The sequence below is a fragment of the Cajanus cajan genome, chromosome 9 (genome assembly GCF_000230855.2).
Source record: "Cajanus cajan strain Asha chromosome 9, NIPB_CcT2T_4, whole genome shotgun sequence".
Classification (NCBI taxonomy): domain Eukaryota; kingdom Viridiplantae; phylum Streptophyta; class Magnoliopsida; order Fabales; family Fabaceae; genus Cajanus; species Cajanus cajan.
This window is the reverse complement of record NC_138525.1, coordinates 55402587-55467228: the sequence shown is the minus strand read 5'-3', so window position 1 is coordinate 55467228 and position 64642 is coordinate 55402587. Positions and strand designations below refer to the sequence as shown.

The window sequence follows — 64642 nt, the reverse complement described above, 5'->3', positions numbered from 1 at the left end:
TTGTAAGTGAGCTTGTTTTAATTAACCTCACTGACCTAGGTTAGGACAAAAGAAGGTTTGCCAAACTAAATTTACAGCTCTATATGAAACAATTAAGAACAACAATTATATTACAAGATTTAACCAAATAAAGATCAACGAGACCAATATTTTAAAACTCGGATTGGTAATTGATTTAGGATATATATATATATATATATATATATATATATATATATATATATATATATATATATATATATATATATCAGTGAGTTACTAGTCAAAGTAGTAACTCATTAGTTAAACTACATACACGAATTGATATATATAAATAAAATATAATTTAATCTAAACTATATATATGTTTAATATATGTACAATGTATACATAAATACGTGTGGTGCAGTGGTCAATTTGCTTCTCTTAAACTATGTTGATCTTGGTTCAACTCTTGCCAACAACTATTTTACCACATTTTGCTTACTTGTTTGATAAATTTACATTACTAGTTTGATTTATGCTATTTATACAAATTTAGTGATGTTAAATTGTTAATATGGAGTTATTCCGTGCATATCCAATCCCGCTATATGCTCGATCAACAATTATGGATTAGTAGTAAAAAAAATGTTAAATTGCATTTTTGTTCTTTATTTTATTTTTAAATTTTATTTTAATTTTTTATCTTTTAAAAGATTACTTTTAGTCTTCTAATTTTTAAAAGATAAAAGTTACTTTTAGCCCTTTCAAAAATTTTCAAGTTCATTTTTAATTTTCTAATTTTTTTAATTAAATTAGTCTGTTGAAAACTAAAACATGTTGAGGTTAATACTTATTTACTAAAATTTATGTGCAAGGCCAGTCTCTTTAAATGTAAATAAGGGCCACTTTCAACATGTTTTATTCTTAATACAACAAAATTAAAAGACTGAAAATGAATTTTACAAATTAGGGAGGAACTAAAAATAATTTTTACTTCTTTAAATTTGGATTAATTTAATCCTTTTGAATTAATGATTGTTTTTAATTTTGGAATAAAATTTTATTTTATTTTTTTACTAATTTAAGACATAAAATTTATCATATTAGACAATTTATATGAAAATTATATTTATTGAAATTATTTGTTGTGTGAACTAATAAAAGTCAAATATAACAAAAAAAAAATTGCATAAAAATGATTTCATCAAGCAATTGAAAATTTTAATATCATATTCTTTTCTAATCATTTGTAAAATTTATTTTTACGCAATTTTTTTATGTTATAGTACTTTTTATTTAAATATCAATTAAATTTCATAATTTTTTTATAAATAAAAATAATTAATGAGACAAATCTTAAATTAGTAAAAAAATAATTTAAATTTGTGTCTTGAAATTGAAAAGATCATTATTTTAAAATATCGAATTAAGTTAAATTAAAAAAATTACTAAAATATTTTTTAAATAAAAGACAAAAATAAATTTAAAAAATAAGATAAAAATCAATATGAAAACAACCTACTCAAGTTGGATTGGTTTGTGAACTTAAGTGTAAGATCATATTCCATTGCCTCTTTACCATTGTTATTTTTATCCTCTGCATGCGATATCAGGGATATATTCTACTCCATTTTACAATTACCAATAGACAAGTTTGATTTAGGTACGATTTGTTAATTGCAGTTTTTTAATTGAAGTTAAAATTTTATCTTAATATTATATACTTCCATTTTATGCAAATCTCATGAATATATATTTACATGTTATAAAATAAAATTTTAACTCTAATTAAAAAACTGCATGAAATAATACCTAAAACTTTTCCATAGTAATTTACCATGGTGATGAACAAAAAGCTTGTCCCAGTGGGGGAACAGACCAAACATTGAGGATGTGCCAAATGTCATTGCAAAAAGGTATAGTTGTTGATGGGTGCCATGTGCATTGATTCCCATATCAGCAATCACATTGCAGCATTAAATTTTTCACTTCCATCAAATTTTATGGTAAAAATGACGTAGGAGAGTAAGAGGGGAAAATTGGAAGCATTCTTCTGCAAATATTTGTTGAATTAGGTCGTTTGAATTGTGCATTGTTAATTTGGATCGTTTTATGTTTCTGAATCAGTTATCGGTTGTCGTTCCATATTTATTAAACATCAGATTAACAGATTAAGATACCACCTTTTTCTCGACAGATTATTAAGATACCACTTAGATCCTAGTATGTGTTAAGAATGATAACTTAAGGTTAAGCATAAGCTTTTGTTGTTACTATATATGAGCAGAAACATTAAGAGAATAAAATAATAAGAAAAATTGAAATAAATTACTAAAATTGGTTTATATATACATAAGTTAAAAATAAAATTTTAAAGAAAATAATAAAAGAAAATTTCTACCAATTAATTTATGTATAAACTAATTTTAATTTATAGAAAAAATTGTTTTATTTATTTATTTTTTTAAAAGTGTTTTTAGCGAAATTTCTAAACAGACAACCATGTATCTGATCCAGTTTTGGATACTTATTAACACTGTCGGATTGATCGAGCCAACTCTGGGTCGACGAGGCATTGCTCTCAAATTGGTCCATATATATGTATTGTTATTTGTTATATTGAATAAACCAAGTTAGATGAAATTGATTTGACCAACAATTTCTTCTTTTTGCTGTACCCTAACGTTTCAAAGATGATGAAGATCTATACTTTATATATGTATTTATTATTTTATAATTATTTATTATTGTCCTTTTGCTTATGGTAGTTTTTCATTTGCCAACAGCCAAAGAAAACTGGCATTATCTTTTATCTGAAAAGACCGTGCTTAGGGTTGTTTGATTCTCTACTCATTTTTTTTTTTAATTTAAAATTTGATTTCCAAAACAATTTCACACTATTCAACAATCAATTTATCCAAAATTCATATAGTTTTAAAAAGTGTTTCCAGACAAGTGTTTTAAGAAATGAAAGGCGGACATAGTAGGAAAATATTTTATAATCCTCTTATATTTTTTTTACAGTGGTGTTCAAGTGCTTCGGAAACAAATTTTTAAAAATTGAGCTCATGTGATAAATATTTTCAAATATCATATAGATCAACAAATAAATTATAGAAAATCAAAAGTTGTTAAGTAAATTACACCCTAAGATTTTGTGAGATTACATATATCCTCATGTTTTTTTTTAAGTTTATATTAATCTTCTTTGTTAATTATATTATAATGTAATGCTTCTCAAACAATTAAATAAGGTTAATGTAATATTTAAAGAGTATCAGTGTGATTTTTTAAAATAATAAAGAGGTTAGTATAGGAATAAAAAAAGTTAAAGAAGTGAATGCAATTTCATAAAACTTCAAAGGTGTTTATATATAATTTACTCAAAGTTATTTTATTTATAAAAAAAACAACAAACAAGACCTTTATTTTTTTTTTAAAAGAATTTTATCCCTAAATTTTTTTGCAATGTCTACATAAAATTTAATTCTTTTAGAAATATTTTAAATACCATTATCCTTCAACACTACACTAATTCTTTTGATATTAAATAGTTTTAAATTATTTATTTTTTCCTATATATTAAATAGGATTATATATATGATCTTATATTTTTAATTCGATTTTAGGATATTGTGTGTACCTTGTTTATAAATAATAATAATAATAATAACAATAATAATAATAATAATAATAATAATAATAATAATAATATTCCTATTTGAGATCAAATTTGACTTCCAAAATAATTAATTTGATGCCGTATCTCCTACATGCAGTGCAAAAATCGAGGTAAAGGTGCTGCAAAATATAAAATAAACATGCACTTTGATTGTTTACTATCAAGTATCAAGTTATCTTTTTTTGGCAGGAAAAGATGTCTATTTCTTCTTTTTCTATTTTAAGTTTATGGGGAAATGAATGATATATATATATATATATATATATATATATATATATATATATATATATATATATATATATATATCCTCTACTATGTGTATCAACATATCATTTCTATTTTTTCTCAGTATTTCTTTTATTATAATGTTTTGGGAACATAAATGATATACTTTCCACAATTTATATATCTTCTCCTTGCCCATACGCATAATAATGAAAGAGATGAGGATAATCTTAACTTATTTTTGGGGGAGGAGAGGGAGGAATACAATATCAGCGATGAAAGACTTTTAATAAGCAATCCACATAAAGAAAGGAAAAAAAAAAAAAAGGGAAACAATAAGCTCCAAAAGATTGAAAACGAATACCTCTCAAGCTCCAAAAGATACAATATATCATTCCCCTCATAGAGTACACAAATTACACTACATAGTACAAGTAACCATTGCAAATACTAAGCTAACAAAAGTTTCCAAGTTATGCCAATGAATAGCCGTACCAATTATCTCTCTTGCTCTTGTTGGATACAAAGTCACAACAAATTGATTATACAGCAGTGAAGCAAATTAGTGTCCTTTGCACGCTGCATCAACCAAATAATTTGTATAAACACGGTTAGTATAATGTATAACCATACGTATCATATATGCACGCGCACATTATACACATATGTTACTATTAGCGCACCTCAAAAAGCTTCAAGCTTATCCTAGAGTTTTAGTTGAACTTGAGGGAGCAGCATATCTAGCCGAGAACCTACGACGTGAATTAGGTTCTTCCTCGTCGTCCATGCAACCCTCGTCGAAGTTTTGAGCATAGCTTAAAGGGTCATACCCAAAACCACCAACAGGTTTGTAACTGCTTGTTCTTTTTGTCCAAGGAAGCTTCAATTTGAGACACCCCCAACACGAAAGCAAGCCTGTTCTAGGAGATGATGAACTTTTCTGACCCATGACTTCGAGAGTGCTTCATGGAACGAAATAAGTACGAAAATCAGTACCAAAGGCTTTTATGATCGATGCCTTTGTTATTCACTACTTTTCTCTATTGCTAGTGATTTTGAGTGGGTGGTAGAGAATAATATAATTCACCAAATCTAATGGCTCAGCAGAGTTATAAAGACGATGGTTCACATTGCACTGAATTTAATACTTTTAAACAAAGTCATGGAGTTGAATATTGAGCATGAAAAAAAAATGATTGAAAGATGAAATTTATTAGAAGTGACATTCAGTTTTTTTGATAGAGATTGATAAGTATAAAAAAAAAATGAAATAAGTTATAACGCCTTTGGGGGTTGAAATTAAAGTTGGAGAATATAAAAATTTGTCGTTTTGGATTGATTAGTTGTATGTAAAGAGAATCTAATGGTACAGTAAGGTTTTTCGTTCAGGGAGTAAAACACGGTAGGGCCCGGACAGTTTTGCTCATGAATCAGGGAGTGAAAAAATAGTGGACCTGAAACAGATAATTTTCCTCATTCAATCATAGGTTAATAATAGAGGACTGAGGATAGTAAATAGTTCCAACAAAAAGGGTACATTATATTCTACATGGATAGTTGTTATATTAAGTGTGATGATTGTTGAAATTATAGATCCAATCCAGCGTGGGGCAAGGATCTAGAGTAGGTTTGGGGAGAGAATATTTGCAGGAGACATAACTTGTCCCTTAATCCTAGTGGGCATGCAGAATTGTGACGTTTACGAAATTATCTTGTGTATGACATTTCCTTTTTTTCAGTCCTGTGGGATAGTGAACGATTCATTAGTCCCACTATTTCAATCTGTGGCCCAGTTATCCTGGACGGTAAGCTGGGACTGTTTCTACTATTCAAAGATCCACGCCTAATATTTAAATAAATAAATAAAATAAAAAAATAATAAAAAAAGAACTTAGATGGTTATGGTTATTGTTCAGCAAGTAGCATAAAATACAAAATAATTTATGTTATGCTTGCTTGTTGAAGCTTGTACCAAGTAATTTAAGTTGCTGATGCAAATAGGTCAATTTTATCTCAATGAAAACATATTGAGCTCCAAGTGTTTATTTGTATAGAACTAGGCAGCTAAGTTTCCCTTTTAACAAATTTTTATTTCCATCTGCACAACAATGTTTGGATTGATTGAAAGGGATTGATTGAAAGGGATAGAATGAAGTGGATCTGAAACCGAATGCTACTAAGTTCCATTGTTAGCATTGTTTAAAATAATATGGAATAAATTAGATCGTGATCAAATGCATTTGTTTCATTTAAACCTCACAATCTGCTCTCCCACAAAATTAAAAATCTATAATCTAGACCAAGTGGCCACAAAAATAGGGGGACGACAAAATCCAAGTGCATAAATGGCAAGAGCCATTTAGTAGTGCTATGTAAAAATGCATTGTATCCTACATATCGATTGCTTTACAGAAATATCAAACAAATGATTATATTGGAATTTTGGTTCTTGATAAATCTGAAAAGGGATCAACCAAGCTATGTAACCAATAACCGACCCAGCCTAAAGGCATAAAATTTAGCTGTTTTCTTCCTCATCATTTTCAATCAAACTTTTCTTTACAAGTCCTTTGGAGTACAATTCATTCAACAACTTCGAAGCCTCCTCAGGTAATCCTTCACAAGTAATGCCATTTACAAGAACAGTATAGGTAGCCTCAGTAGGTTTACATCCGTTTGCGACCATATAAGCAAGAAAATCAATGGCACGACTGGTTTGCTGAGTTTTACACAGTCCCATCATTATTGAGTTATAAGTGTATGCATTGGGTCTAACACCAAACCCCTCCATGTAATGGAAAATTTTTATTGCTTCATGAACCTTCCCATTACGACTTAGGCCCCCTACTACTGAAGTGAAAGTAATTAAATTAGGCTTCAGACCTTTACTGCAGGCCTCTTCCAAGAGTTCTAGAGCAAGTTCGGTTTTTCCCACCTTTAAAAGCCCATCAATAATTATACTGTAGGTAATTATATCAGGTTCAAGACCTTTTCTGCACATCTCTTCAAAGAGTTCTAGAGCACGCTCTGTTTTTCCATCCTTCAAAAGCCCATCAATCACTGTATTGTAAGTAATTAGAACAGGAGAGCACCCCTTGAAACTTAGTTGGTTCAGAATCTCAACTGCATCATCCACCTTCCCATCTTTGCATAATGCAGTTAGCAAAATATTATAGGTTACTATATCTGGGTAACAACCCCTAGATACCATAATTTCCAAGTATTCAATTGCTCTATCAACACTATTTTTGTTACAAAACCGTTGAATCAATGGATTGTAACTTCTGGAATTAGGAGTACAACCATGCTTTGGCATCATCTCCAAGAGATTATGGGCTTTATCTAGTAAGTTTTTCTGGCAAAAGAAGTTGATCAAGATATTGAAAGTAACAACACTGGGAGAACACCCCTTACGAAGCATGCTAGCCAATAGTTTCATAGCATCCATCCATCTTCCACCACTACACAAGCTACGCAAGATAATATTATGGGAAATCACATCAGGTTGACAACCATAGGATGGCAGTTTCTTTAAAAATCTAATTGCTTCATCCAACCTACCTTCTCTGCAAATCCCTTTTATAATAACATTATATGTAACCACATTAGGTTCGCATCCTTTGCACCTCATCTCAATCAACAGCTTCATTGCCTGACGAACTCCATTCTCTTTACAAGCTGCATCAATTGATTCGGTGAATGTAATTACATCTGGATAACACTTACTTTGCAGCTGTCTGTCAGGTACTTTCATGGCTTGCTTCAATTTCCCTCTATCACAAAAGCTACGCAAAATTGTATCATAAGTAATAGCATTTGGAGCAACAGACATGCGATCCAAAACCCACAAGGCTTCCTCTATCTCCCCTGATTTGCAATAACCACGGATCAAAACATTATAAATTGTCACATCAATAACTGCTCCAGACTCCTCCAGAATTTCCATGATTCGAGTTGCATTCTTAGTCCTGCCATTCTTGCAAAACTCATGGATTAAAGCAGTGCAAGCAATGACATCAGGAATACTGCCTTTGTTAATCATATACTCAATAAACTTGGAACCTTCCTCCAATTCCCCATTTTTAATCAACAAGCGGAGATGATGAATCTCAGACTCCCCAAAATCCAGCGAAGTATTGACCCCATTTAAAGAACCTTTCTGGAATCTTTCAAAATGTTGCGGTTGCAGATTACCTTTCAAACCAGAATTTTCATATTTTGAAACAGCAAACAAGCAATTGCCCAAATGCTTTCTTGACCAAGTGCCCTTAGGTTTTCTAAAATCGATAGCTCTTATATCACCAAACAGGCCAAATAAATGAGATTTGCAGGCCATATTATACTCTCACCAAAGGGAATGCAGAACCAGTGTTATAGCTTTCACGGTGGAAGCATTTATATGAGCAAAATTGTTTATGTTATAGCACCAAGTCCACTGCTTCACCAACTTTCAACACTTCCTACACAAACTTTCATCTCATGGGGCAAAACTCATTTTCACCAACTCTCATATCCTAAAAGGCCAAAATCACACATTACATAAGTGCACAAGTCAACAATTTTGCTACATAAGTACTCAAAAGACAATAGGTTTAAGAGTCTATTTACATACACACTTAGAAGTACCGGAAAGAAAATTCTTTATTTTCCGTAAAAAATCTCAAAAGCTTTTCTAACCTCATATCCCAACATACTTTACATTAAAAAAAAATTAAAAATAGAGCACCTCAAGACAACACCAACAGCAAACCATCACATAATTACTTCACAGGTCATTCATCAAATCTGAAAATCTAACCGTAAACAAAGTACAAAGCTACAAATGAAAGTAAAAAAGAATCACAAAGTTATGTAGAGAAATCCCAATTCATGATTATCTAGAGGAAAAACACCAACTCTCATTATGCCCTCATCGTAAACTTCCCATCAACAAAATCACACTCGTGCCAATAAAATCTCTAAGCCTTCTCTAATCACTTAAAAATAAAATAAAAGGAAAATGAGAAAGAGAAAAAAAAAAGTGAGAGAAAAATAGCTTCGTGAAGAAAAAAAGGCGAGCTCGGCGTTGTGGTTGCAAACAGAGAAAGCGAGAGAGAGTTAAATGAAAGGTGGAGGGGCGGAGTTTTACCGGCGAGTGGGTGAACTCTACGGCAAGTGCGCAACGAAGGTATCTGTGGCGACGGTGTCAGGTGGTTGTGTGGCAAACTTTTCGGTAGTTAGGCAAGGGTGCGTGTAATGGCCCGGTGTTTACCAAGAAAAACATCGGTAATTATCCCATTTTTTTATTAAAAAAATGTATAATTATCCCATTTAGACGTAGAAAGAAAAAAAAATTAATTTAAAAATTGATACTAAATATACACAATATTTTGTAAAAAAAATGTAATAAATTTCTAGTTTAATCATCATTATTGTATTTTTAATTATTATTATTTTTTATATTTATGTTCTAAAATAATTTTTCACGTCTAACTTAAAGTGTTAAATACCAACTCTCACTTTTTGAGGCCAGCTATCCCACCCTTTGAGGTGCCTCCAACGTAGCGAGGAGATTAGTCACTGCTATCGGCGATGGATACTCCAGGGACATACCAAAAAAAATACTAACTTTCACTTAAATAAGATATTTTAGTGTGGAAAGAAAAGAAAAAAATACGTCTAAAAACCGATACTAAATACATAGTATTTTGTAAAAGGTTTTTATAAGTTTTTAGTTTAATCACTGTTATTGTATTTTTAATTATCATTTTTTCATAGTTAAGTGGATAACAAGAATGGGTATCAACATTTATATACTTGATAACAAAGGGTATAAATATCATAGTTGTTAGAGATGTAGGTCCAAGTTCAAATATATTTTAAAATATATTTGTTATAGGACTTAACATATTGTCATCCTACATGTATGTAGTTGTGTATCATGTGTAGATTAGAAAGAGATTGAAGGAGATGTATAAATATTATAATAAATGTTACATATAGTGACATATAAAAAATGTCACTATAATTATAATATATGTAAGTATATATTTATTTAGTATATAGTTACACATAATTTTAATGTTGATTTTAAATGAGATTTAACAACATATTTGTGTGTCACTATAGCTTATACTTACAATTTTTAACAATATACTAACATATATTATATTTATTGTATAGATAAAAATAATTTTTAGTGACACGTATTATGTCACTATAGAATATATGTCACTATATGACAATTTCCTTATAGTGAGAGTGAATAACGCAATTTTTATTCTACGCATTCAAACACGTGTGATGGGATAAAAAACATAACTTTATAGAATTGATAATAATCAATATTATGATGTTTAAGATTTTTCTATCTTTTGATGCACTTTAGAGTTACCCATATATTAAAAATCCTTTTTAATGTTTGTTTTATTTATTCAATACTCCTTCAGTTTTTATTCTAAAATTTAACCTACTTTCTTCTAATAAAAAAAATAATTTATTTTTATTATCTATACTAATATATCTTTTAATAACTATTTTTTATTTTTATTTTTATATAAATTATTTTATCCTTTGTTTATTTATTATAATTTTTTAAGATTATTTTCTTTTATGAATAACTTTTTATTCTTTTTTTTAATATAATGTAAGTATAGGGTGCTTTTTTTATTAGTTATTATTATTGTTATTGCGATTGTTATCTTTTTATTTATCATTGTTATTTGTAATATTCTCGTTAACATTTTAATGATATGTTTTTTCTTTTAAGGCTTGTTTATTATGGTCCAAGTAACTACATCCGCAAGACTTCAGCCCTTCTTGAGTTTTTGTTTTGTTCTCTCCATTATTCTAATTAATCGGGTCATGAAAATTGTGCAAACATATATAATTATATTGCCTCAACCTCAATGAATACTAAAAAGTCACAAAAGAAAAAGAATTAAATGTTTGAAAATCAAAATTTTAAAAGAAGTGAATCAACAATTTAATTCCTGAAATTGTAATAGTAGTTCAAATTGATTTTTAAAATTAATAAGGTGACAAAGTATTGCCTAATATTATTCATCATCAATTAATTTAGTCACTAGGTCATTTAATTTGTGTAATTTTTATATTATATTATATTATATATATATACATATATATATATATATATTATGTAGCATTACTGCAATTTTTCTATTGCACTTTTAATTCCAAAGATACATTTTTTTAATATTATTTATGACTTCTAATTATAATTAAATATGGAATCTAAAGTGTCAATTTTAATTTAATGGATGTAATTGAATATTGAGTTTAACAATAAATTTACATATATTGTAGTGATTAAATACATAATCTATTTTTTCTTAAATTAGTTCATGTAGTTGTGCATCGCACATGTATATGAATATATTAATTAATATAAATTTATTTTGAATATATTACTACCGTATGAATATATTATTATAAGGATGCAAATTCTTAAACTAAAGAAGTCATGATGAAGTTATACTTATAATCAAATTGTTATCATCAATGACAAAATAGGAAGATGAATTTAGAATATATCTTCATAATTTAAAACTATAGTTATTGGTTAAAAGATCAAATAAATTTAGGATGTTTAATGTGCTCATAATATTTTATTTCTTATTATTTCAAAAGTCATGTATATCAAAACCTCTTAAATAAATTTAGAAATGAAGTACACTTATTTTTATGTATTTATTCTTTTTCAATTAAACCACTTAGACATTTAAGTTATAATTATAAACACAAAATTGAAATTTTTACATTTCAGTTTTTCCATGAATAAAAATAAAGCATGTCAAAGATACAACCTAAGTAGGTAGTTCTCTTTAAAAATAATATAAAATGGTAATACAATATCAGCTTCTCACAACCCAACCCATCACTTAATTTATCGAACTTATGTTTCAATTGTTACAATAAATAAAATGTAGGTCATACTGAATAATGGAACATTTCTATCATCTTTTAATTTACAAATGTTTTACCACTTACTACTCACTATTTTTTGTAATCTAAGAAAATAAAATATAAAGGACACAATCAAAACAACAATATGTGAACTTATAAGCTAATGACAAAAAATATTAAAAAAAAATCGCTGATTGAATCAATTTAAGTCAGTGATCAATGACAAAAATATAGATACAACTCATAGAAAAATACTTAAAATTTTAAGACTCTTCAAATTCTTTAAATTTTGCATTCTTGATTTTGCTCCTTTAATAACATATCACCATTTTGACCAAAATATTTATTATGAGAATCAAAAGTTAATTGTTAAAATATTGTTAAATACTATATAAATATGAGAATCAAAGTAGTTTTCAAATTATTACCATATGTCTATCTAACATTCTATACATGTCTTTCCTTCTCAATGAAGCATCACTTGACACATGTGAATGAAGCATTGCTTGACAATCTTCCCTTGGACTCTCCTGTTATCCTCAATGGCAGAGGGTATACAACAAACACAACCCATTATGTGCAACACAATAAACCACCCCTTCCCAAAAATCGTGTTTCAAATCTCATTGAATTTTACCCCTTCAATTATATTCCCAAAATATTATCTTGGCATGTTTACTACTCATAACCACCATTGTTATACAAAAATACACATAAAACTAAATTGTAAAAGTAGTAACAATAACCTAGTATTTTGATAACTTCAAGTGTGATCTCATATTATCAATCCATAAAAATTTAATAACCTAATCAAATAATTTACAATCTCAAATTCAACAAGTCAAACCACAAAAATCTTTCAAATAGTATTATTAAAATACATATTTTTTACTCAATTAATCAAATAATTTACAATCTCAAATTCAACAAGTCAAACCACAAAAATCTTTCAAATAGTGTTATTAAAATACATATTTTTTACTCAATGAAATGATTTCTTTCCTATAGTTGCTTTTCATCATTTGTTATCTTTTTCATCTTCTACCACTTATGATCTCACCCACAAATAAACAATCATCTTCTATCGATATTTGGAGTTTAAACAATGACAACTTCAATCAGTTGAAAGTCAATGACATCCCACATACATACATACATACATATATATATATATATATATATATATATATATATATATATATAATGAAATAGATATGAAAATTTAAAGTAATAAATATAATTTTAGAGAAAATGAAGAAGGGGTTATACGAAGATAACTTTATTTTGTTTATGGTTGAAAAATATATATAATTTGATTGGAAGGAGAAAAAGGCAAGAGGCAAGAAATTTGGGAACGTGAACAAAAATGTATAATGTGAATGGATGTGAGAATGTTAAATGCATATTGGAAACATTGACACGCAAAGGATGTTAATGAGCATAAGTTAAATGTATGTTTCAAATTCAATTAATTGCATGCAATTAATAAGATAATAAATTATTGAAAGAAGAATGTTGAGTTTCAATTTATGCGAAAAAAAAAAAAAGTTGGAATACTCCTTTGAGATATTTTCATTTATCATGTTGGCAGCTATATCACTTTGCTTGCTCTAGACCAAAAGATATGGATAATGAAATTTTAATACAAATGAATCAAAACATAACTTGCAGTAAAGGAATTATCGTCCAGTAATATGTGATTAGATTTAAAACCTATTCACTGGAAGCTAAAAATGGTTGAACAACATGAATAGAGCAATATTGAAGCTCAAGTAGAATGAAATATACTTCAGAATTAAATATGTTGGGATAAAATTACAGTTTCCTACTTACAAAATTGACATAAACTTCATCTGCTCTCCCTCAAAATTGAAAATCTATAATCTAAACCAAATGACTAGTGGCCACTAAAATGGCGGGGCAACAAAATCTAAGTGCATATTTAATAGTACAATGCAAAAATGCATTATAGAAATATCACACTATACTGGTTTTATTGGAAATTTGGTTCTTGATATAATCGAACAGGGATCAACCAAACCATATAGCCAAGTATCCGACCCAACCTAACGAGGTTAGATTTGGCTGCTGTTGTTGCAGTTTAATTTTACTTCTTGACTGACTTCCTCAACCAAATTTTTCTTCACAAGTCCTCTGGAGTACAATTCATTCAACAACTTGAAAGCTTCCTCAGCTAATCCTTCATAAATAATGCCTTTTACAAGAATAGTATAGGTAGCCACAGTAGGTTTACATCCTTCTTTAACCATATAAGCAAGAAAATCAATGGCACGACTGGTTTGTTGAGTTTTACACAGTCCCATCATTATTGAGTTATAAATGAATGCATTGGGTCTAATACCAAACCCTTTCATGTAATGGAAAAATTCTATTGCTTCATGAACCTTTCCTTCACGACATAGGCCCCCTGCTACAGAAGTGCATGTAATTAGATCAGGCTTAAGACCCTTATTGCACATCTCTTCCAAGAGCTCTACAGCAAGCTTGGTTTTCCCCACCTTTAAAAGCCCATCAATTATTATATTGTAAGTAATTATATCTGGTTCAAGACCTTTTCTGCACATCTCTTCAAATAGTTCCACAGCTCGCTCTATTTCTTCAGCCTTCAAAAGCCCATCAATCACTGTATTATAAGTAATTAGAACAGGAGAGAACCCCTTGGAATTTAGTTGGTTCAGAATCTCAACTGCATCATCCACCTTTCCATCTTTACATAATGCAGTTAGCAGAATATTATAGGTCACTATATCGGGGTAATAACCCCTAGATACCATTCTTTCCAAGTATTCAATTGCTTTATTAATACCTCTTTCGCTACAAAAGCCTTGAATCAATGGATTGTAACTCCTGGAATTAGGAGTAAGACCATGATTTGACATCATCTCCAAGACATTAAGGGCTTTACCTAGCAAGCCTTTCTGGCACAAGAAATTGATCAAGATGTTGAAAGTAACAACACTGGGAGCACACCCCTTACGAAGCATGCTAGCCAATAGCTTCATAGCATCCATCCATCTTCCACTGCTACACAAGCTACGCAAGATAATGTTATGGGAAATCACATCAGGCGGACAACCATAGGATGGCAATTTCTTTAGAAATCTAATTGCTTCATCCAATCTACCTTCATTGCAAATCCCTTTTATAAGAACATTATATGTAACCACATCAGGTTTGCATCCTTTTCTCCTCATCTCATTGAACAACTTCATTGCCTGAGCAACTCCACTTTCTTTACAAGCTGCATCAATCAATACAGTGCAAGTAACCACATCTGGGTAACACTTGCTTTGCAGCTGTCTGTCAAATACTTCCATGGCTTGCTTCAATTTCCCTGTATCACACAAACTACACAAAACTATATCATATGTAGCAGCATTTGGAGCAACAGTCATGTGATCCAAAACCCACAAGGCTTCCTCTATCTCACCTGATTTGCAATAACCACTAATCAAAACATTGTAACTGGTTACATCAATAACAGCTCCAGACTCTTCCAGAATTCCCATGATTTGAGTAGCATTCTTAGTCCTGCCAATCTTGCAAAACTCACGGATTAAAGCAGTGCAAGAAATGACATCAGGGATATTGCCTTTGTTTGTCATATACTCAAGAAAATTAAAACCTTCCTCCAATTCCCCATTTTTAATCAACTGGCGGAGATGGTGAATCTCAGACTCCTCAGAATTCAGGGAAGCATTGACCCCATTTGGCAAGGATTCCACCCTATTTAATGCTCCTTTCGGGAATCTTTCAAAATGTTGCAGATTACCTTTCAAACCAGAATTTTCATATATTGAAACAGCAAACATGCAATTGCCCAAATGCTTTCTAGACCAAAGACCCTTGGGTTTTCTAAACTCAATAACCCCAATATCATTAGACAGACCAAATAAGCGGGTTTTGCAGGCCATATTATATACTCTCACCAAATTGAATGCAGAACCAGTGTTATAGCTTTCACAGTGGAAATGTTTATAAGAACAAAACTGTGTATGGGTACCACCAAGTCCATTGCTTCACCAACTTCCAACACTTGCTACACAAACTCTAACGCCACAAAATTCATTTTCACCAACAACCAACCATTACCTGAAAAGCAAAAATGACACATTGCATAAGTGCACAATGTAATAAACTCAACAGATTAAGCATGGTATAAATTAAAAACAAGGCAAGACAGCAATGAAACTTGCAACAAAATATTTTTTTATAGTCAAAACCTAAGCATCGACGACGACAACGTAGCACAACACCACCATAGGCAAAGCGTCACATAATTACTTCACTAGTCACTCATGAAATCTGAACCTATAACTAAAACAAAGTAGAAATCAAGAAAAAAAAAATCATAAAATTATATATAGAAATCCTAATTCATGATTATGTAGAGAAAAAGCTCAACATTTCAGAAAGAGAAATCCTTGCCCGAGTCTCACTCTGTCCTCGTCATACTTCCCATCAACTCATGCCAAAAGAATTCCATAAACCTCCTCTAATGACTAAAGAAGAGGGGACAAAAAGGCTTGGCAATAAGAATTTATAATTGTGAAAAGAAAAAGAAGCGAAGCCATTGTGCTAGTAAACAGAGAAAGTGAGAGAGAGAGAGAGAGATGAAATGTAAAGTGCGTGTACTAGGTTGTGTAAACTGCAATTACCATCTTTTGCGATTTATGGAATTAAAATAATATTTTATCGGCCAATTTTTATAACATAATGAATAATTAAATAAATTAGTTAAGTGAATAAAAATAATTAAATAAATTAGTAAAGATATAAAATGATATAAAAATATGAACACCAAAAACTATATATTCTTTTATTAATATTATAGGTGTTCAGAATACAAAAAATAAGGTCAGAGGTTCGAATCATGACTTGTGTATAAATATAAGTTTTGTAGGTTATAATTTCTCATAAAATAATATTTTATTTTAGTTTATATACATTACTTTTTTTAACTTTTATTATTTATTGTTATAGAGACTTGAAAAAAATAAAGTTTATAAATCATAACTAAATAGAAGTGAAAATAATATGTACAGGGAAACAACATTCCAAATTTCCTTGGTGTGAAGGGACATTTGTTTTAAAGGGATGGTTCCATAACATTGAAAGATAAGGAGGAGCCTTTGTTGATCTTCTCCTTTTACCTTCGTCGAACAAAAGTTAAAAGTTTTTCTTTTTTTCCCCTTACATTTGTTTGATTTATTATTGTTATTATTTTTTCTTCTTAAATTTTGAGTATTACAAGTGTAGTGAGGAAGAAGAAGAGAAGTAAAATGTCGGGTCACGGAGAGGGAGGGGGTTAGGGAGGTGAGATTTCAGTTCGCATGTTTTGAGGAATGACCAGTTCAAGACAAAGATGCAATGCAAATCATGCAATTTTGATTGAAATGGTCACCGTAGTGTGAGACCGTGGGATGTGAACTCTTTTTTATTATTATTATTTTTTAATAATAATAATCATAATAATAATAATTATTATTATGTATGATTATTACTATTATTATTTCGTCTCATAAATATTATTTGGCCTAATTGCACTTTTATTCTTTTTAATTTAGTGCAAGAGTAATTTTGGTCTTTATAATTTGAATTGCTTAATTTTGGTCCATAAATTTAAATAATAGACAATTTTGGTCTCGCAAACAATTTACCATCCAAAATTTAACAGACGCTAATGATATGAATTTTATATTAAATAAATGTTAATTATATATTATTTAATTTCTTACGTGTCAAATTATTTAATATTCAAATTTTAAATTCAAATAACATTGAAAACAAAATGAAAAGGGTATTGAATTTAAAATTTGAATATTAAATAATTTGACACGTAAGAAATTAAATGATATATAATTAATGTTTATTTAACATAAAATTCACATTATTAACGTCTGTTAAATTTTGGATGGTAAATTATTTATGGGACTAAAATTGCCTATTATTTGAATTTATGGACCAAAATTAAACAATGCAAATTATGAAGACTAAAATTGCTTCTACACTAAATTAGGAGGACCAAAAGTGTAATTAAATCTTATTATTTTTATCTTTATAATTTAGCATTTTTTATTTTTTCTGTAATATTTTTTTTAAAATCATCTCTGCAAAGTGCGAATTTTTCATTTTAAAATTTTATTGTCAAATATCATTATAAAAACATTAATTTGTTATGTTATCATATATGTTAATGTAAAATATCATATCATTTGTGCCATATTAGCATAATATAATGGTATCCCAATAAATCAAATTAATAATAGTGTATAATAGTGTCACGTCATTACATTATAAGGATTAAAAATACAAAAAAAAATGGATAAAATGAAAAAATAAATATATAAAAATAAAAAAGAATTACATAGATTAAAAACAAGTTATAAAATATTTATACACACTGAACAAAAATATAAGCCTTAAATAAAATAGGTTTGAATTCTCATTGGAAAAATATGTACAATTAATATTAAATAATATTTCAAATGAGGTTATTTTTAATAAAAATATATGTGAGATTTGAAAAAAAAATATTAGTTTAACTATACAAATAATGAGGGGGATAATCCTAATTCACATCTACATTATTTGAATAATTTTATTTACATAATTATCTCTTAAATTATTTATTTTTTCATCATTTTTTTATTCTAGTTTTTAAAGTTGTTCAAACTACTTTTATAATTATAATTACAACTACTTAAAAATCGTCTATATCTTTAACAAATCACCTTTAATTTATTTTTATTTTTTAAATTGTTAATAAGTCACTTTTTTATTTTATATTTTAAAAAGTTATGAAGGTACAAAATATCTTTTTGATACTAATTATATTATAAAATAATTATTTTGTTTAAAAAAATAATTTTAAATATTGAATATTGCACAAGTTGATTTACTATTTAGAAATAAGCATCAATATTAGTTGACACAAATAATAACGACTTATATCTTTTAAATATGATGTTCAAAATTTGAATCTTAACCTTAAATATAAAATAAATAATCTTAAAAAGAGAATATTTATTTTGTGTGTGCTCACAATCTCCAATAATATTAAAATTAAAAAAATTGACCATAACTCACCAAAAACTAGTATGAAATAAAGTTTTAATTGATATAAATTACACCAACATAATCTAATTATATATATGGAAAGAAAAGGGATTTGTTTACTTCAATGGTAAGTTTATTTAAGTTTAATCTATTCAATAACTCATATTCTACATCAAATTTTGACGATTCAACTGTTGAAATTAAAGTTCTTAATGTATAGATTAAATTTACAAATTTTAAAAAATTTGAAAATTATTTGATACTTCATTTTATTATTTCAAATCAACGGATAATCATAAAATTATTTTATACATTAATTTAAATTAATAAAATTAAGTATAAAATAAATTTTAATTTTTTTTAAAATTTACAGATTTAATTTATATATTAAGAACTTTAAATTTAACGATTGAATTATTAAAATTTAATATAAAACATTAATTATTTAACAGAAGAAATTTAAGTAAATTTATTTCTAAAATAAATAAATCTTTATATATATATATATATATAATAGATTAGACTTATTCCAATTTACAACTTTACTTCTCAAAACATAGAGAGTTAAATAGTTGGAGGCGGGTAGAGTTAGTTTTTTTATTATTTAATTTAATAAATCTTAGAAACATTGCCGTATATTAAAAAAAAAAACTCTTAAAAACAAAAGTTGAGAGACCTAAATTTACCATATTTAAATTTTGTTGTCACTATTGTATTAGAAAAATCTTAAAAACATGATCGACTTAGAAGAAGAAAATGGTCGCAATAAAATAAGTGGAGTAACTTTTCAAAATATTATAATAGTAACCCAAGAAAATATCAGTCTTTAACATCATAAAAAGGGAAGAACAATGTCACTTTAGCACGAATTTGTCGACAAGTGTCCTCACAGGCTGGTCCCATTGGACAGGTGTTCACGTGACAGGTATTAAGTAGGTATCTATAATATTATAGTAATAATAATTATAATATCATCGTACTGAATTGCTTCTTTTATATTATTTTTTAAGAATATAAAAATTGTTAATTTTATGTAGAACTTTCTCCCAGTAAGTTCCCGAAGCAACAGGAACACTATGTAGGGCAGCTAATGGACTAATTAGATTCCATGACATTATAGATTCTAAATATAATAAGAAAGAAAATGGTCAACAAGAAATAGTTTTACACATGTATTAAACAATAATTAGAGTTTGATATTTATTTTGGATATTAAATTATAATTAAAGATATTATTTTACTCTCAAAAAATATAATATACTGATTTGATTAGTGAGTTATTATTATACTTACTAAAAATTCATCTTCATGTTTAGATATAAATTTATAAAAAAATTTAATGATTTTTTTTATCAAAATAAAGAGTATTTTTTAATAAAATTTTATTAATTTTTTCTAATTTGTATTTATAAAATTAAATCAAATTTTTATTCATTATTTATTTTTAAAATTTAATTTAGTCTTACTATTTTTAAATGATTTAATTTAATCTTTTAATTTTTTTAAAAATATTCAATGTTATTTTTCTGTCTAAATTGATTAAATTAAATTATTTAAAAATAATAAGACTAAATTAAATATTTTATAAATAGAAAAACTAAATTAAATAAAAATTGATCAAACACTTTTTATCTAGACAAATTTGATTTCTCTTTCATCTATTTAATAATTTATATTAATAAATAAATCTTTCACTTTATGATAATTTTTTTAATTCTAAATATTCAATTTATTATCATTCATTATCTTATTAAGATAAGTAAAAAAAAATTTCATTCATCTGGACAAAATTGTTAGATATTTTTTATTTAATCTAATTCTATTATTTTTAAAATACTCAATTTAATTCTATATTTTTTAAAACGTTCAATGTTAATTTTTTTTTTTTAATATTTTTAATATCAATTTGGATAAAAAAATAATATTATATATATTTTAAAAATTATAAGATAAAATTAAATTTTTAAATTTTTTTAGACTAAATTAAATCTTAAAAATAAATAGATAATTTTATAATTTATATATTTATAAAAATCGTGAGTATAATTAAAAACAAAAAAACTAGGTTTGGCGTGTGGCAACATGCGTGTACGTGCCCAGTTTTCATTTGCTAGAAATTTACTCCCTCCATTTTTTTTATAGTAGAATTTGTTATTTTTTTCATTTTTATTTTACTAAAATCAATAATTTATTAATTTTTTTCTCCATTTTTATCCTTGATAATTAATACATGTTTATTGAATAATGTGTGTATTTATTTTTAATGTCTACCTATTTTTTCTCTAACTATCCATAAAAAGTTAATGTGCATTTATAAGAGCAATATGTTCCCAACAAAATAGTATAAAAAAACAAAAAAAAGGACAGGTATAATTAAATACAGTAGGTTACAGTTCACGTGTAATCAATGTATTAATAATTAATGGAATAGATTGCAGTTCAACAGTCTAAAAAATACAAAAAAAAAGAGGATAAAATAAGAAAGTAAGTAATAAATATTTTTGAAAACTAAAATATTAATGATTTCCTTAAGTCTCGTACAAAACCTTAAACAAAAACAGAGGGAGTATATCCAAAGTGCCTAGAATTTGGTGTTTCGATTAATTTATTTTTGAAATTTGGTAAAACGGCAAGTTATATTTAAAATCAATTGAATATGCGTCCAAGAGATTTAAATATACTTTTTGCTTATATAAAAGAAATGAATTTTGATTTTAAATTTTGTAATCTTTTATCCTTTTAAATCTGTAAATATTATTTTTGTCTTTATAAAATATTTAGTTAAAATAAATAAATTTTGGTTTTGACTTCTAAAAAATATTTTTCTTCAATTTTTATCTTCCTAAAATTTAAATCATCATTTTTATTTGGATTAATTGCATTTTTGATCCCTCAAGTATTGTAATTGGACAATTTCGATCCCCAAAGTTTTAATTGGGTAATTTTAGTCGCTCAAATATCATAATTGTACGATTTTAATCTCTCCCATTAAAAATTTAATAATTTTAATATATATATATATATATATATATATATATATATATATATAATGTAACGACCCGACTGGTCTTTACACACCGCACAGCACACTAGAAACACCACACAGAAAGGAACAAGTGTATGCATATAGGGTCTATAATATATACATATACAAGGTCCAATTCTGGATAGAGTTAAAGTGTACAAAATACATCAAATGCTACTATACCAAGTAGCTAAAACAACAAAACATCCTAAAGGATCAACTCTGTCTACCGGCTACAAACTTACCACCAGCCACCAACCTATCCTTGTTCTGCTCTCATACAATTGTATGAACATCACAGTCCAAACACATGGAAACAACAAAGGGTAAGCTAGTGAAAAGAAAATCAACATACATATATAACAATATGAATGGAAAACAGCTACAACTATCAGCACATCGATCAGCTTATAATACATCACAACATTCAGCAATATCAGCACCGCAAAACGGCAATACCAGCACTGCATAGCAGCAATAACAGCACCACTCTAGTGGCTATAACAGCACCGTTTAGCGGCAATAACAACACCGACTTAGCGGCTATAACAGCACCACTTAGTGGCAAAACATCACACAACACAACTTAACAGCCCAGCTAACACAACTCACATCATAACACAACACATAAAATCAGCATATAGCACAACTAAGTAGTATTTAGCACAGCTTACTACTCACAACTCAACTCAATAGTCTATAGTACAGTAATATTATAATTCAACATTTAAAAATCATCAATAACAGCCCCTCTCAGCACGACAATACACATCTATTACAGCTTAACATCATTAGTCGGCATTATCACCTAGTCAGCACATCATATTCATCAATTACAACTTAGTTCAGCATAATTCAACAACTATCAGCATACAATTCATCATTATCATATGCGCCCAGTGCACTCATGGTCGTGCCCCGCGTGGTGCAACCAGAGAGTACCAGTGGTCAACGCGCCCAGCGTAAGAGTGCTCGCGCCTGGCGTGACCCAGCCAGAGAGTCCAAGGCTCTTACGCGCCTGGTGCAATACAAAATTGCGCCCAGCGCATGCTCAGGCAAAGACCCTAAGGAGTCTCGCGCGTCCGGCGTGCCCTAACCCGCGCCTAGCGCGGGGAAGGCAAAGACCTCCCAAGGTCTCGCGCCCAGCGCAATTCAAATTGCGCTCAACACCTCCATGGCAGAGACTCCCAAGGAGTCCCCACGGCCAGCGCGACAAGGGTCGCGCTCAGCGTGGAACCAGAACCCAAAAACATGCCACATACTGCCAGCGCGCTCGGCGCAGTCCACGTCATGCCCGGCGTGGGCCATCCAGAGGCTCCCATCTTCAAGATCGCCCGACGCACACACCTTTACGCCCGGCGGGCTTGCCCAAATGGAGCCCTCTGATGGTCACGCGCCCGGCGCGACGAACTGCGCTCAGCAGCAGCTTCACCAAGTTCGAAAATTTGCCCAAAACCTGCAAAAATCCACTCATCCAGCACATGCAATCCAACCAAAAGTTCACATTTTAATTCAAGAGTTCAAAAATATAATCTTTTCACACATGCAATCATCAAACAAGAAAAATCCAAATTTTTCCTGCAACACCCCAAAAACATATTTTCACAAAAACAGCCATCCATCTCAGCCAAAATCATTCAACATCAAACAATCCATGAGTTGCTAAGCTCATTTTCATCCAGCCATCAAGAAAACTAGCTTCCCTTACCTCGGTACAAGAATTCTGAGCTTCCGGGAAGAGAAACGGAGAAGAAGATTGAAGGAGAGCTTGAACGAACGCCGAAGGAGAAGAAAGAACTCCGATCACCCAGCTAGCAAAGACCCAATTCACTCCGCACCACCACCTTGTGTCAGCCAAGAAGAAGGTCAAAAGCAAAAGAGTGAGTAAAGAGAAATGAGAGTTAGAGTGTGAGGGTGAAGTGGGAAAAAGTAAAGGAAGGGTCTCACATATAAACAATATTTTAAAATTATATTGTCTATTCAAGTTAACGCATATTATAATTTTCTTCAATGCATCAAATGATATATATTTATTATTAATAAATAAATAAAATTTATATATTATTATTTTTATAATATTATTGATAAATTAATATCAATGATATTATTAATATATTTATAAATAAACTAATAATTTGATAAATATAATTTATTATATATTAATATACTTTTACAAAAATATAAGTATATTAATTAGAAATATACATATATTTTGTTATATATTTATATTTTTATAAAATTATATTAATATATACTAAGTCATATTTATCAAATTATTAATTTATATATAAATATACTAAAAATATTATTGATATTAATTTATCAGTAATATTAAAATACTAATAATATATACATATAGATATAGATAAAAAAAAACAAACAAATAATAATCTTCAACACTTCATATGAGATACTAAAAAAAATTTATTTGTTTGATTTAATTTCTTCAAAATTTTATATTTTACTATTTATCCACAAATAAAAGGTATTTTTTTTACAAATGTGTTTAATTCAAATAAAAATTAAGCTAAAGATGAGTTGGCCAAACGAACTCTATACATATCCTAGTAAGAGAACTAATTGAAGTATATGGTAGAAAAATTTAGAACCATTTGTTAATAAAAAATAACCAAAAGACAATAGTTGACAAGTGGCAACCAATGGCAGTATAAAAGCACAATCGGTTAATTACATTACTATTAAATAAGCTCCAGTACTTATTTTTTGGACTGCAAAGTGCTAATAGTTAAAGCGAGGGGAACGATGCTAACTCCCACGATTACAGATTACTTATTCAAATAAATACCTAGTGGCTCTTAGATATTTTCTTGCGTCCTCAAACCTCCGTCACTCGTTTCTCTCTCTCTCTCTCTCTCTGCGTACGGTTACAGACTCTATTTCGTAGCTTCAATCCTCCGAAGCAGATCTCACATTCATCCTTCAATGCTTCGTTTTCTTCTCTTTTCGGATCCATTCATGGATTCTGATTCTCAGTTTACGCGATTCTCTCGTCGAATTTCGTTTCCGAACTGCATTCACGCTCCAACCTTGCTCGCTTCGCTGTTCTCGCATCTTCGTGGATTCCGCTCTCATGAAACGAGTTGTCTCGGTTTCTGTTCCGTTGAAGAACGGTGAGGAGGTTTCTTCTTCGGAATCCGTTTGGTTTCCGAGAATACGCGCGAAAAAGAAAGGTAAAACCGAAGAACTAAAACGAAACGGTGATCTTAATTGCACCGAGCCCTAACTATTGCACGATTTCTTCTCGTTTAAGAAGAGAAGAATCGTTTTAGCCTGTTTTTGGCTACACCGCGGCATCACGTGGTGCTTCTTTTGTCGTAAACTTACCTGTGCGTTCTCATGTTATATAGGGTAGAGACGTTTTTTAATCTTTGTGGAGCAATGATCTTTAGATGGAGACGTGTTTGAATCTCAGGTAAATAAGAAACTACATGTACTGTGAATGCTATTTTAGTTGTTTTTAATTGGTGATGTGTTGTTTTATTTTATTTTCGCAGCTATTAGTACAGTCTTATATATTCCAGTAGTATACTTTGTTGGTTTCGTTGCTTTGATTATATCAATTCGAGTTCCATTATTTGAACATAAAAAAAAAAGACATTGCACAACGTATATAATTACCACTCTCTCTCTCTCTCTCTTAATTTTATTTTATTTTTATCTTTTCGTATACATAACTTCTCATTTTCCTTAAACGTAAACTTTACCCCGTCGAATGCCTTTATGTTTCCTTGTTGCTTTTTCTTTCTTTATTTTCTCCCTCACTGAGATGAGTATCGTGTCGGGAATACTCCTTTGGGTCTCAACAGGGGTTTTTAGTCTATAGTTAATGACCTTTTGTTGTACCTAGGTTTTATGTTAAAAATATAATGAAAATAACCCCCTAGTTTAGTTTGTGAGTTGCTCAGTGTTTCTTCTTGTAGCATTATCCCTTGGAAAAAAAAAAGGTGCCGATCGGACGAGCTTTCTGTTGCAGTCCGCATGTCTTATCGAATTCTCATCAAGTTGATGGAAAATAACTTGCTGGCTATTTCTAAGAGAACAAACTTAGGTGGAATTGGATTGATATCTAACTAGATTTTATCCCGGAATCTTTTCGTTACCGTGTGTTTGTAATTGACTTTATTATTCTATATCTTTATTTATATGTTTATTATTTCTGGCAACATTTGAGATGTCGGATAATGGGTTTGCAGATGTACGTGAGTTGTTTTATTTCCACATTCTCGGTCTGTTAACTTATGGCTTTTCAAATTATTATAATCAATATAACACAATTATTCATAGTATGCCATCATGTAATTTCATTATTTTTATTCCCAATTTCAATTTTGAAGTGATTTTGTTGCTTAATTAAATCTTGTTAAATATTTTTGCATATCCTCATATTAGATTATTTGAACTTTTATTTGGTAAATAACTTAGAATTTGAGGTGGAGTAAGTCAATCTACAAAAGCGTATCCCTGCGTTTGAAAACAACATAAATTTAAGCAACATTGCATGAATTTTCAAAACTGCCTTGACCTATATACATTTGAGACAATGCGCACATACTTTGCATCTCTTGGAATGGTTAAATTTGTTTATTCTCGTGTATAATTTACTCAAATCTTGTTTAATGGTAAGGGTCTATTTTGAACTTTTCACTCATCACAATGCATTCCGGTGATGTAGGACGCTGAATATTTAGTTCAAAGATAGGCTATACCATTCGGGATCGTAGGAGAATGGTCTGGAGCAAATATGTTATTTTGGCTATGAACACTCGAGTTTGAAGGCAATTAATTGCTGATGTTGAGAAAATATTGGTGGATAATTTTAACTAGAAGCCAATATTTTTGAACAAATGTTTTCAAGACAATTGAATGCTTTAAGATTGTGAAAAGTAGTGAAGGGTGTGGGGTGAGTTTAAAGAGAGCAATATTAAATGGTCTACTATTGTTTTACGTGATCCATTACAACTTCCTATAATAACCATGATAGAATTGCTTGTGGTTTATTAAAATTCAAAAAGCATCTTAGAATTTGGGTTTGGTCTAACCCAACTCTAAAAGCTAATTCATGGAGTGAGGGTTGTCCCCTACTTATATTTACTATTTTAACTTTATTAATAGTCAATTTGAGCTTATAAGCAAAATAAAATAGTAGACTTGATAAACTACCATGTTTGCTTTATCCAGTGCTATAAAGTTGCATTTGGTTTTATGAGACAAATAATTTTAGCCTTTGGCCTCCTAATAAAGGAACTGAGGACTTGTTTGGTCCTTTAAGTTTTTGTTTTTGAAAACTATCTTGAAAAATAATTTTTGAGAAGGGTTTTCCAAATAGAAAAGCTCTAAAAATTTGTTTGAGTCTTGATTTTCAACTAGAGTTTGTCATTTTTCTCTTGCTTGCTGCTCTTCTCCTCCTTCACTGTCAGTCTTTGTAGGAAAGCTCCCTAAATCAGGATGACAAAGATCTCAACTTCCTTGAGGTAATCATTAGAAAAGGATTGATTTTATTAATTTGTATCACAGTAATTACATTTTTAGTCTCTTTACTATAGGGAACAATTGTCCCTAAATAAGGGAACTGTGGAAATAAGAAAAAAATACTACATAATCTTTGGGATTCCCTAAAATACTTATATTTACAACACTCCACCTCAAGTTGGTAAAGGAATATCAATCATTTCCAACTTGTCTATAAGCTCTTGGGATCTATTAGTAGGAAGTGTCTTGGTAAGGATGTCAGCTGCTTGGAGTCTTGCTGGAAATGTAACAATAAGGCCACTATCTTTGATGAAGTGTCCGTCAATTTCAATATATTTGGTTCTATCATGTTGAACTAAATTGAGAGCAAGACCAAGAGCAATATTGATGGTTGACTTCTTGTCTCAACTTGATACGGCTCTCAACTTTAATCTTGAGGTCAAGAATAATCTTCATCATCGTCCTTCACATATATCTTGTGTCATTGAAACTCAGCTTCTGTACTAGATTGAGCAATTAAGTTTTGTTCCTTGCTCCTCAAAGTCATTGATTTCTTCTCATTGAGTTAGTTAATCTACAATTTTCCAAGTTGAATTTTTCTCCAATGCCTCCATCTCCTCCTTCATGACTTGAATTGAAAACTCATCTCCATAGGTTCCTAAATTGAAGTCAATACTTTTGTTTCATCAGTTGTAACTATAAAATTTTGATGCTAGACAAAGAGATGGTTAGTTCAGACATGTTGTGAAATAGGATATTTAACACATGACCTTTTTCCTTTTCCTCAAAGCAATAGGAGTATGATAATCATTAATGCTTACCACTTGAAGTCTTGAATGTTATCTTCAGAAACACTCACCTCTGAGTTAGACGATTCTTCTTGTTGTGAGACCAAATTTGGTTTCTCCCTCCTTTGGTATTTTTCTTGCCAAAGAATCAATCTTCATCTTCCTTGTATGCTTTATTATGAGCTTCTTCTTGTATCTCCTTTGTGGCCTCATTATGGTCATCTTGCATAGACAAGAAAGGTAATGAATCTAAACAAGACTTGTCTTTGTGTTATTGAGTTCTCTCCCCTTAAAGCCAAGGACTCAAAGAATAACTCATTTTCATGAAAAGTGACATCCATGGAGATAAAACCCAACTACTTTGAGGATGATAACACTTGTGCTCCTTTTTATTTGAGGGGTAACCAATAAAGAAACATATGATTGCCCTTGGATCTAATTTATGCCGGTGAGGACAATGGGAATGGACAAATGCAACACATTAAAAATATGATACGGTAAACTTGAACAAGATGAAAGAAATTAATAAATATTTGACAATTCTCTCTCTTTTTTTTTTTCTCATAAGATAGGTCCATGTAACTTGTATATAGTCATCGATAAAAATCACACAAACCATTTTGATGACAACTTCGCTAGCTTTGACCCCAAAGTTTTGGAGGCGTACACGAAACTTGCTGTGGACAACCAAGACGTTGTAAAGAGCCTGCTATTGAGTTGAAGGTTGAAAGAGTCATTTTGACCAAGCTGGGTGTCATGATCCACTCCTAGGCCATGACTAGCACTTAAGTAGACACCATTCCAATCAACCTTTAGTCGGGCAAATCCTAATGATAGATCACATTATGTTCACATACACATTACTAAATCAAAGAGCTATAAAAAATTAGTTTGCCCACTATTTCCAACATTTCAAATAAACAATTCTTGCTAATGACACATGTATACTGGATTCTATCACTCAAGTGAACAAGTGTTACATCATTTCATTTAGAGTTTTCATAAAATAGAAGCTATAGATTTAATGTACTTAACTCTAACATACTAACTACAATTCAAAAAGAATAGAAGAAGTCCTATACCTATATTTGCATCATATTGGATTCAACAATTACTAGCCTCCTCTATAAGTAGAAACCTACCAAAATATGAGAGAACTCCTTGACAAACCAGCAAACCCCGATTAACAATCTACTTGGCAACCTGTGAATTTGAAGAAAAGAGGAAAGGAAAGAATGGGTGAGGCTTGGAGATTCAATGCGAGCATAATAAATGAAATAGATAGGAAGGGGAAGCACATATGGCACGAGTGTTCACATTCAAATACAAATTTAAGGTAACAAAGAGAGGAAAGAAATATAAAATACAAAATAAATCATTTTATGAAGTCAACGCTTCCCCTTGAGACAACTCATTTATAGAGATAAAAATAAATTTTGACTAGTATTAGCAATTTTTTGTAAAGTTCACAAAGTTGGTTCGTAAGGTGAAGACTTCCTTCCAATGCTTTATAAGCTCTACTTAAGCCACATGTCTAGTAGATGTGGTTGGAATCAAGTTTTGCCATGGATATAAAGTTATTCATTCTTTTAGTTTTCTCTTCAGGCCTGAAGTGATGATTTGCATCAAAATTATCCAATTTTATTTGATTTGGGTATGTGAGTGAAGCTAGATTCTTTCTCTTTTTGATGGGAAAAAAAATATTTCTACTGAAATCTTTTTATCAAATTGAGTTATATGAAGTAAACTAGATTCTTTTTTATACTGTTAATATATGTTCAAGCTCAATAAATTCAGTTGCTCTGCTAAGTCATTTTAGAGATCTATCATCTTTTTGGCCATTCTTGAATTTCTTTGGTTTTTTAAAAGACTTCATAACTAATAAAAACTATCTCTGCTACTGTTAGACAAATATTCATGAATGCTTAGTATTGAGCATGTATCGACATGTAAGAGCCCTTTGGGCTTGAAGCATGGGCAATGTACATATTCACCTACCCTGTGCTCAAATTCAACTTTTATTTTGAATAAAGGAAGTGGCAAGGATCAAACTGTATATTATTTGGTCGTATACGGGTTTTGATATCTTATCTGCAGTGATTTATGATAATAATGTCATATTGTTACTGTGGAAGTCTTACTTCCGTCATAGCACCCAAAGAATTTTGTTTGTTTATTGGTGGTGTTCTTTCCAATATTAATATTTTTATGCCTTGTTCAATAATAAGTACTCAGTTTACACAATTCTGTTCATTTAATTGTTTCTAGGGTGTAAATACAATGACGGTTTTAGTTTTGATTCTCAATAACCATGATTGTAAAAGTCAGATTAAAAATGCAAGTTTCATTCTGAAGCATCGAGTTGCATATTGATTTTTGCCATGTGTTTGTGTTACACCTTTAAATTAATATTATGACACATTGACACTTCACTTTATGAGCTGTTTATGTTTTGCATTTTTTATTTATCAGATTTTCTATAAATATAATGATCTCTCTTCTCACTCACCTTTAGGTGCTTGAAGTATAGATTACTTATTGTCCTTTCCAGTTTAAAGAAGAATGATATTTATTCTTGTCTCTTGACCTTCTGATCATCTACATTTATTATGCAGTTCTGTTTTCTTCTCCTTTATTTTCTATTCCTTTGTAACTGATGCTATCAAGTCAACAAGAACAAAATGATAGGGTGATATTAACCAGTCATTTATGAACTTTAAGTGAAATTTCGGTGGTTAAGAGCTTGAGTTTATACCTGGTTGCATTTTAATTGTTGTAGGTATTTTTTCTTCCAATAGGTGTTTAATGTCATTTTGCAGTAGTATTGTATTCGATCTGCTGGAATCCATAAACATTTGATTGCAATGATTTTATCTGATATATTACTCACATGAAGGTTGCTTTAATGCGGCATTTTTCACCCATTTGAAGGCCAGTAATAATTTTTAACACTAAAACATTTAAAATGAATCACACATCTGTGCAGTTTGAATAATTTCTTCCTTGATTGAGTCTTAGCTTCTCATAAGATGCTTCATTGTTTCTGAAATACATGCTAGGGCTGCTTTTTCGTTTTTGATAATATCAAATTAAAATCACTTTAAGCTAATTAGCCCCTGGTCTATATGCTACAACATTATAAAGACATTGAAGTTAAAATCCGAGTCCATTTTTCTTGATAGCAATCAAGAAACATGCATGTCCTGTGAATGGATCATTGCAATTGCAGTCTGCTGCAACAATCAAAACAAATCTGACATCAATGCTTTGCTTCATGGTTAGTGGTCTACCAGTTATAAATAAAGGATCAATGAACATACCCCAATTTTGTACTTCCTGAAGGTGCCTTGTAGGGTTGTTGTTGTGGCTGACTTAGCTGGAGATTCACAGGCACTCGCAAATCCTCTCCTATGCTTAGACCATTTGTGAGAACAGAATTTCTGTTTGTTTCACTTTCATCTTTTGTTCCATAGACCTGAGTTAGTAAAACTCTTATAAAGTTCAGGATAAACAGCAAAAAAGGTTGTCCTCATTTAAAAAGTGAATCATTTAGTTTGAGTAGATTATATTAGTTTGATATGCCATCCAAACCAATACCTTCTTTTTCAATTCCATGTTTTCTTGACAAATTAGGTTTACCTTCTTATACAGTTCCACATTTTCTTGGTGAATGAGGCTTCCCTGCAGAAAATAGGAGCAATATTTTATTTAATGAATATTAGGATTATTAGTTTCTCTGTTTAAAGACTGACCTTTTGATTAAGTTCTTGTATTTCATCCATTAAAAGTTGATCCTGCATTTGACAATATTATGTTAACCATTATATCTTTATCTTCAAACTTGAGCTCTGCATTTTTTTTATAGAAAATACAAACCTTTTTCATACGGACACCACGGAGGCTAATTTCTAATTGGTTCTCCAAATTTTGTAATTCTTTGACTGTCAGGTTTGACAGTTCTTCCCCCATCATTTTCCTGCTACAGAAAACTAGAAGTAAATGTGTGTATTTGAAATTTGGAACCTAAATAATTGGTTGTGCGAGATAAATGTTAGAGACAAATGAGACAATGGATATATAATATTGAAACTAGAAGTAAAATGTGTTTTTATAATTATTCAAGAGATGTTTTCAACTCCGTGTAATCCTTATTAATAATATGGGAATGGATTCACTTGCTGCAGGAGTTTTTCTTGGTCATAACTCCACCTAAGAAGTCACTATAGAAGACCAATTTAAGAAGTCTGTCTGTTAAGTGATGTGATATTATCTTGATAATTGAATACCTAATTTTTAAAAAATTACACATTCATATGTGTAAAGTATAATAGCTGATAGTTAGTTTTATTTTAAAATGTATATTATATGTTAAAATAAAGTTGGTCAATGAAATATTGATTAATTTTTAAATTATATAAAATTTAGTATATTTAATGTAATTAATAAGAACCATATTGATGAATCTCAATGTTGAAAGAAAGTTATTGAACATATAAGTTTAACAAAACCTACTTAGTAAGTTATTGAACATAGTAAGTTTTTACTCAATAGTAAGTGGATTTCCACCAGGGGATGAGGAGGATAAGGAAGAGGAGGAATAGAAAATGGAAAAGTGGGATAAAAACAAAATAGTGGGTTGTTTGCAAGAGGTAGGAGTTGAAGGATAAAAAGTTCCAAGTAAATAAGCACACCAAATTTAGCTTTTCTAATAAGAACCTTGGGACAATAATACCACAAAAGCTAACTGCTGAAGTTGGAGAGCCCAAGCTTGCTGTTGTAGTTGGAGAGCGTGGTGCCTTATAAACCCCACAATAGAACCCCCATTCTTCCAATGTGGGGCTCAAGTTTCATACCTTACAACTGGACTTTGACATCCCTCCTTGTTTCACAGCCCCAGCCCCGTGCCCCCCTGCCCCCCACATGCCCATGCAGGTTGCTTGTGCAGTAGCCCTTTGACTAGTCAATAGTCATGGTGAACATTACAATGCTGGTGTCACCATCTGTCACTTGTTTGCAACTGAGAGACACGGTGGAAGTCTTTGATACCAATTGATAAGAACCTTGGGAGAACCACACCACACTACAAAAGCTACTCGCTGTGATTGGAGATGGCATTAAAAACCACTTATTAGAATCCCATACCTGGCAATTGGATCTTAACTTCTTGCCTTTATCATATTGTTGTTGTTGTTGATGATGATGATGATAATAATAATACTTTTGTTGTCTTCTCAAGGGTTGTTAGTTTAGAGGTAAAATGTGTTCAGCACATATACAAATCAAGACTTATCTTCTAGAGCCTCATTGGCAGTTCTGAAACTAGAATGTCGACCCTCGAGATATTTCTTCTAAACTCTTTAAGCTACTAAGCCTTACTAACTAACTATCTTACTCTTAACATTATTGTTACTATTTGAATGTGAAGAAGTTTGGGCCATGCTATGTATGGCGATGTGTCTGAAAATTTCTGTTCATCTTTATGATGGTATCTACATGTCCATGCAATATTGGAACCAATTAGGTTTCACTTCACATCATTCCGACCAACTTCTAGCTGTGTCTTATTAGCAGCTTGCACGTGGTCTGCTGCTCTTCACCTCTACTGAGATGCCTCAATTTTCTAAGTTGCCTTTTGAACTATGTTTTTAGAGCATATGTTATATATCTAGGTTGTTTTATTCAACTGAGTTTGTGGTAATGAGTCGAGACTTAATAAGTTCCAGCTTAGAGGAGGTTGACAGAATACTAGTGTAGATTTATCAACATATATTTAGCACATGTTAGATATTGTTTTGACAGAATAAATTTATTAAGATGTAGAAAAGCAATTAGAGAGTTTGAAGGATACAATGTCCTTAAAACACACAGAATATTAATAGCTGTTGTATTTAAGACATTTGGTTGTATTTAATAGCTGTTAATTAGCAATTTTGTTCCTCCTTAAAACAGATTTTTTTTTTCTAACTCTATGTTTCAACAAAAACAAACAAATGTAACAAATCAAAACAGTGAATAATCTTTTTAATGTCTTCTCTTCATTTCCATAAATTAAGCAATTCAATTCATTGGAAATACACTAAGATGTACAGTAGCCAAATTGATTTCACACCCTTCTTTTACTGCACCACTGTTTTGTGTTGAAAATCAATGTCCATTTGTGCCATCCTGTATTGGTTATGAAGTACTAGCACAAGTTGATTGAACACCAATTGGTAAACTAATAAGATACAATATTGAACACGGGACAGCTATTCACTGGCTGTCCCAGAGACAAAAATCTTGTAGAGAGTGTTCTGTACTCACAAACTACAATTAACTACACATATACCTAATTACACACTCCTATGACTAACTTCCATCATGCATTTTCTAATGCAGAATTACTAGTGCAATGTATCTTATTTTATACATACCTCCAATCCATCGATGTATCTTATTTTATACATACCTCCACTTGGGTCTCATTTCCCATCACATGTCAATGCATTTTATTTTTTGTATTGTATGAAAACTATCACTAACTTACGCCTGCACATGCTGATCTCTACATTTTTCTTATGTTCATATGGAAATGAGAAATTATATAGAATGCTGAATTGCATAAAAAACAGGCATGTATACTTTTAATAGTGACTAGTGAGGTTTTAATTACAGCTATAAATACTAGAGTAATTATCTCCTGAAATAGATTCTTAATCACATATCTAATTGACAGCTATACAATAACTACACTTAACCAAGATACTAACATGCTGAATATGCTAATAATTCTAGACTGCTATTAGGAGTTCTGTATAATTTGAATTATTCTTATAAACCCGTCTTTAGGATAAGCATATGTTTTTCTGATAAGGGTGTACCGATGACTTTCTTGCAAATTGTGTAATTGCTGCCTTAACATTGCTGCCTCCCTTTGCCAAAACTAGAAATTGAAAGAAGTAAAAGGTCTGATTAGATATTAGTGGAAGAGAAATCACCAGATATATATGTTTTATCAGAAATAAAGTTTTAGTCTCATAATTATTTAAATGATACAAAAAATAGAAAAAAATTTGATAATTATGAAGTGTGATCAGAATAACAAATTTATTTGGCACTTCTCATCTTATAAAGTGCTTGAAGATAGTTTAATTTATTATTAACATGCATGAATACTTTCAGAAATTTTAAATTTCGGTTTTGAGACCTGATAAATTGTTTATGATGTATTTATTGTTGTTGTTTTGGGGCTTAAAGTAGACGTAAGTGATTCAACCATATCTTGTTCCTTAGTTCATGCAAAATTTTGGGTTTCAACAGACTTTAGTGTTTAGGGTCCTTTAATTTGCTAGCAAAATTTGGCACGGGGAGAACCATTGATCTCCTAGAGTAGAAGTACTTGAATACTTTCTGCATATTACTTTATTCTCTTTCTAGCAAACTCAACCTATGACCTTTTATTGATAGTTATTAATTTGTCATCAATTAGAGTATTTTTTTAGTATTATATGCATAATTGTGCACGAGTAGTGTTAGGGAACTATTAAGAATTAGTGCTACACTTCAAAAAAGTATAAAAGTGGGAAAATAAAATAATTTCATTCATAACCATCAAACATCTTTAGAACACACTTAAATATTACCACTAGGTTTTGGGCCGAATAGGCCAATAGCCCATTTAGGGAAAATAACAACAAAGAAATAAAAGAGTCGTTTTAACTCTTAACATAATCTTTCACCCAATGTGGGCTTGATGTCAACTGCTTGGTCTAGCAATGTGTGGCCCACGAGGACTAACCTTGTCCTCAAGTTTAAGTGGGCTCTCCCTGGCAGGTGAAATTGATGGGGGTAATATGGAGGGGTTTTGAAATGGGGGTGGGGTGATATGTGGCAAGCTAGGAGTGGAGAGTTTAGACGGTGGGTCATTTTGAAGTGGGTGGGAGGTGATAAGATTGTTAGGAAATGAAGGCAAGGGGCCACGTGTGGAATTAGGTGAGAAGTTTAATGGTTGATGTGTCATGGGTGGAGAGCATGATAAGGCATTTGGTATTCCAAGTGAAAAAGTGTGAGGGGTTGGATATGGAGAGGAGTTGGGGGCTTCTTTGCAACACGCATTGGCAGTAGTGAGAAAGGTGAAGGGGTGAATTCATTGTCGAGAAATCGGGGCGGTGGGAAAATTCTAGATGGAGGTGTTGGGCCATGATAGGGATGAAGAAGAGAGACATGGAATACAGGGTGAATGCATGACAAATGGGGAATTTGCAACTCATAAGCTACAACTTTGATGTGGTGAAGGATTACGAAGGGGTTGAAGTATCGTTTGGCTAACTTGGCCAACAACTGGGACACGACAAACAACTATCAGTACAGGTGGAGGCGTAGCCAGACCTAGTCACCTTCCTTAAAGGTACAATCGCATCTCTTCTTGTTTGCTTAGGCAACCATACTTTGGTGAGATCTATGGAGATTTTCTTTTTAAATTTTGTAACCCATTTTGGCGTTCTTGGAGAGAATCTTTGGGGGTGAGCCTCGAGGTAGATTCTAGAACAAGATTTGAGAGACACAGAGGAAAACGTCCATAAAGAGCCTGAAAGGGTGACATGTCTATGGTAGTGTGGTACAATGTGTTGTGCCAAAACTCAACGAGGTGGAGGAAAGTATATCAACATTGAGAATAATCAAAAACAAAACAATGCAATTAAGCTTCTAAAGATTGATTCACAATTTCCAATTGATCGTTAGTTTTGGGATGATATGCTATGCTGTAACACAAGGTGGTGCCTTATAGGTAGAAAAATTCCTTCCGGAATGTACTGATGAAGAGAGGGTTGCGATTTGAAGTGATAGATTTAGTCACTATATAAAAATGAAAAATCTCAACGGAGAAACGTTGCGCCAGATCTTTTGCTAAGAAGTGGGTAGGTAACCCCAAAAAATGCATATACTTAATTAATCGATCTCAAAGGACCCAATTAACGATATGGCCAAATGAGCACGACAAGTGGGTAACGAAATCCATGGTGATCTCCTCCCAAACCTTGTGTGGAACAGGTAAAGGTTGTAGCAACCTTGTTTCTTTTGAGTAATATTTTTGTTTTGTTGGCAAATAGTGCAATTTTTGATGAACTATTTGGTTTGTGTGTAGGCTGACTAGTAAAAAGAAGTGACCAAACTAGCCACCATGGGTTTTACTCTCAAGTGGTTGACATATGGGGTGGAGTGAAATTCCTGAATCGAAGAAGCACACAAGTCATCTATGGTCGGAATGTACAAACGATTGTGAAAATATACAAGGCCATGAGTAACATGAAAAGATCCCTGCATATATCGGGATTTGCATCAATTTGTTGTATAAAATCGATAACATTTGGAACTTTAGCAAAGTAGTGGCACAAATGAGTGATGATAGCAAGAATGGGTGAAGTAACCAAAAGGAATGTTGAAATAGCACAAAACTACTGGATTTGCTCAAGTGTTAAGTTTTCCAAGTTTGTAAAAAATATCAAAACTATATACCCTTGAATTTGCAAGTCCACTTTTGTTGCTTTGGGGTTTGAATAGTTTGATGCATGAGGTTCTTAAACTCTTCTGATTAGTGTAAATGGAAAAATGCCTTCCAATGAGATATTGACACCATTTTTTAATGGCTTCTGTAACAGCATAAAGATACATGATGTAGGCGGATGAAGCTTGCAAGTAGAGGCCCATCTTTTTGCTAAAAGAGGCAATTGGGTGCCCTTTATGGGTGAGGACAACTCCAATAGCTACACCGAAGGCATTGATTTCAGCTGTAAATGTAGTAGCAAAGTCCAAAAGTTGGAGAATAGGGGTTGTAGCAATGTTTGTTTCAATTTTGTAAAGGCTAAAGTAGCCTCGTGAGTCTAAAGGAATTTTCGTAATGTAAGCAAATCAATGGAGGGGAGGTGAGGTGGCGTATTGCCTAGTGAACCCGCGATAAAATCCAGTGAGCCCCAAAAAGTTGTGGAGTGCCAAGAGAGATTGAGGTTGTGGCCATTCATGGTTTGCCTTTAATTTATCTTGATTAGGAGTGACCATGTGATCAAAGATAACATGGCCTAAATAGGACTTTAAAGTCACATAAAAAACACACTTAGAGAATTTGGCAAAAAATTGATTAGTGACTAGAAATTTGAAAATCAATGTTAAGTGTTGTAAATGATCAGCATTAGTAAGATCTAACTTAGAGATTATTGTAGCATTGCCCAATCATCTAATAGTTCCTCTATAGTAGGAATCAAAGAATGATCCTTAACCGTCACAGAGTTAAGAGCTCTATAATCCACACATAGGCGCTAAGAACCAATAATACATGACATGAAGAAGGGTCATGACTTGGAATGATTAGGCCTTGGTTGAGGAGGTCTTGCATGAGGTTGGTCATTGCTTTTTTTTGGGAATGGGGATAGTGGTAGGGTTTAACACCGATAAGGGAGGTATTAGGGAGGAGGGTAATATGGTGATTGTGGAATTGGTTTGGAGGAAGGTCTGTGGGCGTATGGAAAATTGGTGAATATATGAAAAGTAAAGTTTGGATTTTGGGATTTAAGGATGATGGAATGGTTAATGAAGTGGAGGGTGGGTTGGGTTTTTGATTGATTGGAAAATTAAAAGGTGGCAAGAGGCAATCACCTTATGGTGCAACATTTGGCTAAATTGATGGAATGTGGATAATGTGGGTGGGTTATGTGGATCAGCTTGAATAGTAATGGGGACTCATTATGAGTAAAGGATAGATGAAGGGTGGAGAAATTAGTGATGAGGGGTCCCAAAGTACATAACCAATCCATGCCAAGCATGACATCAACACCTTCAATAGGTATTAGGTAAAAAGGGTTGTATAATAGATGACCTTGAGTGATAATTGGAACCTATGCACAAAGGCTTCTACACGCAATATGTTGGCCATTTCCCACCATCACAAATAACTTTGGTGTTGAGATTATGGATAGTTGAAGGTGGTCTGCCAAATAGGGTTGAAGTATGTTATGAGAGCTATCAGTATCTATGGGCACACAAATAGCAATGTTACGAAATTTGCCTTGAATTGTAGAGTATATGGAGAAGGATGATCGATCAAGGTTTGGATGGATGGATGAAAAAGGTTAGTGTCGGGGTTTGATGAAGGGGAAAAATTAGGTTTAGTTGAAGAAACAATGGCCTCGTCCAAGTTGTCCCCAACTTAAAATAGGAAATGAGAGGTGGTGCATTTGTGACCTAGCACGAACTTATCATAATTATGACAGAGGCCTTAAGCCCTCCACTCCTGCATTTGAGCTTATGTGAGTTGTTTAATGGGCTAAAGGGAGGTATGTGAGGAGGTGTAAGATAAGTAACTCATGTCGAAGTTCTGATTTTAAGCCAGAGACAACTATTTAACAAGTTTTCATTAGAAAGACTATAAACCCTATTAGAAAGTTTCTCAAATTGCGCTTGATATTTAGAAACAAACCCATATTGACACAATTTGTAGAGCTCTTCTTGATGGTTCTCATAGGAAGATGGGCCAAAACAAAGCTCCAAAGCACGAGTAAAGGAGTGCCACTCAATGAGTTGTTGATTGTGGTACATCCACGTATACCAATTGAGGGTTTTCCCTGCCTTATAGAAAGCAACAATATGGAGACGAGCTTCCAAGGGAATCTGATATAGGAGGAAAAACCGCTCGGCCTGAAAAAGCCAATCAAGTGGGTTTGGACCTTAAAAGGTTGTGAGTTGGAGTCTTGGTGGTTAGATAAAAGTGATAGTGGGTTGAATTGGTGGTGTAAAAGGGGGTTGATGAGAGATGTAGGGAGGGGTATACCAGATGTGAAAAGGTTTTGGGGGCACGGTTGGGTGGTAGTATTGTGTGTGAAAGAGGTTGGCATGAAGGAAAAAGGAAGGCCAAAGGCATAGACAGGGTAAGGGATATTTTGAGAGGTGGTGGTGGGGGGGGGGAACGGAGATTGGCAGAGATATTGCCTGAAAGTGGGGTTGGAAATGCAGGAATAATAGGGGAAGAGGTCATAATTGTGGAATGAGAGATGACAGAGTTAGTTACAGAAGAAGGTGAGCTTAATGGCAAGCCATTCAAGGGCTTAGCAGCCAAGGTGGTGAGTTTTTTCATGACTACATCCAAGGATTGTTGCATAGTGGCTTGGTGAGTGTCTTGCGCTTGTTGAGCTTCAAAATAAGTTTGCATTATCCCAAATTTTTTGATGAGGTGATGGATGGCATCGTCCACCTCCTTAGATGGTTTGGGAGGCATCAAGATGAAAACACCATTGTTAGGGAACTATTAGGAATTAGGGCTACACTGCCAAAAACTATAAAATTGGCTTACCCCAAATTTTTCGAAGAACAATCTTGATCGAAAAACGATTTCCTTTTACTTCTTCAAAAGTAGCTTCCCGCATCCTTTGCTGTCTTCTCCACTGAGTTTTACTCAAATTGTTGAAAGGTTGTCGAAAGCCACGACCATAACTTCCCGTTGGGAATTTTCCTAGATTTCCTTGCACTGGGTTCCGTGGATAAGCCATCACTTGTTTCCCTCGACCTATTCCTCCGACCATAGGTCTTGGCGGTGCATTCCATTTGCCAATAGGCACATTAGCATTTGGAACAAAAGTGTTAACAAACCTCGATGAATTATACATCTCCATCTTTCCTACTGGAGCGTTATATTGAGGCATGTGAACCTGCCTCATAGTTAACCCAGCATTCAACCCGACGTTGGGCTTAGGCTTTTGTCGAAGGTTTTCAGCCTTATAATTCATCATCATATCTGACTCCTCAAAAGCCTTAGCAGCAGCCCTATCAAATACAGCACTACATCGAGGGCATAACATCACTTCTCTATCAGCTTCTTTCTTTTTCGACAAGAAATCAACTAAGCTATCCCCCTCTTTAGGATAAATGGGCTCCTGCTCCTTAGCAAAATCTTCCATTAGTTCCTCGAGCTTCTCATCAGAAATGGGCTCAATATTGTCATCCTCTTCGACAGTGACATCCACCATATTGATCCCTCCTATCGAGACTGGCTCGACATATCCAGTATGAGCAGCAAATGGGTCTGTGTCCACTTTCATATCTTTCTCCTCAAAAGCAAGGCGACCATCAGTAATCGCCTTTTCGATAAAATCCCTGAAACGCACACAATTGTTAGTCCAATGACCATACATATTATGATATTTACAAAATTTCTTTCCTTTTCTTTGCTCGAATGGGGGAATTTTATGATTTTCTGGGAGTATGATTTGTTTATCTCTTAATAAAATCTCAAATATTTTTTCCGCTTTCGTTACATCAAAACTATACTTCTTACTCGAATTACCTTCTACATTATCTCCTGGTTTTAACATTTGACACTGATACGTAGGGCCAGGGCGTAGTTCTGCTAAGTTGATCTCAAACTCCTCACTCGAGACTTCACAATTAGAATCTTCCCCAAGATCTGAATTTTCTAAATACGCTACCTTCTCCTTTCGAACAAATTTGTCAAATTTTCTCAATCTTTCTTTTTCTAGTTTAATTTGTTCGATCCTTCTCACTTTTTCAGCCAGTTGGGCCATATCCCTCAACTGTTCGTTTACTAACTTCTTGCGTATCGAGAAGTCTAACCCTGTCGCCGCAATCCTAACTAGTTCATGTTCAGGTATATTGGTGTAACATCGAGATTTTAATTGCCTGAATCTATTCAAATAGTCATCCAAAGTTTCATTATCTTGTCTTTTGATATTCATCAGATCGACTATACTAACTTTTGTTTCCTCTCTAAAGAAGTGTTCATGGAAACTACCCTCTAACTGTACCCATGTGTGTATCGAATTAGGAGGTAAGGTAGTAAACCATGTAAAAGCATGTTTAGTCAATGAACTAGGGAAATATTTCATTTTTAAATATTCGTTATTTGCTAAATCCCCACATTCGACTCCATACCTAGCTATGTGTTCAACTGTTGACTCAGTCAATTCTCCTGCAAATTTCGAGAACTTGGGTACTTTTACTCCTCGGGGTAGTTCTGCTTGGGTAATATAATCAGGAAAAGCTGACACGAAATATGGGCGTTCGTTTCAACCTACATTGAATCCATGCCTATTTAATATTCTTTTCACCATCTGATCTAAATGATCATTGAGATTCCCATTAGGTCGAATTACATTCTGAAAATTTCCATGCCCCCCAAGGTTTTCTCTGTCATTCAAGTTCGCACTCATGGCTCTCGAAGGTGTTCCCTCACCTAGTTTATCCCCTATTTTGTTTATCAATTCATACAAGGGAGTCATAATGTTATGCATTTGAGTTGACAACAAATTGACCATGTCATGATTACTATGGTCCATTTGCTGTCTAAAAGCCATCATAGCCTGGTTACTAATTCCAGTGGGTACGTAACTGCCTTGTCGAATTAACGAACCTTCCTGACTCGTTCCTATATGTTGATAGGGGTCTTGCATAACAAACCCCATGTCGTTTGGTCCAGGAATATATCCCTGTGGGGATATATGCATTTGAGGATTAGGCCCTATCAAGGGTACTGGCATATCAGCATGTATAGGTTGGGTACTTCGCCAATTAGGTGGCATACCCCAAGGATACTCCCTCGTGACATCTACCAGTTCCTGAGTTACATTATTTGGCCTTGCTGTGTTTTCGAGTAACACAGGAGGAGACCTTGCCCCCCGGTCACATTAGTAGCACTATCAGGATTGGGGTTAGGCTGTTCTACATTTGCATTATTATGGCTTGCATTCGGATTATTAGACGTAGACATAGTTCTCCCACTCCTTAATCTCATGCAATTCACACACCTAAACTAGTCCAATTATGTTCTGAATTAAACGAGTCCCACCGGGCGTGCCAATTACCACTAGGTTTTGGGTCAAACAGACAAATAGCCTATTTAGGGAAAATAACAACAAAGAAATAAAAGAGAATTGTTTTAACCCTTAACATAATCTTTCACCCAATATGGGTTTGATGTCAATCACTTGGGCCTATCAAGTAGATTTTATATTTGTATAAAAAAAATTATGAAAAACAAATTTAGAACATACTTAAATAGTATTTACCCACAAAGCGCTAAATCTTCCCAAGTCCTTTAGTCAACAATATGGGTTTGAGGTCAACCGCTTGTGACTAAAGGTCTAACTTACCACACTGCAAATGTAAAGTCCAATCTAGTGACATGCAAGATTACATGGCTTAGGCAACTTCTCCATCAACTAAACTTGTTTGTGACTAAAGGTGTCAACAATTATAATCGAGCTATTTATTTTTAGACCCAAAAAAGTCGGGATCAATTTTGCTCAGTTTAAGAGGCTATACTGGCCAATAAACATTTGGCCTGAAAGGTATCAGACTTATTTTGTTAGTTTTTTTTTTTTTTTTTTTAATTTCTTAATTTTCTTTAAATAGCAAATAAAATTATTATAAAAATAACATGGCCCAATTTGGTCCAACCCAATAGGCCAATAAGTCAATCCAAGTTAGAGAAAAAATACATTGCATCTAATACGGTTTCCCTGAATGGACTAAATATACACATAGATTGTTGCTATATAAGATAGAAGGTGCTCTCCGGGGAAATCACTACTGACTTTGTCAGCTCTAAATATCATTTGGCTCACGTGTGTTTACATTTGTAATAAGATTGGCTCATATACTATGCTTCGGCTTGAGGGTAATGTTAAATATATGCTTTTGTCACTTGTAATTATATATGGAAACATCATATCCGTTGTTAGAAATTAGGGATTGATTTATTCCTTGATTATAAATAAAGATCAAGGTGATTGAATTATTCATATCAGATATAATCGTACTTTTTCTTGTTTCCTTCCTATCTTATATTTGTAATCAAGGTGGTTAGGATCTCTCCTTGTCAGTTCTGCCTATATAATCCTATTGTAATTATGATCAATCAATATTTTATTTTATAATCAGGGTGCTGTAGAGGGAATCAAACCTAAGCTTTTCAAGTGCTTCAATTCACACAGCTCGTGTTGGTAGTTCATTCTTCCCAATCATGCCCTTGGTTTTGGAGTATCATCCGATAAGAAAGGCAGAAGTGGAAGTCATTAAATTACCTATTTCTTTCAGAGTGCTTAATTGTCCAACATGGATGTTTTGTAGAGCATAGTGGTTAATTATTTCACTTTTTTAGTGTATATGATCATGCCAACCAAGAAATGAGAGATCCTGCCAAGTTCTTGCTTTTTATTTTATTATTCACCCTGGATTCTAGATTCTCAATTTCGGGTAGGTGTCCATAGATTTTAGAACAATCTGTTGCACTACACCTCAGGAGTTTGTCATGGTTTACTGAAGATTTTAGGACTTAAGAAAGAAATTGGCTGGAAGGAGGTCATCAATACTCTAGAGAATATAAATTGATTCGCAATATAATATGGACTGCTTCCTCCAAAATAATGATCAAGCTTTTTCTTGAACTTGAAAATGTGGTGTCATGATGTCATAAATACTAATGAAAGAAAAATGAAGAAACTAGCAAACTTGAGGCTGCAAATGTTATTACAAATAATATTTTCGGTCATTTATTTCTTCACATTCTAGCATTTCTAATGTTCCATGCATTTACATGATAATCTCTTAACTCCCTAAGTAATTCTAGTGTTGGTCGTAAACTCCCAAGAATATATTGGCAAGATATTTATAAATACCTTAATTTCAGAGGCTGAACTCCCGAGTTGACAATGTTCTTCTTTTGATTTGTTGTATCGGTCAATTATTGACTTCATGCTGGAAAATGTCATTCAAAATCAAAATGCGTAAGATACGTGCTCTGTTGACTGAAACACTCAACAAAAGAAAATAGGATTACCCTATAAAATAGGATAGTATTGCAAGAAGAAATACTTATACCTCAGTAATCTTTTATCAATTTATAAACTAATTCACATGTCTAACGAATAAGATTTAGTAGAAAGCAATATTTTATTCCTATAGTAGTTGACTCAGTAGGAAAGAGTTACTAAATAAAATAAAAATTTGATGTAGCGATTATAATCAGTCTTTAGGATTGTGTAACTTCGAAATTACCTCTCTTCGCAAGGGGAGTAAATTGTTATAATTTTAAGTGATGTTCACGACTATACCTATTCTGGAATGTTATTTATGTATATGATAAACATGTCAGTCATTTGGAATTGGGATATTTTTACTTTATCTAAATTCTGCAAGATGTAGTTAAGGGTAACTAATGGATGAATTGAAATTTTTTTAATCTATCATAATGAATTGGATTAAAAAAATTAATTGATTTATTTAATTTTTTTTAAAAAAATCACTTAAAAAATCTAACCTATATTTTTATAAATCGTTACATTTTTACTTAGTTTTTTATAATTCACAATGCTTTTATTTTTATGTTAAAAGTCTTCAAAAATTTTAAATCAATAAACATTCCATATTTAATTTAATTAATTTTAAAAAAGTAGTGAATGGATGAATTAGTTTTGATCCATTAATTATTTTTATTGTAATAGATAGATTCAATGTATTTACTTAATGAATTTGATGAATTGTGAATTAATGGATTCATTTTTCACCCTTAGATGTAGTATATCTTAGTAGAATGATCAAGTTCAAAGAGATAACGGGATAAACAATGCAACTAAACATGAGGAGCACGATGAGGGATGACCTCTATGAAGTTGTTGAAGGTATGAAGGCACAATCATGGGTAAGAATGTGATTGTCTTGGTAGATTCAAGATCATCTCATAATTTTCTATTCGTGGTGTTGTTAAGATGTTGAGAATATGTTGTAGAAATGAGTGATGGGCATGAATTTCAAAATATGAGGGTTTGTAGAAATTTAGAGTTAAAGTTATCAACTATAAGTATAGTGCAAGACTTTTATTATTTTTTGAGGTTGATGTGGTGTTAGAATGAGTGATTGAAGGGTTTTCGAAATATAAAGGCTAATTTTAAAGAGTATGTGATGAAGATGAAAGTGAATGGAGTAAAGGGAGAGTTAAAAGGGGGATTTATCTTTATCTAGAGTGGTGGCATCCTTGAGGTGATGTTGAGGGAGCATAAAAGGGGGGGAATGGAGCGTATTATATAGAATTATAAATGTTAACACTTCATGATCTAGATTTGCAAGGAAGGGTAGATGGATTCAAGGGGATATTGGAAGCATGTGTTGAACTCTTTCAAGAAATAGTTGAATTGCCTATAGCTAAAAGATGTAAGCATTCAATAGAGATAAAGGTAGGGTTTCATATACCACTATAAACCATATTGATATCCCACAATCAAAAGCATACAATCAAGAAGTTTGTGAAGGACATGTTGGTTGTAGGGTTTGTAAGACCTAGTGTAAGTCTTTAGTCCTATGATTTTAGTTAAAAAAATAAGGGGTTGGTGAGAAGCCTCGTATATATCATGATTTGTACAAGATTAGACATTGTACAAACAATGTTAGCAATCAATAGGTTTATAGCAGATCTTGGTAGAGATCATTGGAATATTGTTAAAAGGATCCTTAGATACGTCAAAGGAACCTCAAATGTTGCATTATATTTAGAAGGATCCAAATTTATTATCAAGGGCTATGTCGATTCAAATTTTGTAGGTCATTTGGATAAAAGAAAATCTACTATTGGTTATATGTTTACACTTGTTGGAGGGGCATTAAGATGGTTATCTAAGTTACAGATTATTGTGGTTCTATCTACTATAGAAGCTGAATACATTACAACTACCCAAGTATGCAAAAAAAAACAATATGGATTCAAAGGCTAATGGAGAAACTTGGACACAAACAACAAAAGACTACTATGTATTGTGACAGTCAAAGTATCTTCCACATTGCAAAGAATCCGATATTTCATTATGGAAAAAAGTAAATAAAGAGAGAAGAGGAAAATTTGGAATTAAAAGGGAATCATTAAGCTTTATTTATAACCTTAGTAGGGTCCAAGTGAAAATTTTCCACTAATGTGGAACTTCTTTTTCTAACAATTCTCCCACTTGAAGATTGTTATTAAGCTAATCATATCTTCACACCACTCTTTCCTACACCACTTTTTCTTCTTTGTCATTCCATGTTGTTTATGTTTTTTATTGGCCATATGAGGATTGACACCATGTAAACTTGTCACTATTGACTAACTTTGTCATCACATATATTAGGTTATCTTTAGTATGAATCTTTTTCATATCCACACTTCCTTCTTCTACTACTTCGCGAACAAAGTGGTATTGTATGTTTGTGTACTTTGTTTTGGAGTGGAAAGTTGGATTCCTTGCAATGTGTAAAGCAATTTATTTGTGCCCAAGTTCTTCCATTAGCCTTTGAATCCAAATTGCTTCCTTGCATGCCTAGGTAGCTGCCATGTATTCAGTTTCTATAGCAAATAGAGTCACAATAGTCTATAACTTGGATAACTAGCTTATTGCCCCTCTAGCACGTGTAAACACATAGCCAGTAATATATTTCCTTTTATTTAGATATAGCCCTTGACAAATAATTTGATCCTTCAAAACATAATGCAACATCTAATGCTCCTTTGATATATCTAAAGATCATCTTAACAATATTCCAATGCTTTCTACCAAGATTTACCATAAACTTATTGATTTCTTCACTGATTGTGCAATGTCTAGTCTTATACAAAACATGGTATATACAAAACATGCATACAACACTTAAGGCATTTCTTTCCTCTTCACCTCATTGCTAGAACCCATACTTGAGGATAATTTGCAATTGACAAGAAATGGGTAGAAATTGGCTTATAATCTTGCATCTTGAAGTGTTGCAAGAGTTTCACTATCTTATCTGTCTTGATAAATTTGCATTCCTAAAATCTTATTTGTTGGTCCCAAGTCCTTCGTATCAAACTCCCTAGCCAACTCTTCCTTCAATTCTAGGATCTAATCTTTGTTGGGACCTACCACCAACGTGTCATCCACATACAACACAAACATAATGAAATCATTATCATCCAACTCTTTGTAGTATGTTCAATGTTGTGAACCCAATCTATTGTAACCAATGCTAATAATGAAATAATGAAATCTCTTGCACCAACATCTCAACGCCTATTTTAAACCATACAGAGATTTAGTCAACCTACAAACCAAGTTTTTTTTTTCTTGTTCTTTAAAGCCTTCCGATTAGAGCATATATATTTCTTCTTCAAGTTCTCCATGAAGAAAAGTAGGCTTTACATCAAGTTGTAAATCAAATGCAACACTCTTGGCCATAACAACTTTAATTGTAGTCAATCAAACAATTGGCGAGAGTATTTCATTGAAATCAATGTCTTCTTTATGAACATATCCTTTAACTATCAATCTTGCATGACACCACTCCACTTGATCATTTCCATCTCGTTTTTTCTTGTAAACCTATTTACATCCAATGGTTTTTCAACCTTCTAGAAGCTTAACAAACAAGATGTGAGATAACGAGACCATCTTAGCACTCAGACTATGTCATGGCGAGTCACAATGCATATTGTCTTCTAAGTAAGAAGGAGAACCATCAACCTTTCAAGAGTCTTTAAGGAGTTTTGATGTTTATCTATAGATGATAGCAATGTAAGAAGAAATGGATACCTTACATAGAAATAAGACATAGAAACTAGAAGTCTAAAGAAAACTCTACACTCTTCAAATGAGTGAATCCATCTACTTCAACAATCTGAATACACTATTCACTTAGATTTTTACATTATATTTCAACATAGTAGCAAATGAATATGTGAAACCTCTACTTCAAAGTTTACCAAATTTGTATGATTAACTCATCGTCAACATAATAAATAACAATGACATTATCCATCAATCCTTTGAGGTTTTGTTGGAGCTATTCTTGAAGAAGAATCCAAGCAAAAGAATAAGGAAGATAGGTTGAAATTTTTTAAACAAGCAAAATGTTAACAATGATGAGAAGATTGGTAGAACATGGCCTTAGTGGGAGTCAATATCATAGTGTATCAAAATCTCAAAGAAGAAAGAATCTCAAATGTTACAATTGTGGCATGAGAGGGCATGTAAAGAAAGATTGCCGGCACAAAAAGAGCAGAGAAAAGAACTTCAAAACATCAACATCTCAAGGTTACGTTGTGAGTACCTTAGATGATGCGAAAGTTTTGTATAGTGAAGTAGTAGTGAGTTATAGAGGTAGAAGACAACTCTATGATTGTTGGATATCGGATTCAGGTGCAACTCGACATATGGCTCCACATTGATACTAGTTTTCCACTTATGAACCAATCTTGGGAGGATGTGTATTCATGGGAAACAATCATGCCCTAGAAATTGCTAGAGTTAGTACTATCAAATTGAAAATGTAAGGTGGAATTGTTCAAACAATTCAAGTGGGAGAAATGTTTGAAAAAGAAGTCCTACATCGGTGGGGAACTTCTCACTTGGATCCCGCTAAGGCTGTAAATAAAGTCTAATGGTCTTCCTCCTGATCATTCCAAATCTTTTCACCCTCTCTTTATCTACTTTGAGAGTTTTCTCTTTAAGAATATTTTAGTGTGAAGTGACTTGACCCTCTACAACTTGGTGAGTGTTCCAAATCTCCTTCCTAGTCTTTTTCTCTACAACACTTGACAAAACTAAATCCTCCATTGCTAAATGTAAATTGGCAACAACATTGTCTCCATTTCTCGCCACCTTTCATCAATGATATCTACGGGTCTACCTTCAATTACACTAAGACAATTGTCTTTTCACAAAATTGCTCTTATCTTTAATTTCCACGATGAGAAATTACCCCTTTTAAACTTTTTATCTCATATTTTGTTGCCTTGGTTTCTCTCTAAATTTTTTTTCTCTCAATTAAATTGTCTTATGCAACTTCCATCGTGAATAGTACTGCTTGCTTGAACAATACGATAGACCATGAACTAGTATACACCAAGTAAGTTCTCAAGAAAAAGAGGTGGGTCATTGATGGACAAATTTAAAGATCAAGTCTTTCCTTGCCATAACTTCTCATAGATTTGCACTCTCACACAACCACAAACCACAATATATATCTAGTAACAAAAACTCTTTTTTGATGTAGCATATAAGACAATACCCCAACCACAAAGTATATTAAGAGTAAGTCTTGATAAAATTATTTAACTCAATAACTCTTGTTTAATATTAAATTTCAACAATTCAATCGCTCAATTAAGAGTCCTTAATAAATAAATTATTTTTGCAAAGTTTAAAAACTATATATATTGTTAGATATTTAAACTAGTTCAAATCATTTAAAATTTGATATACATGATCATGAGTGTAACATCATCAAATATAATAGTTGAATAGATTAAATTTGTATTTAATAAAATATTATTAAATGTGTCATTTCATTAATTTGACACCATAATATCAACAGATCTTGACACACACACACACACATACATGCATACATACATACATACATACATACATACATACATACATACATACATACATACATATATATATATATATATATATATATATATATATATATATATATATATATATATATATATATATGACACACTAGCTAGTAGCATAGACGTATGAAGTGTAAATTTATAACGTATGTTTCATCCTTTAAAAATCAAATATGCAAAATCAACATTATAAAATTTAAAGTGAAAACATTTGATGGTTTAGAGTTAAATCACTTAACCATATAAAGTGATAATTAAGAGTGAGAGTTTTGACTACTAATTTAGATAATTAACTCTTAGTTTGCAGCAAGTTTTGACTAGCCACAATGTAATCCCAAAACAAGAGGATTAAGCAAGTTTTGACTAGCCAATGTAATCCCAAAACAAGAGGATTACACAAATGACTGTATGAATAAGCTAAAGGTTTTAGTATTTGATTAATTATGTGATTTATTTTAGTCTTTTAGATATCTCAATCTAGACTATTAATATTTTCCTTTTAACTTTTCAATATATATCAAATATTAAAATTTTAAAATAAATAAATAAATAAGCAGCCGGTGACTCAATTGGACTAGCCTAATGCAAATTTGTTTATGACATGGGTTTTATTGGACTAAGCTAAAAAAAAGGATCATATTTAATTTAGGCTTAAAATTGGAACCCAAATCCTATAATTTATTAAAGGAGTTCGAATTAACTCGACAAATTTGACTTTTGTCAGTTTTAAGTTTTATGATATATTTCTTACTTATAAAATTTATAAAAATACGCTATATAATTATTAAGAATATATTTGACTTATTCTTTAATTGATATTTAATTCGTTTGGTATTGACTTTTACATATTTTATCTGCAATGCTTAAGAGATCATTATTAACAATGAAGTTTTATAATTGGCATCATTGGGAATGGTTGAGACTTGAGAGGCAATGGAAGGCTCAAAGTCAGTAGTAGATCCGAGACCTCATGATCTACGGATCGTGCACCCATCACAACATATATAATGTTACGGGTTTGTCAGGTGAACTGTGCCAAGTGCAATGAAGCCACACTGAGGGCGAGACTCTATACTTGAGAATACTTTGTGGATCAAACGCTAAGCGTGCTAATGTGTATGTTAAGTACTAGAGCCCTAAAGACTTGTGTTTGATATGCGAGTCCCATGCTAAGCAGGGATATATACCCACGTTAAGCAGAAGAGCTCCAAATAGTAGTTTTCATTTTGTGGGTCATTACTAAGTGAAGTTCTCATTCTAAGCGTAGGTCCCCCAAGGAGGAAGGCTTGAGGTAGAATGTATTCTCTAGAGAGTGATCCTAAGGCAGAGTGAAATGGTTCTAAGTTATAGGGTCATACGCGAAGCAAAGACCTTATAATGGAGAAGATGATCAAGTTTAGTGCCTCCAAATGTATATGGGAGTTTGTTTATATATATATATATATATATATATATATATATATATATATATATATATATATATATATATATATATATATATATATATATATATATATATTAATTATTGTTTGATGCATTATGCTAAAGACATTGTTTAGAAGTTTTGTTTTATGTAGAAGTTTATACATTTTTTATAATTTAATTCACCTAAAATAAAATGCAATAATGTTAGAAAAAAAATATTGAAAAAATGCAAATTTAATATTAACTTACGGTGTTAATTAAAAACAAATATATTTAATTTAATATATCCTTAAAAAACACATTTAATATTAACTTACGGTGTTTAAAATTATTCTAATCACAAATTTACACAGTCACATGAGAATAGCACCGAATTTCGCTATGGATCTCAAACATGCAAGGTGAGAGTTTTCTCCTATGGATTAATAAATAAAAAAAAATAGCGAGTGTTGTTTCGTCTAGACCAATACTATATTATGATGAGTTTCCTATTTGAACTTGGGATAAGTGCTTACTCAATAAGTTGGTTTTAATTACAACAAGTCATTCATCCAACCACTTTGCAATTGCACTCGGTGGGTGTTACTGTTATCCATAATTAGAGGCGAAAATAGGTAAAGATTATTTGACAAGTGTTTACAAGTTAGCCTAGCTACATAAGACTAGATTATGTTAAATTTAAAAATAAAAAATTAAACTTGTTCAAAGATTTTATAAAAGCGTATCTGGTTCAAAAGTCAGGTTCTAAGCTCAAAGAATCTTAAATATAATAAGTTGATCTAATTAAGTAAATATAAATTATATTTTAGTAATATTAGTATTATATTATTTTTTTATATATAATATATTAAAATGAGATTAATATAATATATCATTATATTAATTAAATAATCATAATATTATTATATTTATTTAAATATTAAACATGTTGAAATATAAAATAATAATAATAATAATAAAAATAAAGAAAGTTACTGAAGGATAAATTTATAGCCTATTTAAAAGTTTGTGAAAAATATCCTTTTAATGAATAAATTATCATGGAGATTTTGTTAAACTCTATATAATATAAACAAGTTAAACTCAAACCTTATTAAATTTAATTAACTTATTTCTTAATTTCCAGTTTGTTTTACATTTTGGTCAATTTGAGAATATACCATAATTACTTAAAAACTTTTATATTAAACAGGCATTTAAGTAATCAACTGGTCAAGTCAGATTTTCAAAAAATAATAAAATAGGCCTAAAAAATCTTATGATAAGTTACATACTTAAGTCTTGGATATTTAAATGGATATCAAATATAGGTAGATAAAGTTCTTCGGTCTATTTTCACTCCTATACATAACGAATATTTTTTTCTTTTCACATATCCTTTTAGCAAAGATGGAAATGTAGAGAAACAATAGACTTAATGGGTGAGAAGAGAAAAGAAAAAAAAAATGAGGTTTCACATTTTGGGTATTGATATATATAAGAAAAGATAAAATGATTTGTGATACCTTAACTCTAACATCTAGGGGGAGAAAGATATAAGAGAGGAAGAAATAATGTGAAAAAAAAGAAGAGATAATAATAAAAAAAAAATTCAATTCATGTATATACCTTTAATTAGATGTGATTAAGGTCATTGTATTTTTATATTGATGAATTTAATTTTCAAATTAAAAAAATATATGAAATTAAATATTTTTCTTTAAATTTTTTTTTAGAGATCAGAAACTAATTAATTTCATGTGTGTTTTTCTTTTTCAAAGTTTAAGGATTAATAAATATTAATGGAATATATGACATGTCGAAAAAAAAAAGGTTATACGCAGTGTATGAGGTATTACAGCCGGATATATAGGAAATGGAAGCCAACTTGCCCGTGCTAATAGGTGGTTTTCCACTATAGTAAATGTAAATCTAAATCAAAGAAGAGTAATGATATTTGCACCCTAAATATTTCAAATTCATCAATCATATCCTACATTTCCTCCTTCTCTCCTCCTATTATATCATAAATCTATTACATCCGTCACAATTCATTCTTTTATTTTTCTCTCTTCTAAGTGTATATTATCATATTCGGTGTTAAAAAATATATTCCCATATGTCCAGACAAGCTTATATTGGCATGTATAAGTAATAAATAACATGGTAAAATTCCTCTACAGATAAAAAAATACGACCAAATTTCAGAGGAAAGAATCACACCGTTCACCTTAACTTCAAGTTCAACAACAGTAAACGACTCTCAGCTCACCAGATACACGTTTTTAGTTCTCCTCTAACAAACTCTGGCATACTGAAAAAAACCCACTACACTAAACGCGCGAGCTCATTCAACTCTCATCAACACGTCCACAAAACGGATTCATTATCTCACCGATAAACATCTTGTGGTCATAACTTAGGTTTCCAGTAATTAGCGTGGGCCTCTACAGAACAGTAATAAGAGTACTACACTAGGACGCGCCCCTATTTTTTTCATCCGACACAACTGTTCTAATTTCTAAAGCCACTGCATCTTTGAAGAAAACACGGATAGTTCACTCAACACAACTATATAATCGCTTTTATTACTATACTATAATATTAATTAACTATCCTGTCACCTGTACATTGATTAAAACCTCCAGCAAAAAAAACTATAGAGAAAGGGAACCACTAATTAATACTCGCTACTAACCGGAGAATCCAACAATAGTACTAACTCTATCGTGCTACTGCTACATATATATTGAAAAATGCATTTGAGTAAGCACGGGACGCAATCGTTCCTCTAATTGAAAACCATCTGTATCTTTAACCTAACCAAGTGCTCTCCTTACTGATAATTTAATTAACTAAGAAAATATAGATACAAGTTTCGAAGTTCATTTGAGAGCTTCTCAATGTATTTTCAAATATATTATATGCAGAGTTTGTGCCTAACATCTTCGGCAACGAAGTCATAATGTCGTTACGAACAAACACAGCACACAAACAGCATTCAACATCGAAGCAGAAAATCTGAAAGTCAAATCGACGAAAAGCGATGGAAAAGAGATCGATGGATGAATCTAAGCACCTGGAACTAGCGAAATCGTAGAGTTTGCCAGTGCTGGAGAAGATCATAACTCCTACTTCAGCATCACACAAGATCGCAAGCTCCTTCGCCTTCTTCAGCAAACCGTTCCTTCGCTTCGAGAACGTCACTTGCCTACTCGTCGAATTGTCGATCCTCCTTATCACGATCTTTCCTCTCCCCATACCAAACCCTAACAATCGGATCGAAATCACTTCGCTGCAAACAGATCGAGAAACGAAACTTCAACTCGACGATTTCAAGAAGATAAAAAGAAAGCGAAAAAGCCGAAAATCAAAAGAAGACGCAGTAGTTGGAAGAGAGAAGACGCGTCGATCCACATAGTGACGCAGGAAAAACGATTTGATTTTCCGAGAACGTAAGTGAATCTTAAAAGGAAGAAAAAAAAAAACAAAAAGAGAAAAGAAAAACGGTGAAGAGAGAAGAAAAGAAAGAGAAAAAGAGTGATTACTGATGAAGGCGTTGGTTATAACAGACAAAGCGCTGAATGCGCATCAGAAGCACGAGCTAGCTATATAAGGAAAGTGATGAAACCGCTTTTTGGTGGTGCAGTGAAACCGCTCTGGTTGGGGCGAGCGAAACCACTAGCGGTTTTTCTGAAGTGTCACGTGGCCCAATCAGATTATTGTGTCCGAGAGGTGATTCGCTCATTTTATATGTTCCTCGAAAGTCGTGCCGACCACCGTTGCTACGCTGACGCGTGGAACTACGAATACGCATGCCGTAGATCGTACCGTAATTGCTTTTTTTGGAAATGGCGCTTCTTTCGAATAATCGCCAGGAGTGCGCTGTGTAGCGCCAAAACCACAATCGCCATCTTTGTACATTGTCTAATATGTCCCGGTCCCCAAGCGCTTTCTACAGTACATTTTCGTACATTCAACTTTGCACCGCTAAATGCTTTTTGCGTGGATATATATAGAATATTAGATACTATGATTATGGAAAAATTAATAAAATAAAATAATTAAATTTTTCTATACTAAAACTTGAGGATGTGACGTTACCATGATAAATAAAAATATCTTAAAGTTAATGTGTATGTAAAAATATTATATCATCTTTGTGTATCATTATAGATAAAAAATAATTAACTAAGATAACATGTTTCTATATTTATTTTAAAATAAATCAAATTAAAAATAAAGATAATTGGTGAGTAATTTTTTTGTTTCTAAATCAAAATTGAGTATATAAAAGAAGAAGATGTTTTCTTTATTATATGTATTAATGCATAGATAGTGTTGTTTGTATGAGGATACCATGGTAGAATGTAAGAATGATTAATTGTTATATGAGAATATGAATGATCACTCTCAACTATTGCATAAAATCAAAAGGCTTAAACTAAAATATTATTAATTATATGATAAGCTTGATTGGAAGTAAACAACATAAAGAGAAAATAAAACATATATAACTATACATTTTCTTATGTTTATTTAGGATGACAAATTATCCATTATCCATCCAATTTATTCATAATTTAATTTATCTATTATAATAAAAATAAATAATAGATTAGATTAAATTCAATTTATTCATTTTATTTTATGGATGGTTAATGATTCATTCACTGATTTTTTAATAAAATTCATTAGAATACAATATGTGATATTTATTAGATTAAGATTTTAAAATATTATTTTTACATAATAAAAAATCTAATAAATTTTAAAAGATTGTATAAGAATGTTTCAAAATATTTATAAAAAAAATATTTAATTTCTAAAATATTACTTTTATGGATAGATTGAATATTCATTTATTAAAAAAAATTGTTCATAGATAGATTAGATATGAATTTGATTTTTATGTGAATTTTTAATAAATCAATGGGTTGGTTTTATCCAATTCATTATGATTCATCTGAAAAATTATCTTATATTCATTCATTTGTCACCCTAATTTACTAAGAGAGAAAGTAAAATAAAAAAGAAAGAGAAAAAAAATTGATCTATAAACAAAAATTCAATTTTCCCTTCCTTCTACTCTCTTTTCAATTCAAATTTCAAACTTTTCTCATCTACAGTTTTCGACCTTGCAGAACATATCCTAAAATCTTACTTAAAACTAAAGTGCCTTTGTGATTTTATATGTTCGGACACTTCTAGAATTCCTCAATTCTCATTGCATATCATATGCCAGTATGCCACTACCACCTCGCCAACAAGACCCACCCTCATCATTATTCCTTTTGTCCTCCATCAGAACTCGATCGGGAGAAACCAAACTGCTACTGCGTTGTTGAGTTAATTCCAACAACTATTAGAATCGATAATGTCATCTTTTCTATAAAATGGAATGGATTGGGAGCTCAATCTTTGTTCTTAAGGTGCATAAAAATTCTAAAATCTGTTTTTTTTGGCAAATTTTGGATATTCAAAGTGTTCTATAATACCGTAGTGGTTGGGAGAACTAACAAACAATATGCAATGGGAATTTTATTAAGGCATGTCCTTTATGATTAATGGATACTTGCTTTTTAATCGTGATCTTGTTCAGATGACAATTGTTAACACACAACTTCAATTTCTTATTCTTTTTCTTCCTCATTGACATGACTAATACTCCCCATGGAGATACACTTGTACGAAACTAAACTATTGTTAAAAAAAATAATAATGCAATGAGAATATATATACAAAAGAAAATGTAATGAGAAATTTGTTGAGGTATACACATATTTTCTTACACGGTTATATGATTGATTGCTACACATTTTATACAGAAGAACAGGAAATAAAAGTACTATGTAAAATAACAGTATCACTAGCTTGTAGCTAAATCTATACATATATCATTGGCCAAAGACAATCTCCACATATATGAATATGTCATATTTTGAGGTAATTGAACATGTATTGAAGTTGGATTACAACATATTTCATGTTCTTTTATTGGTTGCAAGACGATTGATAATAATAATAATGATCTTCTAGTTATATTAGGGAAAAAAACAAAAACAAAATTAAGGGGTAATGAAAGAAAATTTGTGGCTTGACCAATGCCTTGACTTAAATTTTAGAACCATCGGTAGAGATAATATGATAAGATATTTTGTGTTGTAACAATTTTGAGAAAAGTAAAGAATTAATTACTTGCTAAGTGATTGAAAGCACAAGAACTCGGGATCTAGAATCCGACAAATGATGAGTAAAAGATACAAGTTATAGAATTACCCATTGATGCAATGACTACTGAAGTTTGTCGGATTATCTTCGGCTTGGATGTACTCCTTATGCTTAATGTTTAATTGGATGTTCTAGTTGTCAAATGTGTCTTCCTTCTATTGTTGTTTTCCATAAGAGCATCGTGGACAACCATTAAGAGACATTGAGGCAGAAGCGTGTGTGCTAGACTAGTCGTTGACTACTTCGTCATTAGAAACTAGATTACGATTGGACAAAAACAGAAAAAAATAAATTGAAGTTATAGGGAGGGAGATCGAGCAACCTTAACAAGACTTTCTTAGGCTATAGTGCTGGCAACATGATTTTTATGGTGGCATTCTTTACACTATTGTCCCTCAAAGATTCAAGTATTACATTGTTTTCTGTCCTTGTGTTAAAATACATATTTTCCATGACAGCTACACATTGAAAGTAAAAATTTTGACGAATCTTCGGCAACCTGATATTTATGTGTTTGAATCCATGCACTTGAGGCCAATATTTATGTGTTTGTATCAATACTATTGAGCCAAAATCATCACCTCACAAACAATGCCAAAATAAAAAAGGACAAGAGAAGAAAAATAAATGTGTGTGATACATGCATGTACTCTCTCCTAAGAAATTCATATGGGAGCTGCTATGGTACCTATAAAAATTGAAGGATTTTGGTACATTAAATTATATGAACAAATAAATTTTAAAAAAATAAATTTAAAATAACATAAATTTTAGATTAAAAATTTGTATAAGATGAATCAATCAAGAAGACTAATTCAAAAAAAATAATCAAAAGGTTAATTTTCATAACAAATTTTGTTTATATGTAACAAAATTAAAAAATTAAAAACAAAAAATTATAATAATATTATAAAAAAAATTAAAATAAAAAAACAAATAATACAACTGAAAAACTAATTTATACTATAAATTCAAAAAAAATTATCATCAAAGAAAAACTAAAACATATTAACAAAATATTAATATTAAACTTTTTAATTATAATAGATGTTACATTAAGATATAAATTAAAAAATATATAAATAATATAAAGATATAAAAAAATTTATACAGAGAAATTATTAAAAATATTAAATAAAACAAGTAATTACAATAAAAAAAAATAGAAATAAAATGAACGTTTCGGTACCCCACAATTATAGTAGGTACCGTAGAATTTCTCAATTCATATATATGATACTTAACTTTTTTAAAAAAAAAAAATTGTTAACATCTATTAAAAAAATATATTAGCAAAATATTGTGTGCACTATTTTCCTCGAAGAAGTAAGTATTACATTATTTCCTTTTCTTTTATCAAATTGAACTGACCCTAACCTCTATTAAATCATTTTATTTTAATGAAATATACTTCAATTTTTTCTCCCAATAATTAATAATCTGACGACATTTATTTTGTTAATATGTTTATCATTATATGAAGGAATCGTTCAAGTTGGATTATTTAATTTGTGAACATTGCTTATTCCTTGTGACTTGGAAGGGACACCATAATTTGGGTAAAATAATATTATATCCAAGCTTTGTTTGAGCATGAGTGCTTATCCTTTGGCCATAAATGATTGTATTTATGTTTTAATTAATAGGTTTTCTATATTGTTAATTAGGTATTAATGTTTGTTTAGAGCGTTATTTTTTTTTCGCTGAATTTTTCATATGTTCAAATTTCTAAAATTAAACAAATTAAACACTATAAATTTTAGGATAGTAAACACATGAAATGAATTTTTAGTTACATATAGGTTTGTTTGGATAAATTTTTTTGAAAAGCACTTCTAAAAAAATAAAAAGAAAAATCATTATACACCTTTTTCATAAGTTAAAACTAATTTATGTCTAAATTAAAAATAAAATTTTAAGGAAATTAATGGATGAAATTTTTTACAAAATAACTTATACATAAACTAATTTTAGTTTATAGAAAAATTTATTTCATTTTTCTTTCTTATCTTACTCTTTTAAAAGTATTTTTATAAAAGTATATTCTCAAACATATCCATAATTGGTATATATTTTACAAAAAATAGAAGATCTATTTGTTTAAATTTAAAAAATAAATATTTTTTAATAAGTCTTTTTAAAAAAAATAATATTTTAGAAGTAGATAAGAGTTGTTTCTTTTATTTAAAAATTATTTAAAAGAATTTAAACAAACAAAATAATAAATAAAAAAATGTTTATTTAATTTTATTACAAAAATACTTTTAAAAATTTAAACAAACATACCCATAATTTCTGTATTGGCTGGCATTTGTTGTGGGACGAGGATTGATAAGGCGCGCAGAGACCCATGCTAAATTGACTATTGTAATGAAAGAAATGCAAGTTGCTCCATAATTTAGGTCAAATCACGTGAAGAAAGTGCTCTTTATAAGCATTTCATTATAGAGCATGAAGAATCATGATTGGTTAGTTGGTGTAGTGGGTATTATTTAATTTAGCTTAATTTAATCAGAATCGTAGCATTTCACAGTTATCTTAATTATCTGATCCCATATGTATATGTGAAGTGAAGGGCATGAGTGTCAAAAACTAGTATGAAGGCGCAAAAACTCGCCGAGTACTCGCCATGTATACGAGGTACGATGAAGGAACAGGGGCACGTGTCGCTTTTTGATGTGGAGAAATGGAAACGAAGGTTGGAACTTACTATCTTTTTTTGATTATTTAAGGTTACCAAATAAGGAATCTGCGACCCTGCCAAAACCCTGATATTTCGATGTCGTTTGTCCTTTGAGTCTGACACTGATGTCTCGTGCTTTTGGCACTTGGAAATATGTCTTGCTAAGATAATTGTCACCCATATTTAATGTTGAGTTCGATTTTTATTTTTCTTAAAATAATTTGATAACTCAACTTATATATCGGGAAAGAAAATTTAACTTGTTTGGATGAAAAGTAAAATAAAGAGAAAACAAAAAAGATAAAAAAAAAGGATAAATGAAAAAATATCGTAGAAAATTTATGTAATTTTGATATATATAACAAAAAAAAAGAAAAAAAGAAGTAAGGATTTTTTTATTTCTTTCTTTAAATATGTAGAGGAGTGAGTAAAAATAAATAAATTATAAAATTTTGGATTTTAACAAAAGAAAAATAAGTTTGATTAGTGTTCTTATCGAGGTATTGTCCGCTTTGACACTTGTTAGGCCATCACGATTTTGTCATTTAAAAGACCTCTCGTTAGGTTAAGGAGGGAGAGTCTTTATAAACTATTCTTAGCCTCGACTTTGACACTCGTTGAGTCATCATAGTTTTGTTCTTTAAAAGGCGTCTCGGTAGGTTAAGAAGGGAGAGTATTTATAAACTACTCTTAGTAATTTGAGACTTTTAAACATACTGAAAAATTAAAAAAATCATCTTTTATTCTATTGTTTTCTTAATATATTCATTAATTGACATTATAAAAACTATTTACTTTTATAAAAGTAAAACCAAAAAATAATTAAATAAAAATTGCTCTCATTTCATGACAAAGGTTTTTTTTTTCCTTGTGTGATCCATAAAAAAAAAAAATATTTCACATATTTTATCTCAAATTTTTTTAGTCCAAAGAGCATTATTTGATAACAATAGTCTCATGTTGTTTGTAATGAAGTTGTTCTCATTTTTGTTACATGAATAGTATGATTTTGGTTGTATCTTGAATATGCTTCCTTAAGGCTGAGAACTTCGTGGCCATAGTTTTATCGATGCTTGATAGTGGGTATGTGTGTTTAGATCATGCTTTGTTGAGATTGGTAAAGTCTTTGTATATTCTCCATTTGTCTTTTGATTTCTTGACTATTACGATATTGGTCAACTAAGTAGTGGTATATAGACTCTTCTATTGTTGGCTTGGGTCTTTCCTCGCCGTGATCAAGCCTCCTTTTCTTTTATGATACAAGTTTGGTGATTATATGCTTATCATTAATTTATGACAATGAAAGTCAGGGTTAATTTCGAACGTGTCTAAGGGTACGTCATAGTTTTTGTAGTACTTAGCTAGGTTATCTATCCTACTAAAATTGGGATTATTTTGGTGTCGACTTTGATAACTTGACTCTATAGGTTGTGGACCAATCTTTACTTTCGTAACACCTTTTGTCAAACATGATCGTTGCTCAATGAGAATGAAAAAAGTAAACTAAGCCTTATATATATGGGGTTAAAAATTGAGGCCTTAAAAAGAATTTATCATACAATTTTATTCTTTTAGGAAAAAATTGCCTTTACAATATTGATTGAGCTAGAGCTTATGTTTTTGCATAACACGCATAAAATCAACAGAAAAAACGCGTGATTACCAATATTCCAATATGCTATATACCATGGCGACAGCTCTAAGCGTTACCGCAAGTTGACACATTGAGTGGAATCTTGTTTTGATTGATAAATAATACTTTTTTTTTTCTCATAACAAGTCCTAAATTATTTTACACAAATCAATAAAAAGTAATAAATAGATAAAAGAATAATAATTTTATAAAATTATCTTTATGATTAATTTTCTTTACTGGGGTATGCAACACAACAATTATTTTCTAAAAAATATTATGAATAATATAAATAAAAATAATTAACTAATATTATATTTAAAAGTTAATATTACATTTATTTTTAGACTTTTTTTTTCAAATATACTAACCTCAAACGGTAATAGGAAGTGTGTAAATTTTCAAAATTTTCACCGTAAACCCTAAATCATAAATTCTCAAGGAGTACCTTCCCTTCATCTAAGATTTTTTGGGTTATTAAAAAAAACTACTCTAGGCACAGTGTTGATTTACATGTGAACGTTCTAATACAGTATTTTTCGTGTTTGTGTTCTCCGGAAGCAAGGGAAGCAATTGAACTTGTCAGAACTTTATTACTCCTTCCGGTTTTTTTCATAGTCATTTTATTAAAATTTATTGTTTTTTTTTTCATTATCATTTTACTAAAATCAATGACTTATTAATTTTTTTTCTCCATTTTTACCCTTGATAATTAATACATGTTTACTGAACAATGTGTGTATTTATTTTTAATGTCTACCTATTTTTTCTCAAACTATCCATATAAAGTTAATGTGCATTTATAAGAGCAATATGTTCCCAACAAAATACTATAAAAAAACAAAAAAAATGACAACTATTTACAAGATTATTTCACGTGTAATCAATGTATTAATAATTAATGGAGTAAATTGCAGTTCAACAGTCTCAAAAATACAACAAAAAAAAATAAAAGGTAAAATAAGAAAGTAAGTAATAAATATTTTTTAAAATTAAAATATCAATGATTTCTTTAAGTCTCGTGCAAAACCTTAAACGACTATAAAAAAAAACGGAGGGAGTAGTTGCTGCCACGTGCAACCCAGTGAACATTATGGCTAGTCGTTTGAGATAGGATTATGTGCAAATAACAAATCCTCATCATATCCTATTTGTGAATTGCAATAGGGTGTGAATCTAGTATCGATCTTAGTGGTAAACAACCTGAGACAGGGTCACGAGTAATTTTAGGATTGTGAAGTGAAGCCTTCTATAATTAAAAGAGACAACATGCATGTACTAATTAAGTAAATCCGTACAGTTCAGGAGGAAAATAAGTTATCAAATATTTCATTGACGGATAACTTGTGTTACTCTTTTAAACAAAACTTTTAAATATTAATTCTAGCCTGGAATAGAGGTTTTCATAATGTTCGGATTTGCTAAGATTCTCGGCAAGCTATTAATTTCTTTGGCAAAGAATGTTATGTGAATCATCCATGTTATTTCTTAATCACTACAACAAAATTGTCATATAATAACATATACGCTATAATAACACAATACGTATTATTAAAAATTACTTTTATCCACACAATAAATATAATATATGTTAGTATATTATTAAAAAATATAAATATAAATTATAATGACACATAAAATATATTATTAAATCTCATTTATAATCCATATTAAAAGTATATGTAATTATATATCAAATAGATATATACCTACATATATTATATTTATAGTGATACTTTTTCTATGTCACTATAAAAAAACATTTTTTTTAGTGAATGCAAGGTATTCATGATATTCGTAGAAATGACGGAAACATCGATCGTTTGGCAACATGTGTATCGTAAAGTCAATCAGATTGCGGATAAGTTTGCATAGTATGGGATGGGAATTACTATTTTTTTTTGTTTTGAAGTTTTTGATTTTGTACCAAATTTTGCTGCAAGAGATATTATAGCAGATTTAACTTACTGTTTTCCCTAAGCATTTCTAGGGAGTAGGGACTTCGTCTTGTAAAAATATCATACACCAAAAAAAAAAAGAATTTACAGTATTTTTTTATTTTTTGAACGAAAGAATGTTTGAAACATTGGTGTGTTGTTCCTTCTTGTTTCTTAGCTTTTGATTGGCTGAAACCAC

At 31.0% G+C, this 64642-nt stretch overlaps 3 protein-coding genes and 2 long non-coding RNA genes across 21 annotated transcripts; 2 read left to right on the top strand and 3 right to left on the bottom strand.

The window, feature by feature from the left end:
* Positions 1 to 6209: 6209 nt before the first annotated feature.
* LOC109819150 (uncharacterized) lies at positions 6210 to 9158 on the bottom strand. The gene is made up of 2 exons (XM_020384770.3): positions 9000 to 9158; positions 6210 to 8385 (listed from the first exon to the last, which is right to left on the bottom strand). The coding sequence occupies exon 2, from the start codon at positions 8205 to 8207 to the stop codon at positions 6390 to 6392; it is 1818 nt and encodes a 605-aa protein (XP_020240359.1). The 5' UTR covers positions 8208 to 8385; positions 9000 to 9158; the 3' UTR covers positions 6210 to 6389.
* Positions 9159 to 13535: 4377 nt separating this feature from the next.
* On the bottom strand, positions 13536 to 16459 carry LOC109819141 (uncharacterized). Of its 4 annotated transcripts, XM_020384751.3 has the most exons (3): positions 16203 to 16459; positions 16021 to 16114; positions 13536 to 15889 (listed from the first exon to the last, which is right to left on the bottom strand). In XM_020384751.3, the coding sequence occupies exon 3, from the start codon at positions 15709 to 15711 to the stop codon at positions 13852 to 13854; it is 1860 nt and encodes a 619-aa protein (XP_020240340.2). In that variant the 5' UTR covers positions 15712 to 15889; positions 16021 to 16114; positions 16203 to 16459; the 3' UTR covers positions 13536 to 13851. The 4 variants fall into 4 exon arrangements, with proteins under 4 accessions (XP_020240340.2, XP_082919371.1, XP_020240343.2 ...); XM_083063245.1 differs by having other exon boundaries at positions 16021 to 16459; XM_020384754.3 differs by lacking the exon at positions 16021 to 16114.
* Positions 16460 to 24619: 8160 nt separating this feature from the next.
* LOC109819154 (uncharacterized) lies at positions 24620 to 44356 on the top strand. Its single transcript, XR_002241504.3, has 3 exons — positions 24620 to 25072; positions 25250 to 25314; positions 44081 to 44356. It is a non-coding gene; the product is annotated as an uncharacterized LOC109819154 (long non-coding RNA).
* On the bottom strand, positions 27375 to 55646 carry LOC109819152 (MADS-box transcription factor 23). Of its 14 annotated transcripts, none has more exons than XM_083063731.1 (11): positions 55508 to 55646; positions 55039 to 55254; positions 44818 to 44896; positions 35020 to 35081; positions 32036 to 32138; positions 31912 to 31953; positions 31757 to 31840; positions 31480 to 31634; positions 29302 to 29362; positions 28193 to 28381; positions 27375 to 28029 (listed from the first exon to the last, which is right to left on the bottom strand). In XM_083063731.1, exons 1-10 carry the CDS (start codon positions 55549 to 55551, stop codon positions 28238 to 28240), a joined length of 990 nt encoding a protein of 329 aa, XP_082919857.1. In that variant the 5' UTR covers positions 55552 to 55646; the 3' UTR covers positions 27375 to 28029; positions 28193 to 28237. The 14 variants fall into 14 exon arrangements, 12 of the variants coding, with proteins under 12 accessions (XP_082919857.1, XP_082919856.1, XP_082919855.1 ...); XM_083063730.1 differs by having other exon boundaries at positions 28231 to 28381; XM_083063729.1 differs by having other exon boundaries at positions 27375 to 28381.
* Positions 35081 to 37696, top strand: LOC109819153 (uncharacterized). The gene is made up of 2 exons (XR_002241503.3): positions 35081 to 37189; positions 37284 to 37696. It is a non-coding gene; the product is annotated as an uncharacterized LOC109819153 (long non-coding RNA).
* Positions 55647 to 64642: the final 8996 nt, after the last annotated feature.

What these genes read in the sequence shown, in the direction of transcription:
- LOC109819141 (XM_083063245.1), bottom strand. Translation starts at nt 15,711, where the DNA reads ATGGCCTGCAAAACCCGCTTATTTGGTCTGTCTAATGATATTGGGGTT.
- LOC109819150 (XM_020384770.3), bottom strand. Translation starts at nt 8,207, where the DNA reads ATGGCCTGCAAATCTCATTTATTTGGCCTGTTTGGTGATATAAGAGCT.
- LOC109819152 (XM_083063729.1), bottom strand. Translation starts at nt 55,551, where the DNA reads ATGCGCATTCAGCGCTTTGTCTGTTATAACCAACGCCTTCATCA. An exon ending in AATTTGCAAGAAAGTCATCG is followed by an intron (nt 32,139 to 35,019) that starts GTACACCCTTAT and finishes AGTTTTCTGTAG; the next exon opens with CAGGAAAATGATGGGGGAAG. An exon ending in GTGGTGTCCGTATGAAAAAG is followed by an intron (nt 31,954 to 32,035) that starts GTTTGTATTTTC and finishes TGTCAAATGCAG; the next exon opens with GATCAACTTTTAATGGATGA.